The 72,089-nt window shown below is 41.2% G+C and overlaps 1 protein-coding gene across 2 annotated transcripts; it reads left to right on the top strand.

Annotated features, from left to right (window-relative positions):
* The first annotated feature begins 15,310 nt into the window (after positions 1–15,310).
* On the top strand, positions 15,311–64,790 carry TRMT2B (tRNA methyltransferase 2 homolog B). Of its 2 annotated transcripts, XM_010601391.3 has the most exons (13): positions 15,312–15,634; positions 22,886–23,137; positions 24,131–24,185; positions 37,561–37,695; positions 38,800–38,899; positions 40,249–40,319; positions 46,835–46,981; positions 48,488–48,582; positions 48,945–49,159; positions 49,330–49,431; positions 51,072–51,191; positions 51,423–51,522; positions 63,849–64,784. In XM_010601391.3, the coding sequence occupies exons 2-13, from the start codon at positions 22,914–22,916 to the stop codon at positions 63,973–63,975; spliced, it is 1,491 nt and encodes a 496-aa protein (XP_010599693.1). In that variant the 5' UTR covers positions 15,312–15,634; positions 22,886–22,913; the 3' UTR covers positions 63,976–64,784. The 2 variants fall into 2 exon arrangements, with proteins under 2 accessions (XP_023396930.1, XP_010599693.1); XM_023541162.2 differs by lacking the exon at positions 37,561–37,695 and having other exon boundaries at positions 15,311–15,634; positions 63,849–64,790.
* The last annotated feature ends 7,299 nt before the right edge of the window (positions 64,791–72,089 follow it).

The following is a 72,089-nucleotide window of genomic DNA, read 5'->3' as shown; positions in this document are numbered from 1 at the left end:
AGGATTGGGCAGTGTTTTATTGTGTTGTACATAGGGTTGCTATGAGTCAGAACCAACTCCATGGCACGTAACAACAACAACTACTTAGAGAGTGACCCCTCCCCGGAAATTTGTTTTTAAAACTTATATCTGGGGCCTACCTGCAGAGATTCTGTTTAATTGGTCTGGGGTGGGGTCTCTGGCATTGATATCTTTAAAAAGCTTCCCAAGTGATTCCAATGTGCGACCAGGGTTGTGAATCATTGCACTGTGTTTTGTTGCCCCAAAGCTCAGTGACTACAGTTGTTTCTCAGGTAAATAGAAGGCACATGGTGAAAAAAGTCAAAGGGAAAAGAAACAAGGTTATGATAGGGTGAGTGTTATATTGAACTTGTGCCTCTCTCTGTTTCCTATAGACAACATATGCTCTTTGTAAGGTAGGTGTGAACAACAAGCTCAGATGAGCGCTTGCACGGTAATGGCTCTCTCCTCAGCTTCACAAGTTAGTGCTAATCGAGAACGTTGGCAGCATTAGCTGAAGGTGTGAGTTATATCAAAATTCCAAACTGACAGGTAGGTATGCTGGGCAAATACTGCTCTTTGATTTTTAACTCTTTGAGTTACTTCCAAAAGAGAACTAAGATCACGCTCTATACTCATCAGCTTTCTATGGCTGTCAGGACCAAGTTAGAAACTGAGCCTAACCTAGGAAATACTCAGTGCTTTACAGAAATATTGTGTTCGTCTGTGGGGGCAGCCTATGCTCTGGGGTCTCCCTCAGAGCAGAGTCTCTAGTCAATCATCTGATCTTGCTAGAAAGGGGGAGTCCGTGACTAGAACCAGCAGATCAGAACATCCCCCAGGATCCCTGAGCACTCAGCCATGAGAAGGAAGGAGGGAGAGAGGGAAAAGGAGGGGGAGAAAGGCAGGGAGAGAGAGAAAGGGAGGGAAAAAGAGGGAGAAGGGGGAAGGGAGTGAGAGAGAGACCTCCATACACGTGTTTATGCTTAGCTTTATTAGAGTGGCAGGCTCTTCTTCCCTTTACAGAGAGATAGTAAGGAGGGTGGCTCTCACAGAGCTGCAGCAGCAGCACCAGCTTTACCTAGGAACTTGTTAGAAATGCAAATTCTCATGTCCTACCCCAGACCTACTGAATCAGAAACTTCGGAGGTGTGGGACCCAGCGATGTGTGTTTTAACAAGCCCTCTAGATGATTCCAGTGAAAAGTGAGGATATGGGCATCAGACAGTTGAATTCAAGCCCTGGTTCCACCACTTACTATGTGACCTTGTGTCTCAGTTTCCTTATCTATAAAACACAGCAAGCGATTTTCTCATAGGTCACTACCTACATGGAATAATGCACACAGAGCACTTAGCATAGTGTGAGGCACAACATAAGGATTCAATAAATGTTGGATACCCATTATTTTTTGGAGGATAACTCATTTATTTTAGGCATCCAGTTATTCCAATCAGTGGTTTTGAATGTCTGTAATCATCTGAGAAAATCTAAGATTATTTATTATATTACTAGTGGTACATGTAGATATCACTTACATTGTCCACCTCTGGGTTTTCTTGGGAGGCTTTTTTGGCACTTATAGTACATGCAGGTGTTGGGCTGGGACTTGGTTGACTGTGTAAAACAGAAGGAAGTTCACAGGCGCCATATTTCTGGGTTGAGAGGTTATTATATTCAGTGCTGCATCCTGGAGGCGTGCAGGTGTAAAACTTTTGTCTCTGGGCTTTTATACAGAGAGATAAGGCTTGTAAGCATATTTACTATTTCCTGTGTGTTCTCAGGAAGGTGAGGTTTTGGGGTTAAGTAATATTCAAGTGAATAAATTATTTTCAGGTGCAATACAACGTAAGCATGCGTCCTTGACATACTGTATCACCACAGGTACATATAAGTATCACTTAGATCTTTCGCCTCTCGGGCTTCTGAACAGTGAGATAAGCCTTGTAAGTATATTTACGGTTTCCTGTGTGTTACCGGGAAGGTGAAGGTGCGATTTTGCTGGATTAGGTAATATTCAAGTGGATAACACATTCTCAAGCACAATACAGTGTAAGCACGTGTTGTAGCAATCATCAAACACCGGGAAATCAAAATAAGAGGAAGACCCTCCTCTCTTGTCAGGAACAAGCCAAGAGTCAGGGGTGTGCCAAATGACCTCTGGCTGCTACAGGTTGCAAAGTATTTACCTGTCAAAGGAACCAGAAGGCAATGCAGGGAATGCAGCACTAAGAAGAAGCAGACTCAAAAAACAATTATGTGCCACCAGTGCAGGGTGCCTTTATGTGTTACCCCATGTTTTCAAAAACTTCACCCAATAAAATAAAATTGCTAAGAATCCCATTGCCATCGAGTCTATTACAACTCATACCAACCCTACAGGACAGAGTAGAACTGTCACATAGTTTTCCAATGAGTGGCTGATGGAGTCAAACTACTGGCCTTTTGGGGAGCAATTGATGTCTTAATCACAGCGCTGTTTGGTTTTTTAAAATTGCTAAGATAAAACAACTTTTCCCTGCCTCATTCTATGTATACCACATAATAATTATAAAAATCCATATTACATGACAAAAAATTAGCAACACTCAATGATTCAGGATGCATTCCGTTAGTGAAAAAACATTGCATCACCAAAAAAATTGCAAACATAAAATAATTCAGTAGTGGAAGGGTTAAAAGCTTACTTACTTGTATTTTTTAAAAAGGAAATAAGGGTTCTTCAAAACATATTTGGTGCCAATATTCATATTTGTTTAAGCACACATGGGTGTAAAAAGAGCACTCATAGGAACTGTATAAACCAAACAAAAACCAAACCCATTGATGTCCAGTAGATTCCGACGCATAGCCATCTTGTAAGACAGAGTAGAATGGCCCCATAGGGTTTCTAAGGCTGTAAATCTTTATGGAAGCAGACTGTCACATCTTTCTCCCGCAGAGTGGTTGCTGGGTTCGAACCAATGACCTTTCAATTAGCAGTTGAGTGCTTCAACCACTGCACCACCAGGGCTCTAGGAACTATGTTGTTGTTAGGCGCCGTTGAGTCAATTGTGACTCATAGTGACCCTTTGTACAACTGAAGGAAACACTGCCCAGTCCTGTGCCATCCTCAGAATTGTTGCTACCTTTGAGCCCATTGTTGCAACCACTGTGTCAATCCACTCATTGAAGGTCTTCCTCTTTTTCATTGACCCTCTACTGTATCAAGCATAATATCCCTCTGCAGGGATTGTGCCCTCCTGATAGATAACGTGTCCAAAGAACGTGTCCAAAGTACATAAGAAATCTCGCCATCCTCACTTCCAAGGAGCATTTTGACTGTACTTCCAAGACAGATTGGTTCTTTCTTCTGGCACTCCTTCGTATATTAAATATTCTTTGCCAACACCATAATTCAGAGGCATCAATTCTTCTTCGGTCTTCTTTATTCATTGTCCAGCTTTTGCATGCATATGAGGCTATTGAAAATACCATGGCTTGAGTTAGGTGCACCTTAGTCCTCAAAGTGACATCTTTGCATTTCTAACACTTTAAAGAGGTTTTTTGCAGCAGATACGCCCAATGCAATATATCGTTTGATTTCTTGACTGCTATTTCCATGGGCATTGATAGTGGATCCAAGTAAAATGAAATCTTTGATTACTTTAATAATTTCTCCATTTTCATGATGTTGCTTATTGGTCCAGTTGTGAGGATTTTTGTTTTCTTTATGTTGAGGTGTAATCCATACTGAAGGCTGTGGTCTTTGATTTTCATCAGTAAGTACTTCAAGTCCTCTTCACTTTCAGCAAGCAAGGTTGTGTCTTCTGCATATTGCAGGTTGTTAATGAGTCTTCCTCCAAACCTGATGCCCCGTTCTTCTTCATATAGTCCAGCTTCTGGAACTATTTACTCAGCATACAGATTGAATAAGTATTGTGAAAGGATACAACCCTGACACACGCCTTTCCTGACATTAAAGCACGCAGGTTCCCTTGTTCTGTTCAAATGACTCCCTCTTGGTCTATGTACAGGTTCCTCATGTTCTGGAATTCCCATTCTTCACAATAATGTCCATAATTTGTTACGATCCACACAGTTTGATGCCTTTTCATAGTGAATAAAACACAAGTAAACATCTTTCTGATGGTCTCTGTTTTCAGCTAAGATCCATCTGACATCAGCAATGATATCCCTCGTTCCACGCTCTGTTTTGAATTTGGCTTGAATTTCTGGCAGTTCCCTGTCAATGTATTGCTGCAACGTTTTTGAATTATCTTCAGCAAAATTTTACTTGAGTGTGATATTAATATTATTCGATAATTTCTGCATTCTGTTGGATCGTCTTTCTTTGGATTTGGCACAAATATGGATCTCTTTCGGTCGGTTGGCCAGGTAGCTGTCTTCCAAATTTCTTAGCATAAAAGAATGAGTACTTCCAGCATTGCTTCCATTTGTTGAAACATCTCAATTGGTGTTCTGTCCATTCCTAGAGCCTTGTTTCTTGCCGATGGGTTCAGTGCAGCTTGGACTTCTTCCTTCAGTACCAGTACCATCGGTTCTTGATCATATGCTACCTCCTAAAATGTTTCAACGTCAATCAATTCTTTTGGTATAATGTATTTCGTCCATCTAAGAATGTATAACATATAAAAAACCCAAGCCCATTGCCGTTGAGTTGATTCCGACTCACAGTGACAGAGTAGAACTGTCCATGGGGTTTTCAAGACTGTAATCTTTATGGAAGCAGATTAATACATCTTTCTTCCAGGGATCAGCTGGTGGGTTTGAACTCCCAACCTTTCTCTTAGCAGCCCAACGCTTGACCTCTGCATCACCAGAGCACCATATAATGTATAAGGGAAGTGTATTTATTGAGACCCTATTACATGTCAGGGAAACCCTGGAGGGGTAGTTTAGCAATCCTACGATGATGTACACACCTCCATAATGAGAGCTAGTATAATGTGATCACCTCTATGATGAGATCTGCTATGAGCAGCCAATCAGTTGAAAGGGGAGTTTCCTTGGGGGTGTGGTCTGCATCCGATATAGGTGTGCTGTCTGGCAAAACTCACTGACTTTTGCTGGCTCTGAATTCTGCAGCTGGCTCCTCACCTGACCCCCTCTTCTTGGGACTTGAGCTAGCAGCTTACCTGCTGATCTTTTGTTCATCACCCCTGCAGCTACCTGAGTCAGGAAAAGCCTCCAGCAGCTACCTGAGTCAGGAAAAACCTCCAGCCTGACCCACAGACGTGGGACTTTCTAGCCTTTACAACCACGTGAGCCATTTCCTTGAGAAAAATCTCCGCGTCTTTCTCTTTATATATATGTATACACATGCTTCACTGATTTTGCTTCTCTGGAGAACCCAGCCTAAGACACCATCTTATTGACATTGCCATGGAAGAAGGGCTGGAACAAAACTGATAAAAACAATTTGCAGTCAGGAAGCACTTCATACAGCACTGTCTTGAGGAACATTAATTACTGATTTATCCTAAAACATAGCTGTGGTCTGACCTTTGGAGTCTCTGTTTGTCAGAACTGACTACACATCAATAATTCTTCAAAAAATCCCAATGCCCAAGGCAAAATGGTCTTTACTAGTTTATTTAGATCATTGTTTGACTCCGTGATTTTTAGAAACCAGTTTCTTCAAGGCTCAAGCTTCGAAAGGATATCTAAGGGCAGTGGCCTGGATGGGTTACCCCAACTCCATGGACCCCAAAAATCTGGATTCCAGGAGAATCAAAACTGTTTCTCACTCTACATCTATTTCTGAGGGATGAGCTGCTAGTGTTGGAATACATTGCACTGCAAATTTCAGCACTAAAAAAAGCAAAGGGTTGGGACCTCATTGAGTGAGAAAATAAACATCAGCACCAGCCATGTGAATGTTAGGTAGTAAATATCTGTGTTACCCTAGAAACCAGAAGTACAAAGGTAGATAGGTAGTTTGGTGACAGTTTCCAGGGTAATTCTTCCCACATGCAACATAAGAGCTCTCCTCTTATGTTATCCCTTTTGCTACATGCCTACCGGACCTCCACTCCATGTTTCACTATCACCTCCATCTCCCAAGACTCCTCTCTGACTTTCCTATTTTTTGTAAGTGGCAGTGCCATTCTCCCAAGTACTGTTTTCAGAAACCCTTGATTTTTATCAGTGAACTGAAGGGCCCTCAAATTATTGTGTATCCCTAAACCTAAGGGACAAAATTTTTAAAAAGTAGACACATAAATCAAGAAATGATAGACTCTTCAATTGAAAAGAGAAATTTAAAAAGGTTCAGAGTAGCTGTAACTAGCCATCTGTGACTTTTCCCAGAAGCAACTTGTAAATATAATTTGTGGATATACTACAGATGAGATTAAGATGCTTTCCAATACATCACCTGGGAGTTACCAACCTGGAATGTAATTTATGTAAGATTAGCTGTTACCTTGGAAACTGACATGTAATGAGGACAGGAGGCAGGTAATATTGTAATGACAGAACATTCTGGTAACTAGTTAGAGATGGTGAAAAAAAGAGCATTAGAAGGTAGGTGTTTATCCAGCATGGTTCAAGTAAGAAGGACACTGGTCTGTTAGACATCTTACAAATAACCCAGTCATTTGTACTGCAATGATAGGAGCTTCCTCAAAACCATTCAACTCCATTTGTTCAAATTGTAGGCAACCTTCTGATTACTTGATTGGTTTCTCAGACACATTAGTATCTGGTTGGTACAGTCCTAGAGAGTAGATAAGAATATTTCTGTCACTAGAAACTATATACTTCATTGGCAGTTGGCTTACAAAACAGTCTCCTATAGATCTGCGTACTGTAAGTTAGTTCCTCGAGTCTAACCACTTCCAGGTAAACTGATAAAATCTGACTCTTACTTTCAGATTCTGGATGATGAGGGTTTCACCAAAATTTATCAATTCATTACTTTTTTTTTTGATTATCAGTGTAGTACATGTCCATTGTGGAAAAAGTGAAAACTATATAAATAGAAAAGAAGCTGATGAATGCCACTATCCAGAGGCAACCACGGTAAACATTCAGCCTATTTCCTTCCAGTCTTTTTTCCAATCCATTTTTTTTCTTAACACATTTAAGATGATACTGTATGTACAATTTTTTATCCTGCCTTTTTCAGTTAATGTTGCCTTATACATATATTTCCGTGTCATTATAAACTTTTTAAAGGCACAATTTTGAGTTAAATTTTTATTGAAGTATTTTTTTATAGTGTAAATACAGAAAAATGCATGTATCAAAATAGTACAGTTGATAGATTTTCACAAAGTGAACACATCCGTATAACCAGCACCCAGTTAGAGAAAGAGAATATTGCTAGCACCCAGAAGCCCCCCTTATGCCCTCTGCCAGTTACTACACCCCTCTAAAGGTAATGCTATCTTGACTTCTAACACCATAGCATGAGTGTAATTTGAATGGCTCTGTAATGTTGTTGTTGTTAGGTGTCTCCTAGTCGGTTCCGACTCATAGCGACCCTATTACGTACAACAGAATGAAACTCTGCCCGGTCCTGGTCCATCCTCACAAGTATTGCTATATTTGAGTCCATTGTTGTAGCCACTGTGTCAATCCATCTCGTTGAGGGTTTTCTTTTTCTTTGATGACCAAGTATGAAGTCCTTCTCCAGGGACTGGTCCCTCTGATAACATGTCCAAAGTACTTTGAGATGAAGTCTTACCATCTTCACTTCGAAGGAGAATTTTGACTGTACTTCTTCCAAGACAGATTTGGTTGTTCTTCTGGCAGTCCATGGTATAGTCGATATTCTTCACCAACACCGTAACTCAAAGGCATCAATTCTTCTGGCTTCCCTATTCATCGTCTAGCTTTCACATGCATATGAGGTGATTGAAAATAAATGACTTGGGTCAGGCATACCTTAGTTCTCAAAGTGACATCTTTGCTTTTTAACACTTTAAAGAGGTCTTTTGCAGCAGATTTGTCCAATGCAATGCGTCTTTTGATTTCTCATCTGCTGCTTCCATGGGTGTTGATTGTGGATCCAAGTAAAATGAAATCCTTGACAACCTCAAACTTTTCTCTGTTTATCATGATGTTGCTTATTGGTCCAGTCGTGAAGATTTTTGTTTTCTTTGCTTTGAGGTGTAACCCATACTGAAGGCTGTGGTCTTTGGTCTTCATCAGCAAGTGCTTCAAATCCTGTTTGCTTTTAGCGAGCAAGGTTGTGTTATCTGCATATCACAGGTTGTTAATGAGCCTTCCTCCAATCCTGTTGCCGTATTCTTCATAGAGCCTGGCTTCTCGAATTATTTCCTCAGCATATATATTGAATAAGTATAGTGAAAGAATATAACCCTGATGCACACCTTTCCTGATTTTAAATCACATAGTATCCCTTTGTTCTGTTCGAACACTGCCTCTTGGTCTATGTACAGGTTCAAACAATATTATTAATATCACAAGCAAGTAAAATTTTCCTGAAGTTAACTCAAAAATGGCTGCAAGCAGTACATTGACAGGGAACTGCCAGAAAGTCAAGCCAGATTCAGAAGAGGACGTAGAAGGAGGGCTATCATTACTTATGTCAGATGGATCTTGGCTGAAAGCAGAGAATACCAGAAAGATGTTTACCTGTGTTTTATCAACTGTGCAAAGGCATTCGACTAAGTGGATCATAATAAATTACGGAAAATGTTGGGAAGAATGGGAATTTCAGAACACTTAATTGTGCACCGGCGGAACCTGTGCATAGGCTCTGTAACAGCCTGTAAAAAATCAAACCAAACCAGTTGCCATGGAGTCAATTCATGTTGATCCCAGGTGTTTCAGAGTAGAACTGTGCTCCACAGGGTTTTCAGTGGATGTGATCTTTCCGACAGAGATCGACAGGGCTGTCTTCCAGGATGCCTCTGGGTAGAATTGAACAGCCCACGTTTTGGTTAATAGACGAGTGCTTAACTGTTGCTGCTAACCAGACCACCCAGTACCCAGTGCTAACCAGGAACTCCATAATAGGCCATGGACATACCATATTTTATGCAACTATTCCCCATTCCCCTAATGTTGGACCTTGAAGATGCTTTTTATTTGTTTATTTTTAACCATGAGACCCTTTGGGCATATTTTTGTCCACATCTCTATTTCCTTAGAATAGATTTCTAGAGGTGAAATTTAAGGGACAAACGGTATAAAAATTTTAAAGGCTCTTGATTCTCAGTGCCAAATTGCTTTCCAGGAAGGTTGCATCAATTTATAACCCCACTGGCAGTATATGAGATCATCTGCCTCTCTGCCCATGGTCTACTCTGAGGAATATCAGTTCTATTTTAATTTTCACCATTTTGATAGTAAAATAATATTATCTAGTTGATATACTTTGCATGATCTGTTGTTACTAGTGAAGCAAAACAAAGCACTTTATTGACCAAGTGTGTTTTTTTCTGTAAGTTATCTCTCCATGACCTTTGCCGAGGTCTCTATTGGAGTCATCATGTTTTTCTTATCTGTTTATATAACCTATGTAAACAATATAGTGACACTTTGCCACACTTTTATATATTTTTCTCTTTGTTTATTATTTAACTTCGTTAATTATATTTTTGTCATACAGGAGTTCTTAAAGCTTATGTAGTAAAATCTACCTACATTTTCCTTGGTGATTTTTTTTTTTCCTATCGCTTTTAAGTTTAAAAAGTCTTCCCTGGTCCACATTTCAGATGCATAATCATGTATATTTTATTCTAGGGATTTTATGATTTGTTTTTTGTTTTCTTTTACCTTCTACTAATTCATCTGGAATTTCAGCTGGTGCGTGGTGGTGGTTGTTAGTTGCCATCGAGTCAGCTCCAACTCGCAGCAGAACAAAATTTTGCTCAGTCCTTTGCCATCTTTATGATCATTGGTATGCTCGAGTTCACTGTTGCAGATATTGTGTAGTGCCTTCCAACCTAGTGGACTCATCTTCCAGGGCAATATCGGGCAATATTCTGTTGTGATCCATAGGGTTTTCACTGTCTAATTTTTGGAAGTAGATCACCAGGCTTTTCTTCCTAGTTCGTCTTAGTCTGAAAGCTTCACTGAAACCTGTCCACCATGGGTGACCCTGCTGGTATTTGAAATACTGGTGGCATAGCTTCCAGCATCACAAGCAAGCTATGACAAACTGACAGATGGGTGGTGGTGGTGCATGGCACTCACTGCCGTTGAGTTGATTCCGACTCATAGCGACCCTATAGGGTGGAATAGAACCGTCTCATAGGGTTTCCAAGGCTATAATCTTTACAAAAGCAGACTGCCACATCATTCTCCCTCAGAGCAACTGGTAGGTTTGAACCGCCACTCTTTCAGTTAGCAGCTAAGTGCTTACCCACTGTACCACCAGGGCTAGTGGGTCTCAAATTTTAATAGGCATCACCTGGGGTGCTTATTACAAACTCAGATATTTCTGAGTCCTACTTCCCTGAAACTTCTGTTTACTAAGTGTAGGGTAAGGAGTCCTGGTGGCTCAGTAGTTAATGTGCTGGACTGCTTATCAAAAGGCCAGCAGCTTGAGACCACCAGTGGCTCTGTGGGAGAAAGATGTGGCAGCCTTGAAAACCCTATGGTGTGGCTATGTGTCTAAATTGACTCAACAGCAATGAGTTTGGGTTTTTTTTGAGGTATAAAGTGGGGCTCAGGAATCAGCATTTTTTACAATTACCCCAGCTGATTATGTTGCAGATGGGCCCCTGTTCGTATTTTGAAAAATACTTGCAGTATGCAATATAACTTGCCTTAGTGCAGAGACTTATCACCTTCTACTTTATGACTGCAACTGTCTCCCTCAGCTTTCGGGTCACTATATTCTATAATCCATTTTTTTTCATAGCTACTAGAGTTCTTTTAAATATCTCATGGAAAAACTCTTTTTTAGTTTCCTACTGTTACAGGAAGGAGTCCTGGTGACACAGTGGTTAAGTGCTGGACTGCTAACCGAAGGGTTGGCAGTTCGAATCCACCAACTGCTTCTTGGGGGAAAGATGTGGCCCTCTGCTTTCGTAAAGATTTACAGCCTCGGAAATCCTATAGGGCAATTCTACTCTGTCCTATAGGGTTGCTATGAGTTGGAATCGACTCCATGGCAACAGGCAGAGTGGCGGTGCATTGTTACAGGGGGCCCCTGAGTTGCACAACAGTTTGTGATAGGCTACTAACCTAAAGATTGGCAGTTTGAACCCACCCAGCGGCACTGTGGAAGAAAGGCATGGAGATCTACTTCTGTGAAACTTATAGCCAAGAAAATCCTACGGAGCAGTTCTACTCTGTAACACATGGGGTCGCCATGAGTTTGTTTTGTTTTATTTTTGGTTAATTATTACAGGAGCTAGTGCAAACTCCTCATCCCACCACTCCAGACCCTTCATTATCTTTCAGACCTACCTATCTAATCAGCTGGATCTCTGTTGACTTTTCAGGACCCACCCTCTTATCTCCCCAGGCCCGCCTCCTCATGGCCCTTGTACGCATATTGCTCATTCCTGTTTTCATGCTGCAGCCCCCACCTCCACTCAGTTTATTCACATCTTACTCATTCAATTCAGTTCTCATGTTCTCTTCCTTCTCTGGCTATCAAGATGATCACTGCTTTTCTAGAATAACCAAAGCACCTATTGTGTATTCTTACATTGTGAATTTTGACTTCCCATCAGGTTACTCAATCCTCAAGGATTTCTGTCTTATAGCCTCTAACGTAGTCTAGATGTGAGGAAAGCACATCTTATGGAACGTGTTTAATGGAACCAAACCAGCCCTAACTGCCAAATGATTTTTATACATGTTATTTATTTCCGAGGGCATGGAACCCCTGGTGGTGTAGTGGTTAAGTGCTACGGCTGCTGACTAAAAGGTCAGCAGTTCAAATCCACCAGGTGCTCCTTGGAAACTCTATGGGGCAGTTGTACTCTGTCCTATATGGTTGCTATGAGTCGGAATCGACTCCATGGCAAGGGGTTTTGGTTTTCTGGTTTTAATGCTGTAGTCTCTCAGAAATCGTTCTCTTGGGCCGAAATGGGAATGTTTGACAAATTTCTAGAGATTTCACTTTCTTGTGATTTGGTTTGCTGATAACAAAACTAAAGCAAAGGTTAGCTTGGTTTCAGCTCTTATTTAATGTAACAATATTGCTTATCACCTGTGACATGTCGACTTATTGACTTTGCGGTTGAAGAGTCTAACCTTTTCTATAACGTGGGATATTTCTTTCCCTTCTTAAAAATGTAATGATTTCTCTTTTATAGAAGAACATGGTTTATCAGATTAAATAAATATAAAGGGGTTAATGGCAAAATAATTACATTATAGCTTCCTTAATCTCTTTTCTCTCTTTGTCCCTCAGGGTTCTGCCTTCTCAAATGACAGATCTGCTTTAAATGAGTTTACTTGGATGCTCAGGAACAGGGAGGGAGAAGATGCCCTTTTTCTTTCAGGAGACAAGGTGGGATTCGATTTAATTCATCAAGTATTTATCGAGCTTCTATTGGACACCTGGCTCTGTGCTAGGCACAACAGATGAGAAAAGATAAAGGAGCACAAGGTATGGGAAGGAGAAGAAAGGGGAAGAAGAGGTAAGGAAAGGAGTAGAGCTGGATACCCACATACGAGGGGACTAAAAGAGGGGAAAGGGAAGAGAGAGCCTAAGGTGCATTCTCTGGCCTGGTCTCACTTGATAGCGCAATGTGGACCTAGAAACCTGAAGCAGCGGTTTGAACTCCAATCCTACTTAAGAACCATTGCAAAATGTGGGGCAGTTAGGAAGGCCACAATTTGAGTCAAGCATTTACCTTCTCAAGCCTTTAGAATGGGAAGTAAAATATCTCTCTCTCTTTTTTTAAGGGGTGTCTATGTGTGTACAGTATATGGAGCCCTGGTGGCACAGTGGTTAAGTGCTCAGCTGCTAACCGAAAGTTCTGCTGTTTTAACCTGCTAGCTGCTCTGCGGGAAAAGATGTGGCAGTCTGCCTCCCTAAAGACTACAGCCTTGGAAACCCTGTGGGGCAGTTCTACTCTGTCCTACAGGGTCAATGTAAGTCAGAGTCAACTGGATGGCAACAGGGTTTGGTTTTGGTTTATGTGTGTATATAGGGAGCCCTGGTGGTGTAGTGATTAAGCACTGGGCTACTAACTGAAAGGTTGTTGGTTTGAACCCACCAGCTGCTCTGCAAGAGAAAGATGTGGCTGCCTCTTTCCATAAAGATTATAGCCTTGGAAACCCTATGGGGCAGTTCTACTTTGTCCTATAGGGTCGCTATGAGTTGGAATAAACTCGATGGCAATGTGTTTATATGTATACTGTATATAGGAGCCCTGGTGGCACAATGGTTAAAGCGCATGGCTGCTAACCGAGTTTTCGAACCCACCAGCGTCTCTGCAGGAGAAAAGGCCTGATGATCTACTCCCATAAAGATTTAAAAAACAAAAACGAAAAACAAACCTACTGCCATCAAGTTGATTCTGACTCATAGTGACCTATGGAACTGTCCCATAGGATTTCCAAGGTTGTAATCTTTACGGAAGCAGACCGCCGCATCCTTTTCCCACAGAGCAGCTGGTGGGTTTGAACTGCCCACCTTTGGCTAGCAGCCGAACTCTTTAACCGCTGTGCCACCAGGACTCCACAACCCTATGAGGTAAGAGTAATTATTATGACCATTTTTCAGATGAGGAAACTGAGACACTTGGGAATTAAGTAACTTATTCAAGTACACACAGCTTATAAGCGGCAGATCTGGGCTTTGGACCTTGGTTTGGCTGACTCAACATTTGCTGTTATTTGAGATATTGGGTCATGTTTAATTTACTGCTGTCCTCACTGGGGCTAATGCACTGCCTTGCACATAATAGACATGTTATGCCTTGAATAAATAAATAAATGAAGCATGGAATATAAAGTGCTTCCCATTTAAGCCCAATTACTATTCAGCATAAAAATGAAATGTAATTAATGTTAGTTCACCTTGGTGTAAAATTTATTCTATTAAGACATTTTTTATTGTACAGACATGTGAATCCTTAATGTTTTCTTACTGATTTGGCAGGGCTCATGACCCTTCTAAAAATTAAAAGAATCACTGGATGAAGTCCAGGAACAGGTGAATAAACTAGTGGTATTCTGGCCTCCTTCTGAGCCCTTTAGTTGAAGAAAAAAAAATTTTCTCTGAGAGTTTAGGGTTCAGTAGTCCTGGGTAAAAAACCAAAAACCAAACCCACTGCTGTCGAGTTGATTCCAACTCATAGCAACCCTACAGGACAGGGTAGAACTGCCCCATAGTTTCCAAAGAACGCCTGGCAGATTTGAACTGCTGACCTCTTGGTTAGCGGCCATAGGTCTTAGCCACTACACCACCAGGGTTTCCGTAGCCCTGGGTAAGAGTCACTTAAGGAGCCAGGTTTAGCTTGTCATGATAACATAATACTTTTCTGATGTAATGTAAGGTTTACCTTGTCACAATAACAACACTTTTCGAATGTAGTGTAAAATATGAGGGAGAATGAATGCCCTAACATCCCTATTGCCCAAAATAGGGCTGACTTTTACTATAGGATGCAATTTGAGAAAACCAGCCCATGCCTCATCTCCTCATCTTCTGACCCATTATGGATTTGATGCCTGTGATGCTACCATTAGAAAATCATTCCTTTGTACACCAATGTTCCTTGCAGCACTATTTACAATAGCCAAAAGGTGGAAATAACTCAAATGTCCATCAACCAAGAAAAAAAAAAAAAAAAAAAAACAAACCCAATGCTCATAACATTTGGATATACCAAATGGGGCACATACATACAATGGAATATTACTCAGCCGTAAAGAGAAACGATGTCCAGATATATGCTACAACATGGATGAACCTTGAAAACATTATGTTGAGTGAAATAAGTCAATCACAAAAGGACAAACATTGTATGATTTCACTTATATGAAATGGCAAGAATAGGCAAATGTACAGAGACCAAAGTTTATTAATGGTTACCAAGGGCAGGTGGGAGGGGGAAAGGGAGAGTCATTGTTTAGGAAGCAGTGAGATTCTGTTTATGGTGATGGGAAAATTGGCAATGATTATGGGTGACGGTTGCACAACACGATTAATGCAATTGAGATCATTAAATTGTACACCTGAAAAATGTGTTATAGATATTAAAAAAAAATCATTCCTTTAGTTTAAAGAGTTAAGCTGCAAACATCCCTGGGACAGGCAACACTGGAATGGATTTCTTTAGAGTTTCAGAAGGCCCATCCAGGTCCACCAATGGGACGGCCACAAGTGAGCAGGCGGTGGGCGGGGTCGCGGGGAGGAGGGAACTTGGAGAGAGATGGCTGCTGCCCCACATGGGGTCAAAAGTACTTTTGAGGAAGCTCTCAAGAGAAGAACCCGGGACATAGTAGAGAGGGGAGCTCCCCGACACCAACTGCCTGGGGCCGGGAAGCCGGGCTGGCACCTGGGAGGAGCCTTGCGTCCCACAGCGCCTGCCCCTGGTAGGGCTGGCGTAGACTAGAGGCGCCTGGCGCACAAGGAAGTGACTCTTGCCCCCACGTTTCTTCTCCAGAGGCAGCAAAGCCAGGCCATTTGCGGGCTTTTTCTTTTGCCGCCTCAGGTTTGTGGGAGGATTTATTGGTTACGAAGGTAAGGGGTAGAAATAGCCTGGAAAATCTGCTTTAACCCTTGCTGCACAGAAAACTGCTGGCTGTGCTCTACTGCCCGCGGGGCGGAGAATTGGGGGGGGGTGGGGAACGACCGGACCGTGGCTGCACGAGGTCACGTCTAACTGACGGTCCCTCCTTCTCTGCCTGCCTCCTCAGACCCCGCGGCCTGCCCACATTCAGTAGTAGCCTTTCCAAGCGTCTCTTCTTTGTTAACCCTTCCCACAGGCACGGTGGGCAGAACTTGCCCAAAAAAGAAGGGAGGGGCTAGTGAAGGAATCCTGTAGGGGAAGGAGGGAACTGACTACAAATGGGCTGTAGTCGGGATGCAGCAGGAAACCGATCTGGCCGTTTGGTTTAGCAAGAAACTGTGTCTGGGGCCAGGCCAAGCTGAAGGAAAGGTGAACATTTTGTTCCAAGGAGATCCTTGGTCCCGCATGGATCAGAGCTAGCACATAGTCTCTTTGGCTTATAAGTCCTGGGTGGCGCAGAGGGAGCCCTGGCGGTGCAGCGATTAAGCCCTGGGCTTCTAACGGAAAGGTGGGCTGTTGGAACCCACCAGCCAGCCGCATGGCTGGAGAAAAATTACAGCCTTGGAAACCCTATGGGGCAGCTCTACTATGCCTTATAGGGTCACTATGAGTCAGAATCGGCTGGATGGCAACGGGTTCTGGTGGCGCAAGCCGTTTGCACTTGAGTACTAACTGAAAGATTGGTGGTTCAAACCCACCCAGCAGCACAGTGGAAGAAAGGCCTGGCGATCTACTTCTGTAGAGATTACAGCAAAGAAGATCCTATGGAATGGTTCTACTCTGTAACACATGGGGTCACCACGAGTCGGAATAGTGACCTCTCAACAGTAACCGGCTCTTTGGTTTGAACCTCCTTGAGCACCTCAGGCAGGTCACCCATTCAGCTCTGGACTCTGGGTATCTTTCCAGTCAATCCCTGAGGCAGGAATAGAGCAATTGTCACATCCTTTTTTTTTTTTCTAGGAAAAAAAAAAAAAAACCCAAGCATTTATTTAAAACCCCAAAACTATAAAAAACAAATAATCTTTTCGGTGAATAAATGGCTCCTCTGACATTAAGAAATAGAAACAGAACACACCTTGACTAGTATTACTGTGCTGCCTTGAAAATTATATTTTACTACCAAAACAAACTCTTTGCCATCAAGTGGATTCCTACTCATAGCGACCCTATAGGACAGAGTAGAACTACTTCAGGTTTTCCAAGGAGCAGTTGGTGGATTCAAACTGCCTACGTTTTGGTTAGCAGCTGAGCTCTTAACCACTGAACCACCAGGGGTCTTTTTTACTACCAAAACCAAACCAAACCCAGTGCCGTCGAGTCTATTCCAACTCATAGGACAGAGTAGAACTGCCCTGTAGAGTTTCCAAGGAGCTCCTGGCAGATTTGAACTGCCAGCTCTTTGGTTAGCAGCCGTAGCACTTAACCACTACGCCCCTGGGTTTCCTTTTTTACTACAGAAATTACTAAATATGAAGAAAGGCTTTTTACTAGGAGTGATGGCTGATTGGCGCTCTGAAATAGTACATCAGGAGAAAAATGGGGCACTCTGCTTCCGTCCATGAAGATTTTAAAAAACCCAGTGCCATAAAGATTATAGCCTTGGAAACCCACGGGGGCAGTTCTACTGTATCCTATAGGGTTGACAGTGGGTTTGGTTTGGGTTTTGTTATTTTAGTCCATGGAGTCCTTGGGTGGTGCAAATGTTAAGCACTCACCTGCTAACCAAAAGGTTGGAGGATTGAGTCCACCCAGAGGGGCATTGGAAGAAAGGCGTGGCGACCTACTTCCAAAAGTTCAGCCATTGAAAAGCCTATGGGGCACAGTTCTACTCTGACACCCGTGGGGTCACCATGAGTTAGAATTGATTCAGTGGCAAGTGGTAGTCAGTATCTTAGTCTGTGTTTGATAATGCTGAGGAAGAGACCTAGATGAACAAGCTCCTTCCTGCTGGGGTATAGGGCAAATGGACCATAGTCCAGGTGGCAGTCACTAGTCAGAGGACCCACGCACTCACAAAAAGTCTAAATGTCGTGGAGGATAGGATTTGTTAGTGCTGAGGAATCGATCCCAACCCATGGCGACCTCACGTATGCAGAGCAGAAGCGTTCCATAGGGTTTTTAAGGCTGTGACTTTTCAGAAGCAGATTGCCAGGCCTGTCTTCTGATGTGCCTTTGTGTGGGTTAGAATTGCCAACCTTTCGGCTAGTAGTCTAGTACTTAATGTTTGTGCCACCCGGGGACTACTGGAGGTGGGATTGGTATTGTTGTTGGTAGATGCCGTTGAGTCAATTCTAACTCATAGCGACCCTATGCACAACAGAAGAAAACACTGCCCGGTCCTGCGCCATCCTCACGATTGCTGTTATGCTTGAGCTCATTGTTGCAGCCATTGTGTCAGTCCATCTTGTTGAAGGTCTTCCTGTTTTTCGCTGGCCCTCTACTTTACCAAGCATGACGCCCTTCTCCAGGGACTGGTCTCTCCTGATAACATATCCAAAGTACGTGAGACAAAGTCTCGCCATCCTTGCTTCTAAGGAGCATTCTGGCTCTACTTCTTCCAAGACACATTTGTTCCTTCTAATGGCAGTCTATGGTATATTCAATATTCTTTGCCAACACCGGGGGTCAATTCTCTGGTCTTCCTTATTCATTGTCCAGCTTTCACATGCATATGAGGCGATTGAAAACACCATAGGGGGATGGGATAACCCAGTGCTGTGGAGTCGATTCCGACTCATAGCGACCCTTTATAGCTGTCTTCAAATCTCTCAGCTCCCTGTCCCACCTCTCCCAACCCCTAACTGGGCCTGCAGCTTCCTTCATCCTTCCCACTAGCCTGCCGGCTGGAGGGACAGCAGCCCTCTCCTGGCTCATCACCACTGTTTCTTCTCTAGTTTGGTCTCCATCCCCACTGGCCTCTTTAGCCCCCCAACCAACCAACCGGTTGCCATTGAGTCCCAGGCCATTCTATATCCTTTGTCTTCTGCCTCTTCACTCCCATCCGCTCTCTGGCTTTGTGCTTCTCCATATCAAATACATAAATTTGTCTCACCTAGAAAATATGTTTTATCACGAGTCACACACTGTTTTTTGAACATTTTATTGTGCTTTAGGTGATAGTTTGCAGAGCATATTAGTTTCTCATTCAAAAAAATTATATGCAGATTGTTTCGTGACACTGATTGCATCACTTTTGATGGTATGAAGCAGGCCATAGCATCACCTCCCTCCAGCAGACTCTAATGCAAAAGGGTTGGGAAGTTTTTTTGTGTTCGTTTTAAAAACTTCCCACATAATTATATTTATCCTCACAGTACTTGCATGTATTTTTATATCTTGCCAGTTTTGTAGGCTGGAGACTTTGAGGCACAAAGAAGCCAAGTGACATGCTTTGAATCAGAGCCTAAGGAAGGGCAGCGACACATGTTGAACACTTTCCGTGTTAGGCGCAGTGATATGAACTCATTTAATTCTCATTGCAACCTAGAAAAGTAGGTACTACTGTCCTGTTTTTATAGATGGTGACACTGAGATTCATAGAGGTTAAGTAACTTGCCTGAGGTCGTGCAGCTAGTGAGAGGCAGAGCTAGGATTAGAACATGGCTCCAAAGCCCACGTTCTTAACTATTACAGCTTGTTGTCTTCTACTGGGGGTGGGTGAGTGGGGATGTGCAGGTACCATTAACACCTGAACTCTGGGTCAGCTAAAATATCTTCTGTTAGAAATTTGAAATCTCACAATAATGCTTACATGATGTGACAGTTACTCTTTAAAAACCAAAAAAAGAAAAAAAAACCCAAACCCATTGCCGTGGAGTCAGTTCTGAACCACTGTACCACCAGGACTCCAAACTATTGCTGTTGAGTGGATTCCAACTCATAGCCACCCTATAGTACAGAGTAGAACTGCCCCATAGGGTTTCCAAGGAGTGGCTGATAGATTCGAACCACTGGCCTTTTGGTTAGTAGCCAAGCTCTCAACCACTGTGCCAACAGGGCTCCAATACTACTTTCTTTAATACTGTATAATCGTACAAAATTGTGTATGGGCTAAATATTAGAGCACCCGTGTCAATATCCTCTAAGTTACTATTGATCATGGCATATACAGTGGCACTAGAAAGCGCCCTGGAGAAATCTTTGTTACAAATTGTTTTAATCAACTAGTGCTCCAGTAACACAAATATCACAAGTGGGTGGCATTAAAGAACAGAAATTTATTTTCTCACAGTTCTGAAGGCTAAAAGTCCAACTCAGGGTCTCGGCTGTCCCAATTCCTGCCTTGTCCCCAGGTTTTCTTTGGTTCTTGTAGATATTCACATGGAATCTGTTAGGCTGGAACGTGCTCTCATCTATGTCTAATCTGCTCTGTTCTTTTTATAAGGCAGAAGTGATTAGGTTTAAGCCACACCCTTCACTGATATGGCTCCATTAACATAACAAAGAACCCCTATTTCCAAACAGGATTAAATACACAGAAGTTAACATTCCAACACATGTTTTTGAGAGACACAACTCAATTCATACCACAAATCCACTGCATACATTGGACTTCTAAATATATATCATTCTGAATTAAAGTATAAGTTAGCACTGGGATGAAATCCAAGGCCAGGGCTAAAACCCAGTACCCATTGCTGTTGAGTGGATTCGGATTCCTATTTCACAGCTAATTAGTGCGGTATTGGGCAAGTCCATTGAAACTTCCCGGGTTATTTAAAAAAGGTGTTTACACAGCAATGGACAGACACCATAAGGTAAATAAGTAGAAGACAGTCTTGTTTTGGAGGAAGAGGAATCCCTCCTCTTCCTAAAGTGAGGCTGTTCAGTTGTGTTCTCAGATTCATTCGTTCTAACTCTTCCAGTTTTTGCGTCATAGTTACTCCCACTACTGTCTCTCCCTGCCCCCTGCTTCTTCAGTATTGCCATCCCCACTTAGTTCTGTACTGTCTTTAAACACATCAAGGCAGTTATTATTAACACTTACTGAGTTTTTGCCAGGTACCGGATGCTGTGCTAAGAGCTTTACAAACATTTACTCTCTTTAATCCTCTGTAAGTACTTTAGTCTTTGTTGAGGAATAAGACAAATAAAATATTATTAATCAATTTTAAGTGGACACTATGATGATTTTTCCCCCATCCCCCCCTCACGCCACCCCCTGGTAACCACCAATCTTTTCTCTTTTGTCTCAGTGGATTTACCAATAAACCAAAAAAACCAAACCTGTTGTCAAGTTGATTCCTACTCATAGCAACCCTATAGGACAGGGTAGAACTGCCCCATAGGGCTTCCAAGGAGCAGCTGGTAGGTTCGAACTGCCGACCTTTTGGTTAATAACCGAATTCTTAACCACTGCACCAGCAGGGCTCTGGATTTACCTATACCTGGTATTATATTCATATGATATTTGTCCTTCTGTGTCTGGCTTATTTCACTTAGCATCTGCTAAGTACTTTTTAAGGTCCCTGGGTGGCACAAACAGCTTGCTCTTGGCTACTAACCTAAAGCTTGGTGGTTTGAACCCACCCAAAGTACTTTTTATTAATTTGTCTTTGTTTAACTCTTAGCTGTTTCTATCTAGTAGATTCCAACTCATAGTGACCCTGTAGGACAGAGTAGAACCACTGCAAAGGATTTCCAAGGCTTTAATCTTTACAGATGCTACATCTTTCTCCTGCAGAGCTGTTGGTGGGTTCGAAACGCTGACCTTTAGGTTAGCAGCCAAGCTCTTAACCACTGTGCCACCTGGGCTCCTATTTAACTCTTACAACCACTAACCCTATAGAACCGTCCCAAAGGGTTTCCAAGGCGCGGCTGGTGGATTTGAACTGCCGACCTTTTGGTTAGCAGACATAACTCTTAACCATTGCACCACCAGGGCTCCCACCATATGAGGTAGTACTATTATTATCTCCATTTTACAGCTGAAATAAAGGAAGGTCAGAGGGAATGATTAAGGTGCCAAAGACCACTCCAGGTCTGTCTGACTCCAGGGTCTGCCCTCTTAAAATCTCAAAACCTTCATTTGTCCGCACTGCCTGCCACTTCCCATTGCCTTATTTCCCTTCTTCCTTTTACCTCAGACTTACTGGATGTGCCAATTCCTTCTTGAAAGGCATCTCCCTTGGCCTCCATGGCTCTGCACTGTCCTGGTTCTGCTTCTGGGTCACTAGCGACTCTTCTTGCACTTCAAATATTGCCCCCCCCACAAGGTTTAGTCATTGGTCTTTTGGTCTTTTCTTTATTCAAAGCTCTATTTTTATCCCACAGCTTGTACCTCATATAAACATTGAACCAAATCTCTAGGCCTGACTTCTCTCCTGACATCTAGTACTACTCCACTTCCTTGTTAGACATTTCTTTTGGGACATTTCTCTATTATTTCAAACACAACATGTCTCAAACATTAACTTGCTTTTTATCACTTCCCTGTTTCATCCTTATTCCTCCATAGAAAGCCTCCATCAGTTCACTGTTGCCTTCGTAATAAAGTCCATATTCTATTCAGGCATTAAAGTTCCTCCACAGACTTACTTTCACTTAAATTTTTAGCCTTCTTTTCTATATTCCCTAAAATGAACCTGCCATTTTAGCCAGACTGGTCCACCCACTGTCTTCTAAACATCTCATTCCCATCCCTGCCATCCCTTAAGCGCCAGGTGCAAGGCCTCCTTGCTCTGGGAAGCCTTCCCTGAATGCTCTTCAGGAATTAAATATATTGTGTTATGTATTATTTACTATTGTCTTTTCCTGTGTCTGCATTTGATCTTGATTATGTAGATTGTGACCTTTGTATCTCCACCAGTATCTAGTGTAGCACAGTACCTTGCATATAGTAAGCACTTACTGAATACTAGTTGATTGGCTGACTCTTGGGTAGGAAGGTGGAATAGGAAGAGACTGGCCATAGAAGTGCATCCAGAGAGATGAGCTCTTTCCTGGAGGACAAAGACTGTGTTTTCCTCATGTTTTTACTTTGGGAGCCTAAGGCAGTGCCTGGCACATAGTAATTCACTTCTGGGCAACATGTTGCTTTTACTGAGTATCTGCTCTGTGCCAGACACTGTTCTAAGTGCTAGGGTTCCATTAAGGTTTTTAAATGAGTGAAGGGGTTAGGAGTTGTGCATTCATCTCCCAACTTGTACATGTCCATTATTTTCATACAGGTAATTTCAGTGTGTTTCTTTGGTTGGCAGGTATTAAGAGAAGAGTCATTTTGTCCCAATGCACAGCCTGAGACACTTCCTCTCCAGGGTGGGTCTCTTCTCCAAACTAGGATTACTTCCCTGGTGTGGCAGAAAACCACCAGGTTTGTCACAGCCCTTTTTGGGCATAGCATGTGGGGGAAATTTCACCCACTTGGTAGCCAACAAGTATCAGAGAGGACAAGGAAATCAGAAGAGACCAAGCCAAGACCTTGGACCACTAGATGCTTCCTGGCAAGAAAGGTAAGGCCCAGGCTGACATCCTGTCCTATTAGCAAGGCTGAATCTGTGGACCTAATGAAATTCTGTATTCCTGATGTAGCCAAGGAAACCCTGGTGGCGTAGTGGTTAAGTACTACAGCTGCTAACCAAAAGGTCGGCAGTTCAAATCCACCGCTCCTTGAAAACTCTATGGGGCAGTTCTACCCTGTCCTGTAGGGTCGCTATGAGTTGGAATTGACTCGACGGCAACAGGTTTGGCTTTTTCTTTTTTTTTTTTTTTGGTTTAATGTAGCCAATGTGACATAATAAGGATTCATGACAGCACCTAAGGTAATATATATTAAAAAAAAAAAGCCAAACCTGTTGCCGTCGGGTTGATTCCGACTCATAGCCACCCTATGTATATCCAGGGCAAACTTGAGAACATCTAAAGAATGTTGATGAAAAATGCTTTAGGATTGCAGAAAATGTTCTCCTTGCCTTTAAGTGTATTTTTGGCAGAAAGGAGATATTAAACTGGGACATTGTCCCTAAAATGATCCCCGGCAGGTATGCTGACCACGAGGGACCCAGAGAGATACTAGTTGTATTAGAAATGAATAATCCCATAATAGCCATGCAAACACAAATATACCTCATTTTATGCAACAAATGTATTTTCTAAATCAAATTATATTTTAAAAGTATTAGGGAGGTGAGCTATTTAAAGGAACCCAACAGTGGAGCCTTTTGAAATATAACTAATTAAAAAATAACTAAATTTTTTTTTAATTACCTCCTGATAAATCTGGATTTTTCTTATATTAAGTTTACCCATCTGTTCTGCTTTGTTAAGTAGACAGCACCAAAATGGGCTCTTCTCCCAGATACTTATCTCCCTAGGGGCATGCGAATTAGGTCTTCTGAATGATAAATAAAATGCCAGAGAAAATGGTGACAGGAAGTACTTGCATATAGCAGGTGCATAGTACGTATGCATATAATGAATGAAATGCATGAATTATTTTATTCCAGGCTGGCTGATGCCGTGACGCCACTCTGGAGGCTGAGCTATGAAGAACAGCTCAAGGTAGGTGCTCAGCTTAAGTCTTCACCACCCCACTCTAGAGGGGGGATGGTGCTGGACTAATAAGAAGCCCTACCCAGATGCCTCAGCAGGTCCTAAAACTCAACATGCTAATGACTCCCAAATTTTAAGTTTAGACTGATTGTGTCTTCCATACTGTAGACCCATATACCCAAATGCCTGTTTCCTTTCTTCCTTGCTTTTTTGTAATTCTCACTCAATGTGTGTGAGTAGCAGTGCCCTTGCTGTTTCATTATAGCTGTACTTTCCAACACGGCAGCCACTAGCCACATGTGGCTATTTAACTTTAAATACAGTCAGTTATGCTATAATGCTTGTGTTGAAAATGGAAATTTGTTCCAACAGAGTGATATATTAGGGAACAATTTGAGCATCATGCGAATTTTGCGTTTGCTTAGTGATTTCATTTGTGAGAACACCAGCTCCCTCAGTTCACCAAGGGTGTTATGAGTCACACCCATCCGCATCTGGTGTTAGAACTTTCTCTGATTCAGATAACCCTTCTTTTACCACTACAAGATAACTCACAAACTGCCACCCTTCTGATGCCCACTTCCACATGCCAACTTCATGTCTTTGTCAGGGTGAAGTGCCATGTTTATTGTAGTATTTATATATTTCTTATCCATTTAACATGTGCCAAACTGCACCACAGTTTTTATTAGGTTCCTCTCTTTTTTGTGTGTGTTACAGATTTTTTCATGTATATAGTTTTATTCATTTTGTTGTTGAGACTATACACAGCAAAACATACCAATTCAACAGTTTCTGCATGTACCGCTTAGTGACATTGATTACATTCTTCAAGTTGTGTAACCATACTTATCCTCTTTTTGTGAATTATTCCTCCACCATTAACATAAGCTCACTGTCCCCTAAGGTTCCTATCTAATCTTTCAAGGTGCTGTTGTCAATTAGATCCCATGTAGATAGTACTTAAAAGAACATAATGCTCAAGGCAGACATTTTTTACTAGTTAAGCTAAATTATTGTTTGGTTTTGAGAAGACTTCAGGGGTATTTTTGGTTTAAGGTTTAAAGATTATCTCAGAGCAGCAGTTTCAGGAGTTCATACAACCTTCATGGCTCTAGGAAGTCTGGAGTCCATGAGAATATGAAATTCTGTTCTACATTACCCCCCTTTTGATCAGGATTCTTTTATAGAATCTTTGATCAAAATGTTCAGTAATGGTAACTGGGCACCATCCAGTTTTTCTAGTCTCATGGCAGAGAGGAAAGTTGTCCAAGGAGGCAGTTAGCCACATATTCCATGTCTTTCTCCTATTTCTGACTCTCCTTTTTCCTCTGTTCCAAGGAAATAGAGTCCAATTGTTGCCCTTTGGATGGCTGTTTGCAAGCTTTTAAGACCCCAGGCACTACGCATTGAACTAAGAGAACAGAAGCACTAAACACATTATTAGGCCAGTTAACTGGCATGTCCCATGAAATCGTACCCTAAACCTCCAAACCAAGAAACCAAATCCCAGTAGGTTTTTGGTTGTACATAAGCAGCCTCAGCAGCTACTCTATTTTTTTGGTCATTGTTGTAAACATATCTATCACATAACTTTTGCCAGTACAACTTTTTACAGGTGTACAGCTTACTGACTGCAATTACAATAATCAGCTGTATAACCTTAATCAATGAGATATTTCCATCACCGTTAGCCCCCCACCCCATTCCGCCTTCCTTCCGCCCCGGTAACCACTAATAAACTTTGTTGTCTGTGCATTTGCCTTTTCTTGTCTTTTTATGTAAGTGAGGTCATACAATATTTGTCCTTTTGTGATTGACTTATTTCATTCTGTATGATGTCTTTAAGCTCCATCCATACTATAAGTGAATCAAGACTTCGTTTCTCCTTCTGGCCGAGTAGTAGTCCATTGTATGTATGTGCCACGTTTTGTTTATCCATTTATCTGTTGACGGGCTTTTTAGGTTTTTTCCACCTTTTGACTGTTGTGAACAGCGCTGCAATGAACATTGGTGTACAAGTCTCTGTTTGTGTCTCTGCTTTCAAGTCTTTTGGGTATATACCCAGGAGTGGAATTGCTGGGTCATATGGTAGTTCAGCAGTTTGAATCCACCGGAAGCTCCTTGGAAACCCTGTGGGAAGCTCTACTCTGTCCTGTAGGGTCACTATGAATCAGATTTGACTTGACGACAATGAGTTTGGTTTTTTTGGTTTGGATGGTAGTTCTATTTTTAGTTTTTTTGAGGAACTGATGTACTGTTTTTCATAAAGGCTGTACCATTTTGCATTCCCATCACCAATGGATAAGGGTTCCAATTTCCTCACATCCTCACCAGCATTGGTATTTTCTGCCTTTTTTTTTTTTTTAATCTTAGCTAGTCTACTGGGAGTGAAGTGTTATCTCATTGTGGTTTTGATTTAGAACTCTCTGATGGCTAATGATGCTGAGCATCTTTTCACGTGTTTAGTGGCCATTTGAATGTCCTCTTTGGTGAAATGTCTATTCAGGTCCTTTGCCCATTTTATAATTGCGTTATTTGTCTTTTTGTTGTTAAGTTGTCAAAGTTTTATATATATTTTGGTTATTAATTCTTATTGGGTATATGTTGCCCAAGATATTTTCCCAGTTGGTAGCTTGTCTTTTCACTTTTTTGGTGAAGTCTTTTGATGAACAAAAGTTTTTAATTTTTATGAGGTCTCATTTATTTATTTATTTTTCTTTTGCTATTTGTGCTTTTATTATATTTGATAATCTGTTGTTAAAAGTTAGGCCTAACAATGTTGCCCCTGCTTTTTCTTCTAAGAATTTTATGGTTTTAGTTTTCACATTTAGGTCCTTAATCCATTCTGAATTTGTTTTTGTGTATGGTATGAGGCATAGATCCTGTTTCATTTTTCTGCATGTGGAAATCCAACTTTTCAAGCACTATTTACTTAAGAGACTCTTCTTTCCCCATCGAATGGACTTAGCACTCTTGTCAAAAATCAGTTGACCATAGACATGTGGGTTTATTTCTGGACTCTTAATTCTATTCCATTGGTCTATGTGTCTGTTGTTATACCAGTACCAGGCTGTTTTGATTACGTAGCTGTATACTATGTTTTAAAATCAGGAAGTCTGAGTCCTCCTACTTTGTTTTTCTCTTTCCACATTGCTTTAGCTCTTTGGGGCCTCTTGCCATTCCATATAAAGTTGAGAATTGGTTTTCTATTTCTGTTAAGAAGGCTGTTGGAATTTTTATTGGGATTGTGTTGAATCTATAGATTGCTTTGGGTAGTATTGACATCTTAACAATATTAAGTCTTCCAGTCCATGAATATGGAACATCTTTCCAATTAAGGCTTCTTTAATCTCTTTCAGCAGTTTTTTTTGTAGTCTTCATTGTATAAGTCCTTCACATCCCTTGTTAGATTTATTCCTAGACGTTTTATTCTCTTAGATGCTATTGTAAATGGCTTGTTTCCCTAATTTCCTTTTCAGATTTCTCACTGCTGTGTATAGAAACCCAACCTATTTTTGTTTGTTGACCTTGTGCCCTGCAACTTTGCTAAATTCCTCTGTTAGCTCTAGAAGTTCTCTTGTGGACTCATTGGAATTTTCTATATATGGGATCATATCATCTGTGAATAGAAATAATTTTACTTCTTCTTTTCCAGTCTGGATACCTTTTATTTCCTTTTCTTGTCATATTCCTCTGGCTAGGATTTCTAATACAATATTGATTAGAAGTGGTGAGCGTGGGAACCCTTGTCTTGTTCCTGATTTCATAGGGAAAGTAATTGATGTTTTTGAATGTTGTATGTCTGTCTTAGTTATCTAGTGCTGCTATAACAGAAATACCACAAATGGGTGAGTTTAAGCAACAGAAATTTATTTTCTCATGGTTAGGAGCCTAAAAGTCCAAATTTAAGGCACTGGCCCTAGGGAAAGACTTTCTCTCTCTATCTGCTTTGGGGGAAAGGTCCGTGTCTCTTTTCAGTTTCTTTCCTCAGTTCCTTGGTGATCTTCGTCTGGCATCAATCTCCGCCACTTTGTCCTTGCTTGCTTCTGTACCTAAGCTGCTCCTTTTATATCTCAAAAGCGATTGGTTTAAGACACACCCTACACTGATGTACCCTTGTTAACATAACAAAGAAAACCTTAATCGTGGTTGGGATTATATCCACATGTATCGTTGTTGTTATGTTATGTACCTTCTAGTCAATTTTCAACTGATAGTGACCCAGTGTGACAGAGTAGGACTGCCCCATAGGGTTTCCTAGGTTGTAATCCTTATGGAAATATTGAACTTGTCAAGGGTTTCATTTTACTTGGATCCACAGTCAATACCCATGGAAGTAACAGTCGAGAAATCAAATGGTGGAGGCAGGGCCAAGATGGCGGAGTAGTCAGACACTTCCGATGAATGCTTTTACAACAAAGACCTGAAAAAACAAGTGAAACAATTACATTTATGACAAGTTAGAAGCCCTGAATGTCAAAGGCAAAGTGAGAAAATGGACTGAGTGGCAGGGAGAGGGAGAGACGGTTTAGATGTGGAGAGGAGTTGCAGGACCTGAATTGCCGGGAACCCTCAGGCGCCATCCCTGGGAACAACTGCAGCGGGCTGGTGGTAGTGTTCAGCCGAAGTTTCCTCAGGGAGAATAATCCAGCCACACAGCCTACTCACACCTCCAGAACCGAAGAAGAAAGGCGCTTTCGGCAAAAACTAAGTACTTGCATATATTTTACCACGCCCGCAGCCCCCAGCCGGCAAGCTGCCTTCAGTGGCTGTCGATTTCCATGGGCCTGAGATAGGTCCTGTTGGGTGCTCTGAGCCATTCTCCCGGCCTTGGAGAAGGAATAAATTCACATTGGGGAAAAGGTAATCTGCCAGCTATACTAACCTGGGGAGCTCAGGTCAGAAGCGACTCTTCTCCAGGCATAAATGGTCCGTGAACTTTGTGCATGGACCTGTGTGGGCCTATTTCAGGAGAATAGGCCCTTGTTGGCAGAATGTGAGTGTTTCAGCGGTGTGGTGGAAGGGTGGATGTTTGATGTTTGACAGGGTCCTCACCTACCCTCACCTGGGGCCTAAGGACTGGTGGCTCCACTCAGGTCACGCAGCCACCCACGACACTGGTCCAGGGATAACTGGTACCTCCCAGTCCTTACAGCAAAAACCACTGGGTGCCCGAGGTCCGTCTGCGGAACGCACCCACCTGTGTGCTCTAGAGAACAGGGATGCACTTTCCTCATGACACTCTAGGGACAGTTATCAGTCCCCTGCCTTGATCAGAACATGACCCCCTACTGCAACCAGATACTGGTACCTACACCAGTCACCCCTGCCCCTCTAAGACTGTAGGACAGAACCTATACCACACACTTGATGACCAGCTACGTGGCCACCTGAGCTGAACCCATACAAGAAAAGTGAATGGGCTCCTAGACTAATATACCCGATAACAAATCTAGCCATCTGGTGACAGGATATCAGAGCTTCAAAGGTGAAAATAATCAAGCTAGCTCACTCAAGCAAACCATTTGGGCATATCAAAACAAAACAAAGCAAGAAGCTAGGATACAGTAAGCAAACAAAAAATTAATACAATAACTTATAGATGGCTTGGAGACAACAGTAAATATCAAATCACATAAAGAAGCAGACCGTGATTGCTTCAACAAGCTCTCAAAACAAGAACCAAGGGATCCTCCAGATGAAAGTGCATTCCTGGAATTACCAGATGCAGAATCTAAAAGATTAATATATGGAACCCTTCAAGACATCAGGAAGGAAATCAGGCAATATGTAGAACAAGCCAAGGAATACACAGATAAAGCAGTTGAAGAAATTAAAAAGGTTATTCAGGAACATATTGAAAAATTTAATAAGCTGAAAAAATCCATAGACAGATAGCAGTAAGAAATTCAGAAGATTAACAATAAAATTACAGAATTAGACAACTCAATAGAAAGTCAGAGGAGCAGAATTGAGCAAGTGGAAGGCAGAATTGGGGAACTTAAAGATAAAGCACTTGACACCAATATATTTGAAGAAAACTCAGGTAAAAATAATTTAAAAAAATGAGGAAACCTTAAGAATTATGTGGGACTCTATCAAGGGAAATAACCTACGAGTGATTGGAGTACCAGAACAGGGAGGGATAACAGAAAATACAGAGAGAATTGTTGAAGATTTGTTGGCAGAAAACTTCACTGATATTATGAAAGCTGAGAAGATACCTATCCGAGATGCTCATCAAACTCTACATAACGTAGATGTTAAATGAAAGTCACCAAGACATATTATAATCAAACTTGCCAAAACCAAAGATGAAGAGAGACTTTTAAGAGTAGCCGGGGATAAACGAAAAGTCACCTACAAAGGAGAGTCAATAAGAATAAGCTCGGACTACTCGGCAGAAACCATGCAAGCAAGAAGGCATTGAAGGAAAAAAATTGACAGCCAAAAATCATATACCCAGCAAAAAAAAAAAAAAAAAAATTTTTTTTTTTTTAACAAAACTGTCTCTCAAATATGAAGGTGAAATTAGGACATTTCCAGATAAGCAAAAGTTTGGGAATTCGTAAAAACCAAACCAAAACTACAAGAAATACTAAAGGGAGTTCTCTGGTTAGAAAATCAGTAATATCAGATATCAACCCAAGACTAGGACCCTGAACAGAGCAATCAGATGTCAACCCAGATAGGGAAATCACAAAAATATATAAAGATTAAAAAACGATAAAAATAGGGAAACAGGGATGTCATTAAGTAAAAGAAGACAACATTAAAACAATAAAGAGGGACTAAGAAATGTAGTCATAGATCTTTCATATGGAGAGGAAGATAAGGCGATATAAAGAAATAAAAGTTAAGTTTAAAACTTAGAAAAATAGGGGTAAATGTTAAGGTAACCGCAAAGGGGACTAAGAGTCTTACTCATCAAAATAAAATACAAGAAAAAAATAGAGACTAAGCAGAAACAAAATAAACTACAATGAATAAAAGGAAAAGACAATATATAAAGATAAATTACGCAACACAAAAAATTAAGTGTGAAAAAGAAACTGCCAACAACACACAAAAAAGACATCAAAATGACAGCACTAAACTCATACCTATCCATAATTACGCTGAATGTAAATGGACTAAATACACCAATAAAGAGAGAGAGTGACAGAATGGATAAAAAAACACGATCCATCCATATGCTGCCTACAAGAGACACACATTAGACTTAGAGACACAAACAAACTAAAACTCAAAGGATGGAAAAAAATATGTCAAGCAAACAACAATTAGAAAAGAGCAGGAGTGACAATATGAATTTCTGACAAAATAGACTTTAAAGTTAAATCCACCACAGAGGATAAGAAAGGACACTATATAATGATTTAAAGGGACGATATACCAGGAGGATATAACCATATTAAGTATTTATGCACCCAATGACAGGGCTGCAAGATACATAAACTCTAACAGCATTGAAAAGTGAGATAGACAGCTCCACAATTATAGTAGGCTTCAACACACCACTTTTGGTGAAGGATAGAACATCCAGAAAGAAGCTGAATGAAGACACAGAAGATCTAAATGCCACAATCAACCAACTTGACCTCATAGACATATACAGAACACTTCACCCAACAGCAGCCAAGTATACTTTCTTTTCCAATGCACATGGAACATTCTCTAGAATAGACCATATATTAGGTCATAAAGCAAGCCTTAGCAGAATCCAAAACATCGAAATACTACAAAGCATCTTCTCTGACCATAAGGCCATAAACGTAGAAAAATCAATAACAAAAAAAGGAGGGAAGAGAAATCAAACACTTGGAAACTGAACAATACCCTGCTCAAAAATGACTGGGTTATAGAAGACATCATGGATGGAATAAAGAAATTCATAGAATCCAGTGAGAATGAAAACACTTTGTATCAGAAAATTTAGGACACAGCAAAGCAGCACTCAGAGGTTAATTTATATCAATAAATGCACATATCCAAAAAGAAGAAAGGGCCAAAATCAAAGAATTATCCCTACAACTTGAACAAATAGAAAGAGAGCAACAAAAGAAACCCTCAGGCATCAGAAGAAAGCAGATGATAAAAATTAAAGCAGAATTAAATGAAATAGAGAACAGAAAAATAATTGAAAGAGTTAACAAGACCAAAAGCTAATTCTTTGAAAAAATTGACAAAATCGATAAACCATTGGCCAAACTAACAAAAGAAAGACAGGAGAGGAAGCAAATAACCCAAATGAGAAATGAGATGGGTGATATCAGAACAGACCCAACTGAAATTGAAAGAATCATCAGATTACTATGAAAAATTTTACTCTAACAAATTTGTAAACCTAGATGAAATGGATGAATTTATAGAAACAGACTACGTACCTAAACTGATAAAAACAGAGGTAGAACAACTCAATAAACCGATAACAAAAGAAGAGATTGAAAGGGTAATTTAAAAACTCCCAACAAAAGAAAGCCCTGGCCCAGACGGCTTCACTGCAGAGTTCTACCAAACTTTCAGAGAAGAGTTGACATCACCACTACTAAAGATATTTCAGAGCATAGAAAAGGACGGAATACTCCCAAACTCATTCTATGAAGCCACCATATCCCTGATACCAAAACCAGGTAAAGACAGCATAAAAAGAGAAAATTCTAGACCTGTATCCTTCATGAACTTAGACACAAAAATCCTTAACAAAATTCTAGCCAATAGAATTCAACAACATATCAAAAAAATAATTCACCATGACCAAGTGGGATTCATACCAGGTATGCAGGGATGGTTCAACGTTAGAAAAACCATTAATGTAATCCACCCCATAAATAAAACAGAAGCCAAGAATCACATGATTTTATCAATTGATGCAGAAAAGGCATTTGACAAAGTTCAACACCCATTCATGGTAAAAACTCTCAGCAAAATAAGAATAGAAGGAAAATTCCTCAACATAATAAAGGGCATTTATACAAAGCCAACAGCCAACATCATCCTAAATGAAGAGAGTCTGAAAGCATTCCCCCTGAGATTGGGAACCAGACAAGGATGCCCTTTATCACCACTCTTATTCAACATTGTGCTGGAGGTCTTAGCCAGAGCAATTAGGCTAGATAAAGAAATAAAGGGCATCCAGAATCATAAGGAAGAAATAAAAGTATCTCTATTTGCAGATGACATGATCTTATACACAGAAAACCCTAAGGAATCCTCCAGAAAACTACTGAAACTAAGAGTTCAGCAGAATATCAGGATACAAGATAAACATACAAAAAATCAGTTGATTCCTCTATACCAACAAAAAGAACATCGAAGAGGAAATTACCAAATCAATACCATTTACAGTAGCCTCCAAGAACATAAAATACTTAGGAATAAATCTTACCCAAGACGTAAAAGACCTGTACAAAGAAAACTAGAAGACACTACTGCAAGAAAACAAAAGAGACCTACAAAAGTGGAAAAACATACCTTGCCCATGGATAGGAAGACTTAACACTGTAAAAATGTCTGTCCTACCAGAAGCCATCTGTAGATACAGTGCATTCTGATCCAGATTCCAATGACATTTTTTAATGAGATGGAGAAACAAATCACCAACTTCATATGGAGGGGAAAGAGGCCCCAGGTAAGTGAAATATTACTGGAAAAGAGCAAAGTAGAGGACTCACTTTACCTGATTTTAGGATTTATTATACCGCCACAGTAGTCAAAACAGCCTGGTACTGGTACAACAACAGATACATAGATCAGTGGAACAGAATTGAGAATCCAGACATAAATCCATCCACATATGAGCTGTTGATATTTGATAAAGTCCTAAGTCAATTAAATGGGGAAAAGACAGTCTCTTTAACAAATGGTGCTGGCATAACTGGATATCCATCTGTAAAAAAATGAAACACTCATACTTCACATCGTGCACAAAACCAGCTCAAAACAGATCAAAGACCTATATATAAAATCTAAAATGATAAAGATCATGGAAGAGAAAATAGGGACAACGTTAGGAGCCCTAATAAATGGCATAAACAGTATACAAAAAACATTACTAACAATGCAGAAGAGAAACTAGATATCTGGGAGCTCCTAAAAATCAAACACCTATGCTCATCCAAAGACTTCACCAAAAGAGTAAAAAGACTACCTACAGACTGGGAAAAAGTTTTTAGCTATGACATTTCTCATCAGCGCCTGATCTCTAAAATCTACATAATACTGCAAAAACTCAACTGCAAAAAGACAAATAACCCTATTAAAAAATGGGCAAAAGACATGAATAGACACATCACTAAAGAAGACATTCAAGTAGCTAACAGATATATGAGGAAGTGTTTACCATCATTAGCCATTAGAGAAATAACAGATCAAAACTACAATGAGATTTCATCTCACTCCAACAAGGCTGGCATTAATCCAAAAAACACAAAATAATAAATGTTGGAGAGGCTGTGGAGAGATTGGAACACTTCTGCACTGCTGGTGGGGATGTCAAATGGTACAACCACTTTGGAGATCATTATGACGCTTCCATAAAAAGCTAGAAATAGAACTACCATATGATCCAGCAGTCCCACTCCTTGGAATATATCCTAGAGAAAAAGAGCCTTTACACAAACATATACATACACACCCATGTTCATTGCAGCATTGTTTACAATAGCAAAAAGATGGAAGCAACCAAGGTGCCCATCAACAGATGAATGGATGAATAAATTATGGTATATTCACACAATGGAATACTATGCATCGATAAAGAACAATGATGAATCCGTGAAACGTTTCATAACGTGGAGGAATCTGGAAGGCATTATGCTGAGTGAAATTAGTAGTAAAAAGACAAATACTGTATGAGACTATTATAAGAACTCAAAAAATAGCTTTAACACAGAAGAAAATATTCTTTGATGGCTATGAGAGGAGGATGGGAGGGAGGGAGAGGAGTTTTCAGTAATTAGGTAGTAGATAAAAACTATTTTAGGTGAAGAGAAAGACAACACCCAATATAGGAGAGGTCAGTACAACTGGAGTAAACCAAAAGCAGTTTCCTGAATAAACTGAATGCTTCAAAGGTCATCGTAGCGGGGGCGGGGGTTTGGGGACCATGGTTTCAAGTGACATCTAAGTTAGTTGGCATAATAAAATATGTTAAGAAAATATTCTCATCTCACTTGGAGAGTGGCGTCTGGGGTCTTAAACGCTAGCAAGCGGACATCTAAGATGCATCAACTGGTCTGTACGCACCCGGAACAGGAGAATGAAGAACACCAAAGACACAAGGTAATTATGAGCCCAAGGGACAGAAAGGGCCACATAAACCAGAGACTACATCAGCCTGAGACCAGAAGAACTAGATGGTGCTCAGCTACAACGGATGCCTGCCCTGACAGGAAACACAACAGAGAACCCCTTAGGGAGCAGGAGAGCTGTGGGATGCAGACCCCAAATTCTTGTAAAAAGACTAGACTTAATGGTCTGACTGAGACTGGAAGGACTCTGGAGGTCCTGGTCCCCAGATCTTCTGTTAGCCCAAGATTGGAACCATTCCCAAAGCGAACTCTTCAGACAGGGATTGGACTGGACTATGGAATAGAAAATGATACTGGTGAAGAGTGAGCTTCTTGAATTAAGTAAACACATGAGATTACATGGGCAGGTCCTATCTGGAGAAGAGATGAGAGGGCAGAGGGGTCAGAAGCTGGTTGAATGGACACGAAAATAGAGAGTGGAGGGAAGCAGTGTTCTGTCTCATTAGGGGGAGAGCAACTAGGAGTATGTAGCAAGGTGTATATAAATTTTTGAATGAGAGACTGACTTGGTTTGTAAACTTTCACTTAAAGCACAATTGAAATTAAAAAAAAAATTGAAATGGCATATTGCATTGGGCAAATCTGTTGCAAAAGACCCCTCTAAAGTGTTAAAAAGCAAAGATGCTGCTTTAAGGACTAAGGTGCACCTGATCCCATTCATGTTATTTTCAATCACCTCGTATGCATGTGAAAGCTGAACAGTGAACAAGGAAGACGGAAGAATTTATGCATTTCAGTTATGGTGTTGGGAGAGAATATTGAATATACCACGGACTGCCAGAAGATCCAACAAACCTATCTGTTTTGGAAGAAGTACAGCCAGAATGTTCCTTAGAAGCAAGGATGGCGAGACTTTGTTTTGCTTACTTCAAACATGTTATCAGGAGGGACCAGTCTTTGGAGAAGGACATTATGCTTGGTAAAGTAGAGGGTCAGTGAAAAGGAGGAAGACCCTGCACAAGATGGATTGACACAGTGGTATAACAATGGGCTCAGGCACAGCAACGAATACGAGGATGGCGCAGGACTGGGCAACATTTCATTTTGTTATATATGGGGTCTTCATCAGTCAGAAACTGACTTCATAGCACGTAACAACAATAATATTTATGGGAGCAGAATGTCAGGGCTTTTCTTTCGTGAAGCTGCTGGGTGGGTTTGAACTGCCACCCTTTTGGTTAACTGTCCAGTGCTTAACTGTTGTACCACTAGGGCTCCTTACTCACATGTGTAGGGCTTAGGATTTACAGTACATATTTTTGGAGGATGCAATTCAAGCCATAACAATGTGCAATCCTATTCTTCCCATAATTCCTGTGATTTTTTTTTTGTGTGTGTGATTTTGCACAGTATGGTGATTTTTTGTAACACTCAAGTCACGTTAGAGCAGACTGTATAAATGAATTAAAATTAAATAAAATTAAGAATTCAGCTCCTTAGTCACAGTAGCCAAATTTCAAGTCCTTAGTAGCCACATGCAGCTAAATAAAAAAATGTGGCTAGTGGTCCCCATATTAGATAGCACAGACATAGAACATTTCCTTTATCACAGAAGGTTCTACTGGGCAGCACTGATACATAGCTTAACTGTTCAATCTGAAAGGTCAGATTAAATGATGAGCTTGCACCAAAGCTCACTCTAAACTTTTTCCTGATACCTTTCTAGGTATGTTCCTGCTCCGTCATTCTGGGTTCCTTATCTGCTGAGACCACGACCCAAGAATCTGTGGGACATCTTACTCTTTTCCTATTTGTTTTCCGTTCTTTGAAGTACAGCTGCAAAAGTCTTTTGTTTCGTTACTTACACACACACACACACACACACACACACACACACACAGACACAGACACATTTAATTTTGGTGTATGTTTATTTGGTCTACTTTAGGGCACTTCAAGTTTTTTTTTTGGCTGTCTGATTTTTTTATTGTGGTAAATATATATGTAACAAATTGTTTGCCTTTTCAACATTCTTCACTTGTACAATTCAGAGACATTAGTTAAGTTTATCTTGTTGAACCATTGCCATTATCTGTTTCCAGATTTTCTCCTCTTATATTTTTTTGCAGGTGAAATTTGAAGCTCAGAAGAAAATTTTACAAAGACTAGAGTCTTACCTCCAAATGCTCAATGGAGCCAGTGTGACAATAGCCATACCCAAATCTGAGGGACTCTCTTGTCTGCTCCATCCTATTATACCTTCTGTAAGCCCCCACCTCCCTATTCTTTACCTACTAAGTCTCCTTAATGGCTAATGATACCAGCAGTGTTTATTTATGAGGCATTTGCTGAGGACCAGCCCTATGTTAAGTGATTAGCATGCATCATTGTGTCATTTACTGTTAATAATAACTGGGAGGAGTAGGTGCTGTCATTTTACAGTTGAGGACTTTCTAGTTTAAAGAGATTAAGTACCTTGCCCAAGGCCATACATCTAGAAAGTTCTAGAGCTGAGATTCACACTCAGGTCTATCTGATGCAAAGACTACTTTCTCAGCCACTATATTACTGCCTCCTTAGAAAGATTCCAGACTTTGAAAACCTTTGTAATGAAGCCCCAGAGAATCAGAGTTTCATTTATGGCAGGGGTTGGCAAGCTATGGCCCTTAGGCCAAATATGTCCCACTGCCGTATTTGGTAAATGAAGTTTTATTGGAATACTGCCAAGCTGACTTGTTTATATATTGTCTGTGGCTGCTTTCAGGAGTCCCTGGGTAGTGCAGAGGGTTAAGTGCTTGAGTAGTAACTGAAAGGTTGGCAGTTCCAACCCACCCAGAGGTTCCTGAGAAGAAAGTCCTGGTGATCTGCTTCTGAAAGGTCACCGCCGTTGAAAACCTTATGGAGGGCAGTTCTACTGTGCGACACTTGGGTTCACCATGAGTTGGAACCAACTTAACGGCAACTGGTTATGGCTGCTTTCATACTACAAGGACAGAATTAAGTGGTTGCAATAGGGACCATATGGCCTGCAAAGCCTAAAATATTTACTATCTGGCCTTTTACAGAAAAAGCATCATCTCTGTAGGGCCTTGATCTTTTCAGCCATGGACTTTCACATATGCCATACCTTCCAAGCAAGCATCATTTGTCCCTATGTAGAGACTCATTGCTGAGTTGATTCGGACTTATAGTGACCCTGTAGGAGTGGCTGGTGGATTGGAACTGCTGACCTTTTTGGTTACCAGCCTGAGCTCTTAACCACTGCGCCACCAGGGCTCCTATGCAGGTAAGTCTTACTTTTCTTTATTGTTGTCCATTTTGGCTTCATTTGACCTGTTCTCCCTCTCCTTTCCTTCTGTCTTCTCCAGCCTGTCATCAATGGTTACCGAAATAAGTCCACCTTCTCTGTGAACCGAGGCCCAGATGGCAATCCAAAGACCGTGGGATACTACGTGGGAACTTGGAGAGGTCAATTGAAGGCTGTGACTAGTAGAAATAACAAACCAAGGACTGAGGAAAGGGAAGGGCTCAGAGGACAGTGTCAGCAGGAATGGTAACCCGTAACCCACTGCCGTCAAGTCGATTCCAGCTCATAGCAACCCTGTAGGACAGAGTAAAACTGCCCCATAGGGTTTCCACAGGGTTTATGGGATGGTTCTACTCTGTCCTATAGGGTTGCTATGGGTTGGAATCAACTCGATGGAAGTGGACATAGAGTTTCCAAGGCTGTAAATCTTCACGGAAGCAGACCGCCACATCTTTCTCCTGCAGAGGCGCTAGTGGGTTCGAACCACCGACCTTTCAGTTAGCAGCTGAGCACGTTAACCACGGTGCCACCAGGGCTCCTGAGCAGGAGTGGAGAGGAGTAGCAAAAATGGTGTTCCTAAAGGAGAAGGTTGAATTGGATGTCTCATGCAAAACATGATCACAATTGTAGATCTTTTTTGGTGGGTTAACTGTGGATCCTTTTTGGTGGCTAGTGATTGTAATGGTGACAGCAATGAAAGCCCCCTACCCTTTCTTCCTCTAAAGTCCATATGCGTGATCTCTAGTGAGCAGATAGTAAATGTTAGCATTGCTGCTGATGCTGTCCTGTCATCATCATTGTCGTCATCATTTTATGCTACTTTCCATATTTGGAGCAGCCTCCTCCTTATTCCAGCGTGACCTTTTCATTTCACATCCCCTATCCCTGAACGCTAGAGCTTCCTGTGATAAATCTGCCTTAAAAGAATTAGTGGGGGAGGTGAGTGCTGATGAGGGAAATCACTATGCATATTTCTAAGACTTCATTCCAGTATCCATTCCCAGATTCCATTCCTGAGCTTTCTATTTGCCCATTTTCAATAAACTCACTTGAAACACCATCATTTTATAATTAGTCACGCTGCTTAATATCCATATGCCTTAGACTACAGTTCATTAGGGCAGGTGCTTGGGTTTTTTTTTTTCCCCTGTGCGCTGAATTAAATGAGTATATGACGTCAGTGTTGTATTAGTCAGTAATAGAAAAACAAAGCCCATTACATTTTATTTTCCTCTTAAAATCAGAACAGAAAGCAGACGTTGTTATATTACGCATTCATGGCATAAAAGAAAACATTGAGAACTAGCCCCATTGAGAAGTCTATTCTTGATGACTAGACCAGGAAACAGGTTTTCTCTGAAAAATGGCTGTGAGCTTGAATCAGGTACTTTGTTTCTTGATGTCTGCATATGCCTCATTGAAGGAGGGAGTTTGAGTTGCCAGACATTTTCTCTGAGGTAATCTTTTAAGAAGAAAACCATATAAATCGAATTTCTTTCTCTTTCTATAGACAGGAACATCGTGTGTGTACGGTCTCACCATCTGAAAAATATCCCTGAGAAACACAATCAAGTGGCACAGGTGAAAAGGAACAAGGGCTGGTTGATGATGACCCAGGGCATTGTAGCCTGCAACAGCAGCATCCCTGACATTTTAATAATAGAGCCGCTTCTAGTGCTAGGAGGGAGGAGGGCTCTGTACTGAAAGCATACCTCTTAACTTGGAGAGAACATTGCCAGTGTTTCATTTCAGGGAGGGTGGAGGAGAGGAGTGAGAACTGTACCTTTTATTGTAAATGTCAGGCATCCAAGGCATTTAATAAAACCAAAAAACCAAACCCACTGCTGTCAAGTTGATTCCGACTCATAGTGACCCTATAGGACAGAGTAGAACTGCTCCATAGGGTTTCCAAGGAGTGCCTGGTAGATTCAAACTGCTAACATTTTGTTTAGCAGCTGAACTCGTAACCACTACGCCACCAGGGTTTCCACTAGGCATTTAATAGTGTGAAAGTATTAGGAAAGACAGGTACTGATGAGGACAATATAGCAGTGTCAGATGTCTGAAATATTTGGAAACCTAATGTTTTCACCAAGGAGTCCCGGTTGGCACAGTCGGTTAAGCTCTCAACTACTAACCGAAAGGTTGGCAGTTTGAACCCACACAGAGGTGCTTCAGAAGACAGACCTGGTGACCTGCTTCTAAAAGGTCACACAACCTTGAAAACTCTGTGGAGCACAGTTCTACTTTGGAACACATGGGGTCGCCTGAATGGGAATCAACTCCACGGCGACTAGTTTGGTTTTTTGGTTGGAGTGTTTTAGACAGAACAGAATTGAGAAACATCATGAGAGGTGTAGGAGTGGTAGTAAGGCATCTACACAATGGGGTTGGCCTTTGAGACGTTTTTATATCCTGTTTCATGCAGCTGCTATTTATTGAGTGCTTATTATGTGTCAAGCACTGTGCTAAGTGTTGGGAATGCAATGGTGACTAAAACAGACATGGTCCCTGCCCTCAAAATAAAAACAAAGCGGAAGCTTTACTACCTTATTAGACTGAGGATTGAGCAGGACTCCAACTGAACAGCCTTGTTCCCTGTTAATTCTCACCAGCATCCACCCTCCTACTATTGCAGGTTTCTGACATTTGGAAGGTGTCTTCTGATAGGACACATCCTGATCTCCAGTTTCCTTGTTAGGACATAGCTCCCTTTCTAGGACCTTTCTCCAGGAACCTTCCTACATGGTCCATCAGCTTCTTCTCTCATTCTCTTTAGTGACTACTGTAATCTCTTACCTCGCTCCTCAAGTTTCCTACCCCTTCATATCTGCCTTTGCTCTTGGCAGATGACCATGCCTTGTTTTCTCTTTATTTATGTTATTTGATTGATGTTGTCGTTGTTGAAATATACACAGCAGAACATACAGCAATTCAACAATTTCTACAATTCTGTGCGATTGATTACATTCTTGAAGTGATGCAACCATTCTCACCCTCGTGTTAGTCATCTAGTGCTGCCATAACAGAATTACCACAAGTGGATGGTATTAAGAAAGAGAAATTTGTTTTCTCACAGTCTAGTAGGTTACAAGTCCAAATTCAGGGCCTCGGCTCCAGGGGATGCCATTCCCTCTCTGTCGGCTCTGGAGGAAGGTCCTTGCCTTCAATCTTCCCCTGGTTAAGGAGCTTCTCAGGTGCAGGAACCCCGTGTCCGGTGCTGCTTTCTTGGTGGTATGAGGTCCTCAACTCTCTGCTTGCTTCCCTTTCCTTTTATCTCTGGTGGTGCAGGCCACACCCCAGGGAAACGCCCTTTACCTTGGATCAGGGAGGTGACCTGAGTAAGGGTGGTGTTACAATCCCACCCTAATCCTCTCAACATGAAATTACAATCGCAAAATGGAGGATAACCACACAATGCTGGGTTCATGGCCTAACCAAGTTGATGCAGACATTTCTGGGGAGACATAATTCAATCCATGACACCCTCCTTTTCCAAAATGTTCCTCACCCATTAACATAAACTCACTGTCCCCTAAGATTCCTATCTAATCTCTCCAGTTGCTATTGTCAGTTTGATCCCATATAGATAGTTCTTAAAAGAGCACAATGCTCAAGGACCATGCCTCGTTTTTCACTGAAAAACTAAGACCATCAGATGAAAGCTCCCTTAGCTGCTTCTCCTACCATCTATGAGTTTAGCTGAAATCTTACCTCTTCTTTCCTGCTGTCTTAGTGGGGAAAGAGGTGGTTGGTTTTTCCCTGTACAAGGCTTTTTTTGCCCCCTTTTTGGACTCATTCCTTTCCACCTCCCCAGGATCCTTGTTCCTTCATTACATACCCTCTTTCTCCTGTTTCCTTACCCCCTTCTCTCCTACCTCTATTGCTTCTTTTCTTTCAGTTCATAAACATATTATCTCCCATCTTTAAAAAAATTTGATTATTCTTCTACCACCAACACTCCATAGAAATTGATCTTGCCAAAGTCATCAGTGACCTTTGTTTTGTCAAATCCATTGGAAACTTTCTGTCCCTAACTCACTCAACCTATGTCTGCTGTTGGCAGCATTTATTATTCTTATTCCCTCCTTGAAACACCATCTCCGTTTGGTTTCTGTGATACCGTTCATTCATGGTTGTCCTCCTATTTCTCTGGCCACTTCTTAGTTTTTCTCGTTGGATCTTTTTCTCTTCTGTTTTCCCACTATAAATGTTGGTGTCCCCTAGGACTCTGTCCTTGGCCGTTTTCTTTCAGAATGTGTTCATGTGAGAGCACACCCAATCATAGCTAATGATTTGAATGACAACCTAGAAATTGTTGATGTTGTTAGGTGCTGTCAAGTCAATTCTGACTCATAGGTAGTCAAGATAGGCCATATCAAGAAGAAGCTGTTTGAATAGAGTAGTGGTTCTCAGTGGGAGACAGTTTTGCCCCACAGGGTACACTTGGCAATATCTGGAGACATTTTGGGTTGTCACCACTAGTGGTGGGTGCTACTGGCATCTAGTGGATAGAAGCCAGGAATGCTGTTAAACATCCCATAGTGCACAGGACAGTCCCCCACAACAAAGAATTATTTGGCCCAAGATGTCAATATTACCAAGGTTGAGAAACCCTGGAATAAAGACTTAATGGAGGTGAGGGTGTTATACTCCAGGCAAAGAGAATAGTCTTTGCAGAGGCCCTAAGATGAGAGTATGGCAGATTTTTGGAGGAACTGCAAGTAGGCCCAAATGAACGAGAGGAAAAGTAGTAGGAGATGAGGTAAGATAGCGGGGGCCAGATCATGTATTGTCTTGGGGGTCATTGTGGGGACTTCAACTTTTATTTTGAGTGAAATGGGGAGCCACTAGTGGTTTTGATCCGGGAATGTCATGATAAGATTCAGGTTTTAACAGGATCACTCTGGCTGTTGTGTCAAGGATAGATTATTGGGGGGCAAGGTAGAAGCAGGGAGAATAGTTAGAAAGCTATTGCGATTATCCAGGTGAGAGATGATACAGACTGAGACGGGCTGTGGAGGTGGATACAACTTGAAGACTGAACAACAGACATTCTTGATGGAGTAAAAAATGGATTCAAGTGCTTGAGTGGAGCAAGTGGAAGAATTACTGTCAACTGAGATGGGAAGACTGAAGTACTGCAGACTTTAGGGGGATGATTTCTAGCTCAGTTCTAGCCATGTTGCATTTGAGATGCCTATTAGGCATCCAAGTAGATGTGTCAAGTAGACAATTGGATATGTTAGCCTGGGGTTCAAGAGATAGAAATTTGAGAGTTGTCAAGATAGAAATGGCTTCTACAGCCATTGGACTGGAAGAGATTGATCACGAAGGGAGTGAGAGCAGATAGAAAAGAGAAGAGGAACATGGACTGAGCCCTGTGGCTCTCCCATTTTAAGGGGCCTGAGAGAAGAAGAGGAGCCAGCAAAGGAGACTGAGAAGGAGCAGGCAGTGAGGCTGAGTGAAGACAGTGAAGTGGGGAGGAAGGATTCATCAGCTGTGCCAGAAGCTGCTGATAGGTCAAGTAAGGTGAGGACTGAGAATTGACCATTGCATTGAATGATGTGGAAGTCATTCATGACCTTGACAAGAGCAATTTTAGTGGAGTAGTAGAGATGAAACCCTGAATGGAATGGATTTAAGAGAGAATAGGAGGAGAAAATTTAGAAACAGTGAATAAAGACAACTATTACAAGGGACAATAAAGTAGTCTGGATATTTGGAAACTCTGTTGGTGTAATGGTTAAGAGCTGCGGCTGCTAACCAAAGGGTCGGCAGTTTGAATCCGCCAGGCACTCCTTGGAAACTCTACAGGGCAGTTCTACTCTGTCTTATAGAGTCACTATGAGTCGGATATCTGGGGGAAGAACTTTCCTGACTGATGGAACAGACACTGCAAAAGCCCTAAGACAATAGTAAGCATGGCTTGTTTGAGGAACAGCAGGGAGGACACAACTGGGGCAGAGTAAGGCAAGGACTGGAATTGACCATTGGCCTTTGGAACAAGGAGGCCGTTGGTGATCCTAATGTGAACAGTTTCAGTGGACCTGATTAGAGTGGGTGAATGGGACTAGAGGAATGGGAGGCACTGAGTATATACAATTCTTTTGAAGAGTTTTGCTACAAAGGGGAGCAGAGAAATGGGGCAGTAGTTGGTGAAGAGAGTGAGGTCAAGAGATGGTTCTTATCTTTTTTTAAAGATGGGAGAATAAGAGCATTCTTGTATGTTGATGGGAATCATCTAGTAGTGAGGGAAGAAAATGATGGTGTGTGAGAGAGAAAAGGAAGAATTGCTGGAGCAATGATCATAAGTAAGCATAAACCATTGGCTGTCCTGAATTGTACATATAGAAATGGTTGAATTGGTGTGTTTTGCTGTGTATATATTCTCAACAACAAAACAAACAAAAAACCATTTGCCATCGAGTTGACTCTGACTAATGGTGACCCCATGTGTCGTCAGAGTAATACTGTACTTCATAGGCTTTTCAATGGCAGATTTTTTGGAAGTAGGTTGCCAGACCTTTCTTCTGGGTGAACTTGAACTGGCAACCTTTGATTAGCTGCTGAGTGTGTTAACCGTTTATACCACCCAGGGACTCCTAAGTAAGCTTATACCTTTTATGTTTCTTTATTTCATTTCAGTAGGAGTTTTAGGAGGAATATTCTGCCCTTACCACAAGGCCCCTTCGGTCTTAATACTTAGGCATTCCCATATAAGAATAGGCATTTTAGTCTCCACTTTATAAATGAAGAAACCAAGGCCCGAGATCATATAGTAGAGAACCTGTATTTTGCATGTACCGATTCATTATTTTCCAGGTCAGACTCAATTTTTCAATTCACATTCTTTCCGTACGTCTATGATATTTGAATCTTGCTTTCCAAAAGCATTCCTTTCCAACCAGCTAAAAAACAAAAGTTTCTGCAGTCTTTCTTTGAATCGCCAACTTCAAGATTTGAAAATTATGAAATTATAGCAAAAGTGATCAAATGTAGCCTAAATTGGTTTTATGTCCTCAGGCAGCACTGGTTTTTGGTATAACCCCCCCTTCCCTGCATAATTTTGGGCTTGTTTGAAAATACAGTGAACCCAGAACACATGCATTATGAAAACAAAACCCTAATAAATCAGACAGGATGTCTTTGTTGTGATAGCAGTTGGCTTTTGTTTGAGAAGTTTGCTTTTGAGGATTTTTAACATGCCATCGACTAAATCAGGATTGCATTTGACTTGTATTCCCAGGTGAATCTGATTACATGATAATGGAGTTGATTATATGAATATGGAAATAATAGGCTTATATTTGGAAGTTACAAGTAAGAATAGAATCATAGCAGCCTAGTAGTATATTAGGAATTGCTGCCAGAAGAAATTAATGGAAATGGAAGATTACTGCATTCTGTAATGGGTTTATGGGCTGAGATACTGTATATAAGGAGCCCTGGTGGCACAGTGGTTAAGTGCTCGGCTGATAACCACAAGATTGGTACTTTGAACTCACCAGCTGCTCCGCAGTAGAAAGATGTGACAGTCTGCTTCTGTAAAGATGACAGCCTTGGAAACCCTATGGGGCAGTTCTACTCTGTACTATAGAGTTGCTATGAGTCAGAATCAACTTGACAGGAATAGTTTTCTTTTTGGTTTGTACTATATGTTGAATAAACTGAGATTCTATATACAAATATATTTTTTGTTCATTCATTTATACCTTCTTTTAACAGTGTTTATTGAGTACCTATTATGTGTTAGGAAACCCTGGTAGCATAGTGGTTAAGAGCTATGGCTGCTAACCAAAAGATTTGCAGTTCGGATCCACCAGGCGCTCCTTGGAAACTCTATGGGGCAGTTCTACTCTGTCATACAGGGTCTCTGTGAGTCGGAATCGACTGGATGGCAACAGGTTTGGTTTTGGTTTATTACGTGTCAGACTAAGGATACAACTGTAAGCCTTCATGGAGTTTCCAGTTTGGAAAACAATGGATAGTATCCCTCTAGAAGGTTGTAGGCAGGGATTATACATTTCCAGCATGAATAAACAGCTATGGGACTTATTAATTTTGCATTTGTAATAATACTGTTTTCTTCCTAGTACTATGAAGTATTCCTTCGACAGTCCCCAGTAGAGCCCTGCCTACTGTTTCACGAAGGTGGGTACTGGCGTGAGCTCACAGTCCGCACCAATAGCCAAGGGCACACGATGGCCATCATCACTTTCCATCCCCAGAAATTAAGTCAGGTGAGACTCACAGGGTCATAAGAGTCAGTTTCTGAAGCAACCCTTACTATTACTATGCTGCAGCTGGTTTTTGGAAGTTTCAGGGCAGATAACAGAACCTATACCTCTATAGAGTATTAATGGAGGCCAGGGAGAGGGGTTGGGGATGAGGAAAAGGAGGTGGCTATTTAAGCATGTCGCTGGCGTAATCAAAGCCTAGAGATTGTGGCTTGCTTATCAAATTAATTATCACATGGTGATGTCTAAGTATTTTCATAAGAACTTTGCCATGAAAATTAGCAGGTGCTTTCCTGGATCCAAAAACCAATTCAATAGAGATTAGAATATAGTCAGAATTTCATGACCCAAATAATGTCTTACATTTGTAATGCACTTAGAGCTTTCAAACATTAACACAATAAAACATTCCTATACTTATTTGATCATCTCAACCAATTTGGGAGAGAAGGAGAGGTATTGTCAACCCTCATTTTACAGATGGGGAAATGGAGGCACAAAAGTACCCAAGGTTAAAGACCAGCAAATAGCAAAGCTAGCACTAGAACCAGGTCCTTTGGTATTTTTAACTCTATAGCCCCAGCAGGGTTCATTGTGATATATCCTTGTGTCAAACTAATGGTTAGGCTGTCTGCAGTGATGCAGGAATTTTAAAATGTTCTGAACTCAAAGACGGGGTTTAGTTACTGTACCCATTCTCTTCTGTGCCTCCCTATTTCCTTTCTCCCAGGACTTGCACTTTATGAAGTGGTGTTTTTTTTGGTGGATGGTTGGGATGTTTGAAGTGGAGAGGTATGAAGGGAACCAAAAGGTTATTGCTTCTTCGTGATGGCACAAAAGCTTAGTTTAGCTCCTTGCTTAGAACAGGAATAGCTCTACACTTTCTTTTTTGTTGTTGTTGTTTTTTGCATTGTAATCATCTCTCTTCTTTTTTTTTTAAATTGTGCTTCAGGCGAAAGTTTACAGCTCAAGTTAATTTTTCATACAAAAATTTATGCACATATTGTTTTGTGACATTAGTTCCAATCCCCAGAATGTGACAGCACACTCCCCCTTTTTACCCTGGGTTCCCTGTGTCCGTTCAACTAGTTCCTGTCTCTTCCTGCCTTCTCATGTTGCCTCCGGACAGGAGCAGCCCATTTGGTCTCATGTATCTGATTGAACTAAGAAGCACAATCCTCACATCACACTTTCTTTAGAGAATTATTAAATAGGCTCCAGCCAGAGAAAGTACCACAGATATTGTAAAAAAAAAAAAAAAAAAATTTTTTTTTTTTTTTTTTAGGATTTGTCAAAAGCAGAGAAGCAAAGCAGTTCTTCCACTGAGATGTGGCAATAGCTTGTTTTTGGTCCTATAAAACATTGCTTTGTGTTAAGTGTTATTTATAATAAGAGTTGAGAAATGTGCCCTCTTGTCTGACTACTGCAGGGCTGACTACTGTAGGGTTTGGAGAGACAATTTGTCAGAGATGAGTCTTTGCTTGACTTCTGATTTCATGGTCTGGACAGGAGGAGCTCTGTGTCCAGAAGGAAAGTGTAAAGGAGTTTTTCACCAAAGGGCCAGGAGCAGACTGTGACTTGACATCACTTTACTTCCAGGAAAGGTAAACCTGGGACAGCCAAATGGCAAGTAGGAGGCCAAGGGCTGTCATATTCTGGGTTTGTAGATTACTAATGTACGGCTGCTGATAGTTGAGGATCTGGGCTGAGTGCTCCTGGCCCTCATACCCCAGCCAGGTCTGGGAAGCCAGACCAGAATATAGACTGGAGAGTGTCTGCATTACCTCCATCCCTAAGAGGGGAGCTCCTGCAGAGCTTTCCGGGGTGGGGGCGTGGGGGGTGGGGCGCAGGATGGGGGTCATAGCAAGGAGGCTTTGTCTCCTGAGATGCTGGAACCCTCCCCTCCAACCAACCACTAGAGGCACCAGTGAGCTGCTCTGCCCCCAAGATACTTTTTTTTTTTCAGCACCATGACCCGTTGTAGCCATCAGCAGTCCCCCTACCAGCTCCTGTTTGGGGAACCCCACATCTTTGAAGATCTCCTGGACTTGAAAATCCGCATCTCTCCAGATGCCTTTTTCCAGGTTAACACTGCTGGTGCAGAGATGCTGTATCGGATTGTGGGAAAGCTGAGTGGAGTGAACTCTAACACCATCCTCCTTGACATCTGCTGTGGCACTGGCAAGTGGCAGCCCACAGCTGAATCTGTGTGCTGCTTAGCTCCCAAACACTGCCCACCTAGTACATGGGGCCATTGCAGCTTAGTGGGGGAGGTGGCGATGGTAGTGCAGGCATAACCCTGTTGGATTATGCCTAAAATACCCTTCCCTTATCCTGTCTTGCTTCTCCAGGTGTGATCGGCCTCTCTCTGGCTCGACATACCTCCCAGGTTCTCGGGATTGAGTTGATGGAGCAGGCGGTAGAGGATGCCAGGTGGACTGCAGCCTTCAATGGTACACTGCTCACAGTCTGGGGAGAAATTGAGATGCACTTGTTCCTTGCTATGGAAAGAGTTGTGTGGGAAAGGGTATCTATCCCCTATCTGTAGTGAAGAACGGAGGGGATTCTGAAGTGGTCAGAATTGGGTCCTGATTGTTTTCTGTAAAAGGTCCTGTCTTAGTCATCTACTGCTGCTACAACAGAAATACCACAAGCGAATGGCTTTAACAGAGAGATTTATTCTCTCACAGTCTAGTAGGTTACAAGTCCAAATTCAGGGTGTCAGCTCCAGGGGAAGGCTTTCTCTCTCTGTCGGCCCTGGAGAAAGGTCCTTGTCCTCAATCTTTCCCCGGTCGAGGAGATTCTCAGGCGCAAGGACTCCCGGTCCAAAGGACGTGCCCTGCTTCTGGTGCTGCTTTCTTGGTGGTATGAGATCCTCATCTCTCTGCTTCCCTTTCCTCTTATCTTTTGAGAGATAGAAGGTGGTGCAGGCCACACCCCAGGGAAACTCCCTTTACCTTGGATCAGGAAGGTGACCTGAGTAAGGGTGGTGTTACAATCCCACCCTAATCCTCTTTAACATAAAATTACAATCACAAAATGCAGGACAACCGTACAATACTGGATATCATGGCCTAACCAAGTTGATACACACATTTTTTGGGGAACATAATTCAATCCATGACAGGTCCTAATGACTTTTTTTTCTGTTCTTTTTTTTAATTAATTTATTGTGTTTGAAGTGAAACTTTACACAGCAAATTAAGTTCCCACTTAATAATTGCTACACATATTATTCAGTGATATTGGTTACATTTTTCACAATGTGTCACTGTTTTCATTCCGTTCTGGTTGTACCATTTCCAGTACTCTTGTTTCCCTGCCCACTTACCTTCTCATCTTTGCTTTGGAGTAATTTTTGACCATATGGTCTCCTGTTGATGATTTTTTTAAAGTGCTCATCACTCACGGATGATATTCCTTATTTTATGAGCCAATCTGTTTTTTAGCCAAAAGGTGACCTTAAAGGATAATTTTTGCCTAATGATGTTCTCTAATCTTTTTTTTTTTAATCAAGAAAAAGAGACAGAGGGAAGGAACAAACCTAGCTGGTAGGAACAGAAGTAGATAAAACTTTGAACGATATAGAAGAACCTTCTTGACATTAGACTCATGAAGCATCATAGCATGCTACAATAGGTTTCAAGCTACTTTTAGCAACAGAATCTTCCTTCAAGCAAAATCTCATGCCAGATTACAATGTAGAAAACAGATCCTCTTGTCCCCCCTACTCCACCTCCAGACATCTCTTGAGGCACTGTGTGAAAACCTCTGATAGAACAGAAAGAACAGTTGAGTAAAAGTCAAGGTTCTGTTCTCAACATAGGTACTTAAGTGCCGTGTGAGTCTCTAAGTTGTAAAATAATACTGTCTAGTTTCTCAAGCACAAAGGCTTACTGAGACATTCCAAGGAAAAGTGCTTTGGAAAAAATGAAGCAGGTCCTAAAGCATTTCATTTATTGTTGTTGTTCAGATTTATGCTCTATCCGAAGGGAAAATGGCAGAGCCCTAGTTCGTGTATGTTTCTATAAAGCTGAAGATTTTCCCCCTACTGCTGAGCCTGAGTTATGTCATGTGGCCTTCTCTCCTGCAGGCATCACCAACTGTGAATTCTATGCTGGTCAAGCAGAGAAGATTTTACCCCAGTTACTTAAGTCAAAGGAAGATGGGCAGTTAATTGTTGCTGTGGTGAACCCAGCCCGGGCTGGATTGCGTAAGAATAAATAGCTTCTCTACTGCAGAGCTAGTTGGGTGTTCCCCATGATGTCTGCCAGCTTTTGGTCCCTCATTCCCACACCATGCTAAGGGTGTTCTCAGTGGGCTGGCCCTGCATCATCTTCTCCTCTACTCATAACAAACCCTAAGTGGTGGTCATTTGGGAGTTCATCATGACCAGGACCATGATAGTTTTATTATATTAATATCAAGGTATTTCTTCCTTCAGATTATCAGGTGGTTAGAGCCATTCGTAACTGCAGGGCCATCAGCACACTAGTATTTGTTTCCTGCAAGCCTCATGGTGAAGCCACAAGGAACTTCATTGAGTGAGTCTTGATTTCTTTTTTAATTTACTTATTTTTTTGTGGTTACCAAAGTAATCCACGCCCACTGTACAATATTTGGAAAATGCAGAAAATTGTAAACAAACAGATAAAAATAATGTATTATGCCACCACCAGTAAGAGTTAGTTATAGGGCCAGGATTAGGTTGAGACAAGTAAGGCACCCACTTTGGGTGCAACATTTAAGAGACTGCCAAAAAATCTCAGTAATCAAAATAAAATTTTAATGCAGTATTTCCAAAAAATAAAGATTGATCCCCCCAAAATCCATGATAAACAAAATATTAAAGTTTTAAATAAAGACAGGCTCTACTCCTATACTTGCTAAACCTTGTCTCACTTGTCTCACCCTAATCCCTGACCTGGTTCCAATAAAACTTTATTTACAAAAACAAGTAGCTGGCCCATGGGCTATGGTTTGCCAGTTTGATTTTCTAAAATACTGGATCAAGGTATTATTTATCTTGATTACTGAGCTTTTTGACACCCCCTTAAATTTTGTATCCAAGGTGAGTGCGTCTTGCTTCACTCTAGTCCAGGCCATGGTCAATGATTTTGATTTTTGAAATGTTTTCTTTTTATAATTTCTCCCTCTTTTTAACATAAATAATACAATTTTTAAAAATAACATTCAAATAACAGGCAAGTATAAAGTGCAGATGACATATTTGGATAAAACAAGTGAGAATTTAAAATAAATAAATTGAGCTTTCAAGTCAAGGAGCTAAAAAAGAACAATAACCTAAGGGAAACTGAAGGAAGAAATCCATAGTGATAAAAAATAATCCAGAAATTAATGGATTACTAAACAAAAAAACTTGTAGACTTGACAAATAAACAAGTACATGTTTTTGGAAAAAGAAAATTAAATAGAAAAATAAACCTAATTGAGAATAAAAAGGGGCAACCTCCCCCCCAAAAATCACACATAGTCTTAAATGAGCAAAAGAGCATAACTACAGATATAAAGGAATTTTAAAATATTATAGTGAAACCTGTGAGAGCCAGAACTTGACAGGACTGCCTTGTTTTTCTGGGTCTCTCAAGTTTTCCGCTTTTGACAGGGAGCAGTCTTACCACTTTTCTGTCACTTGTTTTAGTGGAAAATATTTGAGTTTTCCTTCTCTGACAGGTTTCCACCTTACACAGGTTCTGACTTTTGCGGGTTTTACTGTATAAGAAAGTAATTTTTATAACTCCAAATAATATTTAAAAACCAAGTGAAATGTGATTTTCTAAGAAAATACAAATGGCTAATATTAACTGCACGGAAAACCTAAACAGACCAGTAACCATGGAATAAATTGAGAAAGTTGTTAAAGAGCTTCCCCTTCTCCCTCAAAAAAGCATCAGATCCCCATGTTTTTACAGCCTCATTTCTTTGGCTATTCTTGCACCTTGACCCTTCCAGCTGTAAATTTCACTAATTTTCCCTGCTAATGGAAATTTAGGATATTTCGTCTTTTGTTGTTCCAAAGTAGCAATAAATATCTTTATATATATGTCATTTCACACGTGTGTGAGTATATTTGTAGGATAAAGTCGCGGAAATGGAATTATTGGATCACTGGGTATATACGCAGTTGTGATTTTACTCTATATGGCCAAATTTCCTTCCATAAGGATGGTACCAATTTACACTCTTACCAGTAATTTTTCAGAATTTATAATTCCCCATAGTATTGCCAATAGAGTGTTGTATCAAGCTTGAATTTTTGTCAACCTGAGATGTAAAAAAATAGTATCTCAGGATAGTTTTAATTTGCATATCCATTATTATGAGAGAGATTGAGCATCTATTCATGGCTTATTTATAATATTCATTTTCATATCCTTTGCTCATTTTCCTATTGAGCTGTTGGCTTTTTTCTTCTCAATTTCCAGGAGCTTGTCATATAACGTATTATGGAGAAAAGTCTTTGTGACATGAACTGTAAATTTTTTCTAGTTTGTGTTTTGTCTCCTGTCTTTTCTTACGGTGCTTTTTATCATGCAAAAGTTAGAGATATTTTTTAAACATTTCTATTGAGATATCGTTCACCTGTTTAAAGTATACAGTTCAGTGGTTTTTAGTATATTCAGAGGGCTACGTATTTATCATTACGATTAATTTTAGAACATTTTCATTAGCCCAGGAATATACCCAGCACTCCTGAGTCATCTCCCTCCAAGCCCAACCCTAGCCCTAGGCAACCACTAATCTACTTTCTGTCTCTATGGATTATTTATTCTGGACATTTCATATAAAAGGACTCATACAATATGTGGTCCTTTGTGACAGGCTTCCTTCACTTGGAAACCCTGGTGGCATAGTGGTTAAGAGCTACAACTGCTGTCCAAAAGGCTGGCAGTTCGAATCCCCCAAGTGCTTCTTAGAAACCCTATGGGACAGTTCTACTCTCTCCTGCAGGGTTGCTATGAGTCGGAATTGACTGGATGGCAACAGGCTTGGTTTGGCTTTTCTTTCACTTAGAATAATGTTTTCAGGGCTCATCTGTGTTGTAGCATGTATCAGTAGTACTTCATTCCTTCTTATGGGCAAATGATATTTATTGTATGGATATGCCAGATTTTGTTCATCTCTTCATCAATTTATGGACATTTGGACTATATGTTTAACACTTGAGGAACTGCTGAACTGTTTTCCAAAGTGGCTACACCATTTTATAATCCAAACAGCAATGTATGAGGATTCCAGTTTTTCCACATCCTCACCAAAACTTGTATTGTCTACCTTTTTGATTATGGCCATCCTAGTGCATATGATGTGGTATTTTATTGTGGTTTTGTTTTTTAATGTTTAATGGTGTTGAGTTTTTTTTAATTTTTATTGTGCTTTAATTGAAAGTTTACAAATCAAGTCAGTCTCTCGTACAAAAATTTATGTACACCTTGCTATATACTCCTAACTGCTTTCCCCCTAATGAGACAGCCCACTCCTTCCCTCCACTCTCTCTTTTTGTGTCCATTCCGCCAGCTTCTAACCCCCTCTGCCCTCTCTCATCTCCCTTCCAGATAGGAAATGTCTGGTGTTGAGTTTTATATGTGCTTATTGTTCATTTGTATATCTGTCTTGGAGAGGTGTCTATTCAAGTCCTTTTCCCATTTTTAATCAGGTTATTTGTCTTTTTATTATACAGTTATAATAGCTCATTTTTTCCAGTTAAAATATCATTACCTTTACTTTTTATGATTTTTTAAAATAATTTTTATTGTGCTTTAAGTGAAAGTTTACAAATCAAGTCAGTCTGTCACATATAAGCTTATATACACCTTACTCCATACTCCCACTTACTCTCCCCCTAATGAGTCAGCCCGCTCCCTTCTTCCAGTCTCTCCTTTCATGACAATTTTGCCAGTTTCTAACCCTCTCTACCCTCCCATCTCTCCTCCAGACAGGAGATGCCAACAGTCTCAAGTGTCCACCTGATACAAGTAGCTCACTCTTCATCAGCATCTCTCTCCAACCCATTGTCCAGTCCCTTCCATGTCTGATGAGTTGTCTTCGGGAATGGTTCTTGTCCTGGGCCAACAGGAGGTTTGGGGACCATGACTGCCGGGATTCCTTTAGTCTCAGTCAGACCATTAAGTCTGGTCTTTTTATGAGAATTTGAGGTCTGCATCCCACTGATCTCTTGCTCCCTCAGGGGATCTCTGTTGTGCTCCCTGTCAGGGCAGTCATCGGTTGTGGCCAGGCACCATCTAGTTCTTCTGTCTCAGGATGATGTGAGTCTCTGGTTCATGTGGCCCATTCTGTCTCTTGGGCTCATAGTTATCGTGTGACCTTGGTGTTCTTCATTTATAATAAAAAGAAAAATCAGTCCCTTACCAGAATCATGATTGGCCAGTATTTTTTCCATTCTGCGGGTTGTCTTCACTTTCTTGATAATGTCCTTCATTGCACAAAGTTTTTCATTTTGATGATGTCTACTACACCTAATTTTTTCTTTTGTTGCTTGTGGCTTTGGTTCTGAGGTATGTTATTAAGTAGAAATAGCAAGATTCAGAACTGTGTATATAATAGGAAGATATCTTTGTAAAAAAAAAAGGACAAGAAGAGGAATATATATTTGTATTTGCTTGTAGATGCAAAAAGAGGCTAGTAAGTTACTGTTTTAGTTATCCAGTGCTGCTATTACAGAAATACTACAAGTGGATGGCTTTAACAAACAGAAATTTATTCAGGCTAGAAGTCTGAATTTAGGGCTCCATTTCTAGGGGAAGACTTTCTCTCTCTGTTGGCTCTAGGGGGAGGTCCTTGTCTCCTTTCAACATCTGTGGGCTTGGTGTTCCTTGGAAATCTACATGTGTCTTGTCATCAATCTTCCCCTGGGTCTAGGAGGTTCTCGGCACAGGGATCCTGGGTCCAAAGGACACGATGCACTCTGGGCTCTTTTTTCTTGGTGGCAGTCAGGTCTCTCTGTCTGTTTGCTTCCCTCTCTTTTTATCTCTTGAAAGATAAAAGGTATTACAGGCCACACCCCAGGGAAACTCCCCTTAGATCAGATCAGGACTCTGACCTGAGTAAGGGTGTTGCATTCTACCCTAATCCTGTCTCATTAGCATAAGAAACGTAACCTAATTCTTTTTAATCCTGCTTCATTAATATAATGGACAGCTCACTCCCAAATGGGACCATAACCGTAGGCATAGAGGTTAGACCTAGGACAATTATATCAGATCACAAAATGAAGGACAACCATACAATACCAGGAATCATGGCCTAGCCAAGCTGACACATATTTTTGGGAGATACAGTTCAAGCCATGACATTCTACCCTTTGGACCCCCAAAATTTATGTCTTTGCCACATGTAAAACACTTTAACTCCATCATATTATCCTAAGGGTCTTAAATTAACTCCAAGTCCAAATTCATCCTGGGGCAAAATTCCTCTTCATCTGTGAACCTGTGAAATCTAGACAAGTTATCTGTCTCCAAAGTACAGTGGTAGAACAGGCACAAGGTAGACATTACCACTACAAAAGGGAGAAATTGAAGAGAAAGAAAGGATAATGGGCATCAAACAAGTCCAAAACTTGCAGAGCAATTTGTGTTAGCTCTCAAAGCTTGAAAATAATCTTTTGTTCTCTGAGACCACCTAGGCAGTGGCCCTGGTCTCCAGATTTTAGGTGTTGGCCATGTTCTCTGAATTCTTGGTGGAGGCCCCTCAGCCTTGGGCTTCAGCTCCGCCTTCCAGACCCAGCACTCTCTAGTCTCTGCCCCCTCGGCTTTGGGCAGCCCCATTTTCCCAGTCCATCTGAGTGGCCACCCCACTCTTTCAGCCCGGCAGGCCCCTTTCTTCTGCCTCTTGGGCAAGGCAGCTCTACCCCTCAGCTTTGGGCAGTGGATCCAGCCCCATTCCCCTGGCACTTGTGTACGGCAGCCCCACACTCAGGAACCGGTTTGGTGAAAATTTGACTCTTTGAAACCTGGGAGGCAGGCTGTGGCCCCAACCCTTTGAAACCCAGAGGCCATGGTTCCACCCTTTGAGATCCCAGAGGTCATGGTCCTACCCTTCCAGACTGAGGCAGCTCTGCTTCCTGTGCTCCTGGTCTCTTCAGCTTCTGTTTCCTTGGCCTCTTGGCCCTTTGGCCCCTTGGGCCTCTTGGGCCAGCCTGGCCTCTGCCCTGCTTGGACAAGTGTTACAAAGGTGTTTAGCTATACCAGTAAATTCTCAGAGGTGCCCCATTCCACCAGTAAGCCTCAGCCTAAAGGTACTCAGCTCCTCTTGCTCTGTGGGTTGGCAAGCCTAGCTCCTTTGACAAGTGCCTGAGGGCACCCTACTCTGCCAGGAAGCCTCCTGCTCAAAGCCACTCAACTATCTTGCTCTATAGGTCAGTTCCTGTACCATTTTGCACCAGCCTCCTGGTTCTGCTGCCGCCTCTTCTCTGCCCCTGCTTCTCGCCATCTGCGCTGTCTCTCTTGTTACAGCTCTCCTTACTTCCTTCTGAGCCCTCACCAGAATTGCCTTTGACATCTGTAATTCCACCAATGGTCTCTTCAAGGCAATCTAGACTTTACTGTCTGGATAGACTTTACTGTCAGGTACCTTAAAACTATTCCAGCCTCTATCCATTACCCAGTTCCAAAGCAACTTCCACGTTTTAGGTATCTGTAAGAGCAGCACCCCACGCCCGGTACCAAATTTTTGTCTTAGTTATCTAGTACTGCTATAACAAATGGATGGCTTTAACAGAGAAAAATTTATTCTCTCACAGTCTAGAAGGCTAAAAGCCCAATTTCAGTGTGCCGGCTCCAGGGGAAGGCTTTCTCTCTCTGTTGGCTCTGAGGGAAGGTCCTTGTCATCAGTCTTCCCCTGGTCTAGGAGCTTCTCAGTGCAGGGACCCCAGGTCCAAAGGACACGCTCCATTCTTGGTTCTTCATTCTTGGTGGTAGGAAGTCCCCCTGTCTCTCTGCTTACTTCTCTTTTTTATCTCAAGAGATTGGCTCAAGATACAACCTAATCTTGTAGATTGTGTCCTGCCTCATTAACTTAACTGCCTCTAATCCTGCCTCATTAACGTCATATAGATAGGATTTACAACACATAGGAAAGTCACATCAGATGACAAAATGGTAGACAATTACACAGTACTGGGAATCATGGCCTAGCCAAGTTGACACACATTTTTGGGCAACAGAATTCAATCCATAGCAGTTATCTAGTGCTGCTGTAACAGAAATACCACAAGTGGATGGCTTTGACAAACAGAAATTTATTCTCTTACAGTTTAGGTGGCTAGAAGTCTGAATTCAGGGCACCAGCTCTAGGGGAAGGCTTTTTCTCTGTGCCGGCTCTGGGGGAAGGTTCTTGTCTCCTTTTAACATCTGTGGGCCTGGTGTTCCTTGGAGATCTACATGTGTCTTGGCATCAATCTTCCCCTGGGTCTAGGAGGCTCTCAGTTTAGGGACCCTGGGTCCAAAGGAGTTACACAAGAAACTATAGCAATTACCTATAAAAAACCCAAAATCCAACCCACTGCCATTGAGTTGATTCCGACTCGTAGCAACCCTATAGGACAGAGTAGAACTGCCCCACAGGGTTTCCAAGGCTGTAATCTTTATAGAAACAGACCGCAACATCTTTCTCCCCCAGAGCTGCTGGTGAGTTTGAACCACTGACCTTTCGATTAGCAGCCGAGTACTTAACCCCACTCCACTATCGAGGCTCCTTGCAGTTACCTATAGTAGGGGAGAACTGGACAGAGGTGAGTCAGGGATGGGAAGGAGACTTTGCTGCATACAATAAAAAAAAAAATAATAAACCTAGGATTCCGTTAGCACTCACACTGAGTAGAACAATAAATATGGCCTCACAAAGGTAAGACAAATTTTAAATCGATAGCATGTGCATATGGTGAAAAAATATTCAAATAATGTAAAGGGTATACCGTGAAAAATGGGTCTCTTTCCTACTCTTGACCTCTAGTCCTTCAGATGTCACCAGTTTCACCATTTTCTTGTTTAGCCTACTAAGAGATATTTTGTGACTACAGTTGTGCGTGTGTGCGCACGTGCGCGTGTGTATACATTACCATCTCTCCCTCCTTTCTTTTTAAACAAATAGTTGCATACTATGAACTCTGTACTATACCATGCTTTTTCTTGCACCGATAGATTTTAGAGATTGTTCTACAATGATGTAGCATCTACATCAATACATGTAAGTCTACTTAATTTTTTAAATAGACTGTATATTTTTAGCTTATATAAATATACCGTACTTTATTTTAACTAGTCTCCTGCTAATGGACATTAAGGTTGTTTCTCCTCTGTTGCTACAGACAATGTTACAGTGAATATCCTTGTGCATACATTGATGCACGTGTGTGCCAAGTATGTCTATATGTAATAGATAAATGTATGTGACAGCATATAGTATATTAGATGAATTCCTGATGTGGAATTGCTCGGCCAAAGGATATATGCTCTTAAAATTTTCATGTATTTTATAGAAGAACTCTAGAATCAACCTACCAGAAATATCTTTTTGGGATTGTGACTGGAAGTGCACTGAATTTATTAATTCATTTAGGGAGAATTGAGATCTTTACAGTATTTTTTTCCATCCAGGTATGTGGTCTGTTTCTTCAATTACCGTATTTTTTTTTCTCAAATAACATGTGCATTACCTGTTTTTTTGCCAGCCATGCAACTGTCCTGCACATTGTTTTCATATGCCGTTTTTTTTTAATTATTGTACTTTAGATGAAGGTTTATAGAACAAACTAGCTTCTCATTAAACAGTACACATATTGTTTTGTGATATTGGCTACTAACCCCACGACACATCAACACCCTCCCTTCTCCACCTTGGGTTCCCCATTACCAGCTTTCCTGTCCCCTCCTGCCATCTAGTCCTTGCTCCTGGGCTGTTGTGCCCCTTTAGTCTCGTTTTGTTTTATGGGCCTGTCTAATCTTTGGCTGAAGGGTAAACCTCAGGAGTGACTTCGTTGCTGAGCTGAAAGGGTATCCGGGGGCCATACTCTTGGGGTTTCTCCAGTCTTTGTCAGGCCAGCAAGCCTGGTCTTTTTTTGTGAGTTAGAATTTTGTTCTACATTTTTCTTCAGCTCTGTCCGGAACCCTCTATTGTGATCCCTGTCAGAGCAGTCAGCAGTGGGAGCTGGGCACTGTCTGATTATACTGGACTCAGTCTGGTGGAGGCTGTGGTAGTTGAGGTCCCTTAGTCCTTTGAACTAATCTTTCCCTTGTATCTTTAGTTTCCTTCATTCTCCCTTGCTCCTGACAGGGTGAGACTAGTGGAGTATCTAAGATGACTGCTCACAAGCCTTTAAGAGCCTAGACATTACTCACTAAAGTGGAACGTAGAACATTTTCTTTAGAAACTATGTTATACCAATTGAGCTAGATATTCCTTGAGACGATGGTCCCTGCAATTTTTTTTTACATGTTGCTGACTTTAATTTCTATTTCTGATCACATAGAAACTTCACTTAAGGTAAGTGTTGATTTTATATTACTTGAAATTTAACTCAGATGTATTTACCTATATATCAAAAGTGTTATACAAAATTTAACTTTTGTAATTTCCTGATAAAATATCATTATAATTCTTGTGAATGGAACAGTAAGATGCCATGTTGAAAACAAAGAGTATGAATGTATGAAGAACTACAGAAGTAACTTTTCAGACTATTTTTATACACATGTGAAAATGAGGTGGTGTCTGACCTCCTGTAACTTCACAAAGGGAAAGGAGAATGAAGACCAATAGCCCCAGGCTGATTCCCATGAGGCGGAGGTTAGATGTGCCTTCTCTCTCCACCATCTTTACCAACTCTGACACCAACTGCCCCTCCTGTCTTTATTTCTCTGATGAGTTCGACAATTCATTACAATGGCCACATAGAACTCAAAGACCATTTTCACAGTTATGGGGTTTATTATAAGGGAATTAACAATTACAATTCAGGATCAGGGACACTCGGTACAGTTCTTTCATCAGGACAGCCTTTCCCCAGCTGTGCTCGCAGGCACACCTCTCCCTGGCCTTCGGCCTCTGCCCAAAGGCACTCAGCTTTCTCTCTCCATGGGCTGGGAAGCCCATTGCACCGTCTCCTGCTGCTGGGTGTCTCCTGCCACTGCTTCTCACTGTCTTCAGCTCTCTATCTCCTGGGTCCAGGAGCTTCTCAGCGCAGGGATCCCAGGTCCAAAGGACATGCTGGTTCCTGGCTCTTCTTCCTTGGTGGCGGTGGGATTCTCTCTTTCCTGCCTCTGGGATGGTTTATTTCAAGCCGAATGGCAAAACCGACCCAATCCCCTTGGTAAGCTACAATTACCCTATCTGCACAGTCCCGCCCAATCACCTGGGTGGCAGTTACAAGACCATGGCAAGAAAGGCCACACAAAAGCAATCCATTACACTGCAACACCTAAGCAGGAGATTAAAGAAAATGAACAGAACGATAATCATTTACATGTAATATGGGAGGACGGGTGAATGGGGCCAAAATTCACTTCTGGAAATGTCACGAGACATGCACAATATAGGCATGGGCGAGCTATGCCAGAACCGTTTTACTTAATTTCATCATATGCGTGGGTGTGTCATTTAAGTGGGTACATTATTTGCGGAAGAACGTACTCTAGTCTTTTCTTAGGTAATTCTCCAAAGCTATATAGTTTTGTTTTCACTATAGATGTTTATGTTTGTACAAAATATTTTAAAGTGTTCGTTGTTATGAATAGGATCTTTTTCATGACACTTTATTGCTGACCTTTTGTCCAGCTACCTTATACTCTTTTATAGGTTTTATTCATTTGTAGTTGATTCTCTTGCATTTCTTGATAGGTGATCATATGCTCTCCATATAAAAATTTTGTCCCTCTTCTTCAAAACTTATTCCTTTCTTTTTGCATTGGATAGGAAAATGGTCCATCGTAGCAGTGATAGTGGATATCTTTGTCTTATTTCTGGTTTTAATGGGGTAGTGCTATTTATACTATTCAGTTTTACCCAGGGAATAATAAGTACTCTTTTACTTCACTGGTTTGAGTGTAAATTGGTATAACCTTTTTAGCTTACTGGTACATATCTTAGGGTCTTAAAAAAATATAAGGCCTTTAATTCAGTACTTCCTCTAAATAACTAAGAAAGTGTGCAAAGATATAACTATGACAATATTCATGGAGGGGCTGTGTGAAATAGCAAAAATTTCAAAACAACTTAAATTTCTAATTGTAAGGAATTGGATAAATAATGCTACATTCATTTAATGAAATACCATATAACCCAAACCAAACCCATTGTCCTTGAATCGATTCTGACTCATAACGACCCTATAGAACAGAGTAGAACTGCCCCATAGGGTTTTAAAGGCTGAAATCTTTATGGAAGTAGGTTGCCACATCTTTCTCTTGTGGAGTGACTGATGGATTTGAATCACTGACCTCTCAGTTAGCAGCTGAGCACTGTAACTACTACACCACCAGGGCTCCTTGAATACCATATAAAAAAACCAAACCAAACCCATTGCTGTTGAGTCAATTCCCACTCATAGCCAATAAAAATGAGGCAGCTTTACAGACATATCTTTATGGAGAGATGTTCATGATGTTTTATTAATTGAAGAAACTGGTTGTAAAGCAGTATGTACGATATGTACAGTGTGATTCCACTTTTTAAACAGTGTAAATATATGCACTTGGAAATATATATCCTGAAAAGTTAGCAGCAGTGAGCCTTCTCTGAATGGTGAGATTTTTTTGTTGTTGTTCTCATTTTTGCTTGACTGTATTTTCTGGTTTTTCTGTAATGAGCCTTTGAAATAAGGGGAAAAATGTAATTTACTTTGAAAAAATCCAATAGAATAAGTTTAATTCAGTAAATATTTATTAATTACCTATGGCACTGGGTTATTGTGTGCAAAGGGGCCCTGGTGGGGCAGTGGTTAAGAACTTGGCTGCTAACCAAAAGGTCGGCACTTGGAATCCCCCAGCAGCTCATTGGAAACCCTGTGGGGCAGTTGTGTTCTGTCCTTTTGGGTCACTATGAGTCAGAATTGACTAGACAGCAAGGGGCTAGGTTTAGGGTTATTATGTGCAAATCATTGTGAGGTATACAGAAAAGTCTATGACCTGAGTCCCTCACTCCACTCACCAAATATATATTGATCCTCTACTCTATATCACACATTAGGAACACAAAGATAAAATAATATGCAGTTTTGCCTCGTTTTTACCCTCGTAAAGATTATACTACAGTGAGGAAGATGGTTAAAAAAACAGGCTGCTGTTGTTGTTAGTTGCCATGGAGTCAATCCCAACTCATGGCAACCCCCATGTATACAGAGTAGAGCTACTCCATAGGGGTTTCAAAGCTGTGACCTTTCGGAAGCACATTGTCAGGCCTGCCTTCCCAGGTGCCTCTGGGTGGGTTCGAACGGCTAGTAGTCGAGCACTTAACTGTTTGTGCCACTAGGGACTAAAAAAAAATGTAGTTACGTTAGATATAATAAATGCTACTATAAAGAGGGAGCCCTGGTGGTGCAATGGTTAAACATCTCAGCTGCTAACCAAAAGGCTGGTAGTTCAAACCCACCAGCTGCTCCCTGGTAGAAGATGTGGCAGTCTGCTTCCATAAAGATTACAGCCTTGGAAACCTTATGGGGCAGTTCTTCTCTGTCCTGTAGCGTCACTGTTGAGTTGGAATCAACTTGACAGCACATAAGAAGAGAAACACAGGGCTGTGGGAGCCCAGAGGAAGGGCTTAAAGTTTAAGAAATTTGTGTTCTGTATGTTCTCCTTTTGTTTCTAGGAACTGATATTATGATCTTTGTCCACAGGCTATGCTGTCCTCCCAACTCTGAGAAGAAGCTCCTAGGAGAGCCTTTTGTCCTGAGAGAAGCTATACCTGTGGATTTGTTTCCTCACACTGCACACTGTGAGCTGGTGCTCCTCTTCACTCGATAAGCAGCCTCCTAGAAGAGTGCAGGCTATTTGTTAAAGCTGAAGTTTCAGAAACTTCCAGGTTTGGCATATTGCTACAGTGCAGACCCTGGGACCATTACTGGAGAGCACAATCTTTGGATTGTGGGCAGGAAGAATATAGGAGCCTCCAGTCTGAGGCAGATTTGCCCTTAGCTTTAAGTTTCTTTGCTGTCATGCATGTTTGCCTGGTTTTCATCACACCTCACTCCTTGGCCTTGGATCTGGACTGTTCCTTCCTTTTGCTGTCAGCCTATCATGGCTCCCTTGGTCCTAGCTTATAGTCTCTGTCTATGATATGGTGACAACTGAGCTTTTCTCAGCAGTTGGTAATAATTTCATATTAACTCAGGTCTCTGCACTTGCTATGAGATTTTGCTTGCTACGTTTTTAAGACTTCTGAGTTCATGAAGTAGTCAAGGATTAGAACTAGAAAGAAGTCTAGCTTAAAAAAATAACAAGCAGGGTTTATTTTCTTCTATTGATTCTTTCAATAAATATATATATACTTAAATTTCTTTATTTTGTTGTTGTCGAATGAATATACATAGCAAAACATGTATCAATTCAACAGTTTCTTCATGTACCATTTAGTGACATTGATTATATTCTTCGAGTTCTGTGACCATTCTCACCCTCCTTTTCTGAGTTGTTTCTCCCCCATTAATATAAACTCACTGCCCCCTAAGGTTCCTATCTAATCCTTCCGGTTGCTGTTGTCACTTTGGTCCCATATGGATGGTTCTTGAAAGAGCACAGTGCTCAAGGCAGACATTCTTTACTAGATCAGCTAAATTCTTATTTGGTTTTAAGAAAACTTCAGAGGATATTTTTGGTTTAAGGTTTAAAGATTTTCAACAAATATATTTTTTAAATTAAGTCTAGTTTTTTAAAATAGAGTAAGCTATGAAGTGATTGCAGGGCGACTGAGCGATCATTAGTAGAGATTCACGCCTTTGAGTTTCCTAGGCTTTGGGCCTTCTAGAATGCTTTTTAAAATGTGGTTACCTCCTGGAGCAATAGCACCAATCGCGTCTCCATGGAGGGAGAATCGGTCTTAGGAGAGACCCTATGGGAAAGATCTTCATAGAAGAGACTAAATAACCTACAATTGTGCTGTGTAGTATGGAGGCAAAAGCTCTAGAATCCCATAAGGACCCAGTATATATTATGATAACCTGGATATTGAAACTGACTGCATATCAACATTCTCTAGTCTATGATCTGTTCAATTCTAGAGTTGTTCTTGGATACTTGCCTGACAATTTAGATTATGCTTTCAACCTCTTAATAGCCTAAGGTCATGTAACTCAGGAAGCATTGTCTGATTTATAAAATATCAGTTTAACTAGTATTTTTAATTTTTCTCAATCCTAAATACTTTTAGAGAAGCCTCCTTCTTAGAAAAATATGTCTGTTAAAGCTACTAGATGAATATCCATTTTAAAAAGACTAGAAGGAAATTGTTTAATATAATAAGTGTTGGTTTATAATGGTCAAATAATTTTTTTTTCATTCTCTATTTTTTATTTTATGGTGCATTGCTTGTTCATCAGTGTAAGTCTCACCTTCCATGTGTGAGAGACCCAGGTTCCATTCCTGGCCAGTGCACCTCAAGTACAGCCAGCACCCATCTGTCAGTGGAGGCTTGTGTATTGCTATGATGCCAAACAGGTTTCAGTGGAGCTTGTACACTAAGACTAACAAGGAAGAAAGGCCTGGTGATCTACTTCTGAAAATCAGCCAGTGGAAACCCTGTGGATCACAATGGTTCGATCCTCAACTCATCATGGGAATAACACAGAACTGGGCAGCATTTTGTTTCATTGTGAACGGGTAGCCATGAGTTGACAGCAGCTGACAACAGTAACAATTTTTTTGTTTCATGTAATGGGGTTATACTGTTTTTATAATTTAATATTTTTAAAAAGTCACTATATTTTTTCTCTTCCTTTGTTCCCCATATCAGTAAATGGCAGTATCATCTACCAGTTGCCTGAGTTGGAAATCAGGGAGTTTTCTTTCTTATTCCCATAGCCAGATGCCTATAAAATAGATTCTACCTGGATATCCAAACTCAACCTAACATTAAATGTTTCACATCTTACCCCTAAACTGTTTTTCCTATATTCCCAATATGATGGCAAATACTAATCTATTTAGTTACCCTAGCCAGAAGCCTGGAAATTATTTTTGAGTCCTTCTTTTCCTATACCCTCCCACCCCCATCCAATTAGTCACCAAGCCTCCATCTCTACAGGCTACTGTCATCTTGCACCAGATTATTATTGCAAGAGCCATCTTCCTACCTGTTGCTGCTTGTACCACTCTTGCCCCCTTCCATTCCATTCGCTGCAGCCAGAGTGATTTTTCTGAATGTAAATCTGATCATGTCTCTCTATGGCTTAAAATCTGTTACACAAATTAAAAAAAAAATATTATTGTGCTTTAGCTGAAAGTTCACAGCGCAATTAGTTTCTCATTCAAAAATTTATACACAAATTGTTTTGTGACATTGGCTGTAACCCCCGCAATGTGTCAGCACTCCCCCCTTTCCCTTTACACCTTAGTTTCCCCATGCCCATTCATCCAGTTTTCTTGTTCTTGCCTTGTCTTTGCTTTTGAGCAGGTATTGCCCATTTGGTCTCATATACTTGATTGAACTAAGAAGAAGAAGCACGTTCCTAATGTGTGTTATTGTTTGTTTTATAGGCCTGTCTAATCTTTGGAAACCCTGGTGGCATAGTGGTTAAGAGCTACAGCTGCTAACCAAAAGGTCGGCAGTTTGAATCCACCAGGTGCTCCTTGGAAACCCTGTGGGGCAGTTCTACTCTGTCCTTTAGGGTCGCTATGAGTCGGAATTGACTCGACGGCAGTGGGTTTGGTTTTTGGTTTAATCCTTGGCTGAAAGGTAGACTTCGGGAGTGGCTTCAGTTCTGAGTTAGCAGGCTGTCCGGGTGCCACAGTCTTAGGGGTTCCTCCAGTTTCCGTGAGACCAGTAAGTCTGGTCTTTTTTTTTTTTTTTTTGGTGAATTTGAATTTTGTGCTACATTTTTCTCCCTCTCTGTCTGAGACTCTCTATTGTAATCCCTGCCAGAAACACCAGTGTAATCCCTGCCCAGCACCATCTAGTTCCTCTGGGCTTAGGCTGGTGGAGGCTGTGGTTCATGTGGCTCATTAGTCCTTCGGACTAATATTTTCTTTGTGTCTTTGGTCTTCTTCATTCTCCTCTGCTCCGGACAGGATGGGGCCGATAGATGCATCTTAGATGGTTGCTTGCGGGCTTTTAAGACCCCAGATGCCACTCACCAAAGTAGGATGTAGAACATTTTCTTTATAAACTATGTTATGGCAATTGACCTAGATGTTCCCCAAGACCATGGTACCCAGTCTTCAGCCCCAGTAACTTTGTCCCTTAAGGTGTTTGAATGTGTCTAGGAAGCTTCTATGACTTTGCCTTGGCCCAGTTGTGCTGTCTTCTATATTGTGTGTTGTCTTTCTCTTCGCCAAAGTTTACACTTGTCTACTTCTAGTTAGTGATTTCCCCTCTCAACCCTCCCCTCCTTCGTAACCATCCAAGATTGTTTTTTTTTCTGTGTGTAAACCTTTTCTTAGTTTTTTATAATAGTGGTCTCATACAGTATTTCTCCTTTAGTGATTGACTGTTTTCACTCAGCATAATGCCCTCCAGATTCATCCATGTTGCGAGACGTTTTGTGGATTCATCATTGTTCTTATTGTTGTATAGTATTCCATTGTGTGTATGTATCATATTTGTTTATTCATTCCTCTGTTGATGGGCACCTAAGTTGTTTCCATCTTTTTGCTATTGTGAATAATGCTGCAGTGAACATGGATGTGCATATGTCTATTTGTGTGATGGCTCTTATTTCTCTAGGATGTATTTCTAGGAATGGGACTGCTGGATTGTATAGTAGTTCTATTTCTAGCTTTTTGAGGAAGTGTCAAATCGATTTCTGTAGTGCCTGTACCATTTTACATTCCCACCAGCTGTGCATAAGAGTTCCCGTCTCCCCGCAACCTCTCCAACATTTGTTATTTTCTTTTTGATTCATGCCAGTAACGTCAGGGTGAGATGGGTATTTCATTGTAGCTATTTGAGTTGCATTTCTCTAATGGCTAATGATTGCGAGCATTTCCTCATGTATCTGTTAACCACCTGAATGTCTTCTTTGGTGAAATGTAAAGTCTCAAATTCTTGATGTAGCCTAAAAGCCCCTTAATAATCTGGGCAACCTCATTTCTCTATACACTTAACCAGTTGCTGTCAAATTGATTCTGACTCACGGTGACCCCATGTGTATCAGAGTAGAACTGTGCTCTACAGGGCTTTCAGTGGCTGATTTTTCAGAATGAGATTGCCAGGCCTACTTCTTGTGGGTGGGCTTGAACATCCAACCTTTTGGTTAGCAGCCAAGCATGTTAACCATTTGCACCACCCATGGATTCCTTTCCTGCAAAAAGACACATTTCTTCCTTTGTGGTCCTTTTCACATTATGTTCCTCAGCTTGGACTGTTCTTACCTCTTCTGGCTAACTTTACTCATCTTTTCATTTTAGCTTAGCTATTTCAAGGATTTTTCTGCATTTCAAGGAATATCTGATGAATGAATATAGCATTGGCTGTAGATAATCAGATTCCTGATAATTCCTTGTTAGTCTTATGCCCCGTAAGATGATTTTAGAAGCAAGCTTCTGTCATTTTTGTTTTGAAAAATTTTAAACTTATGGGAAAGTTGAAAGAATAATTGTACAGTGAACACCAGTAAATCCACCACCAAGCTTCAACATGTATTAAAATTTTACCATATTTCCTTTATCTGTGTGTGTGGATATGTTTTTTGATAAACCATTTAAAAGTAAGTTATAGACATCTTGACACTTAACCTCTGAATAACTTGGCATGCATCCTCTAAGAATAAGAACGTTTTTCTACATAACCATAAAAAGCCCAGCTAAGAAAATTAACAGTGCCTCACCAATCTTCACTAATATCATCTAACACCTAGCCCAGTGCTACATGAAGTGTGGTCTGCTGACTACCTCATGGTTCGCAGTGAGGTAAGGAGTATCTTAGGCAGGACTCTCTAGAGGAGCAAAACCAGAGAAGTATATATGTATAAATGTATATATAACCCATGGCCATTGAGTCGATTCTGACTCGTAGTGACCCTATAGGACAGAGTAGAACTGCCCCATAGGGTTTCCAAGGAGCGCCTGGTGGATTCAAACTGCCAACCTTTGGTTAGCAGCCAAGCTCTTAACCACTGTGCCACCAGGGCTCCATATATATAGAGAGAGAGATTTATTTCAAGGAAATGGCTCATGCACTTGTGGAGGCTAGCAAGGCCCAAATCATGGGTCAGGCATCAGACTGGAGGCTTCTCCTGACTCACATTGTTGCAAGTGCTGACAAACACAAATTTGGCAGGTCAGATGGCAGGCTGCTGGCTCATGGGGCTGCGGGAGCTGGGGAATCCCAAAATCTGCAGAACTGGAAGTCAGAGGATGAGGAACTGGTTACAGGATTGAGAGAGGTGAGCTTTGCCAGAATACCCATATATATCGGATGCAGGCCGTACCCCCAGGGAAACTCCCCTTTCAACTGATTGGCTGTTCACATCAGATCACAGAATGGAGCATGATTACATAATATCTGCCAAACCACTGAGAATCGTGGCCTAGCTGCGATGGTTAAGGTCGTGTGTCAACTTGGCTGGGCAATGATTCTCGGTGGTTTGGCAGTCGTATGATGTTGTGTTCACTTCCATGATGAGATTTGATGTAACGTGATCACCTCCATGTGGGGTCTGCTGTAAGTAGCCAGTCAGTTGAAAGGGAGTTACCTTGGGCCTGTGGCTTGCATCGAATATAAGTGGACATTCTGGTAAGGCTTGAGGGCTTTTGCTTGCTCTGGATCCTACAGCTGGCTCCTGTTTGTCTGACTTCTAATTCTTGGGACTTGAGTTAGCAGCTTACCTGCGGTCTTGCCTGCCGATCTTGGGATTTGTCCATCTTCACAGCCTATGAGCAAGATCACTGCTCTCTGACCTATGGATTTTGGGTTCATCAGCCCGTGTGGCTATGTGAATCAGGAGAAGCCTCTATTCTGATCCACAGACTTGGGACATTCCAGCCTCTACAACCATGTGAGCCATTTCCGTGATATAGCTCTCTCTGTATATATTTATATGCTTTACTGGTTTTGCTTCTCTAGAGAACCCAGCCTGAGATACTAGCCAAGTTGACACATAATGTCACAAGGAGCTTGTACCAGAATGTATATCAGTGCACCCCATCATTCACCTGAAAGTTACTACAAAAAAAAAAATGTCAGCTGAACTAAACGGTGTGCTGACATAGTTGATTAACATTTGTGGAAAAGCAATTTGAGCAGCACAGCTCCATATTATTCAGACTTCCCCAGCTGTCCCCAAAATGTCTTTCCTGGCTAGTTCACATGTTGCATTTGGTTGTTGTAACTCTTTTTGTTGTTGTGTGCCATCAAATCAATTTGGACCCATGGTGAGCCCATGTGACAGAGTAGAACTGCCCCATAGGGTTTCCTAGGCCGTAGTCTTTACAGGAGCAGATCGCCAACCCTGCAGTGGTGCTGGGTGGGTTCAAACCACCAACTTTTTGGTTACCAGCTGAGTGCCACCATTGTGCCACCAAGGCTCCTTTGTGTCTCTTTAATAGTCTCTTTTAATCTAGAACAGTCTCACCACTGTTTTTTTTTTTTCCTTCATGGCACTGATGTTTTGGAGACCAGGTCTGCCCCCACATTATGGATTTGTCTGATTATAGAGTGACCAACCTTACCACTTTGCCCAGGGCCCCCCTGTGCTACCACTGAAAGCCCTGCATCCTGGGAAAGCTCTTATTCCTGGGCAAACCTGGAAGGTTTGTTTCTCTATGGTGGTGGTTCACTCCTTCTTCCAATCCCTGTATTTCCTTTAAACAGGAAGTTAGGTCTAGAGGCTTGACTAGATTTAGGTTAAAACATTTTTGACAAGAATACTTCATAAGTGATGTTGTGTACTTCGTGGCACATCTCATCAGGAGGCATGAAGTGTCAAATGTGCACTGTTAGAGAAGTTAAGGGTCAGTGAAAAAGAAGACCCTCGACAAGATGGATTGACGCAGGCTGCACGAGGGGGCTGAAACATAACAGCAATCATGAGGATGGTGCAGGACTGGGCAGTATTTTGTCCTATTGTACATAGGGTCATTATGAGTCGGAACTGACTCAACGGCACCTAACAACAACAGTGAAGTTAAATGTGATCAGATGGTTAATGCGATGGCTGCCAGAATTTTCCCTTTGTAATTTTTTTTAATTTTCCCTCTGTAACTAGCAAGAAATCTGTGGGGATGATACTTTGGCACCATGTGACTATCCTGTTCCCTAATAACCTCTCACCTAAAGATTTTAGTATCACATTGATTACTGTTTCCTGACTCAGTAATTTATTTTTATTAATTTTTAAAATTTATTTTCTGACTTAGTAATTTAATTAAAAAAAACAAAAATTAGGGGTTGCAAAATGGTGATTTCCTAATTCTGCCATTCAGTCTATGTATATTAGCTGGCATTCTTCTATAAAGATGAGCTTTTTTTCATTTATAGGGGCTGAACTAGAGTTCCTCCAAGAAGGCAAGGTAAATGCCTAATTCTTTCTGCTTAAATAGGAATTTTCAGAGCAAGTGGATGTAATAGTTACTTCCAATGGTGGCAGATTCTTTTTTTTGAATATTGTGTTTTAGGTAAAAGTTGACACAGCAAATTGAATTCTCATTCAACAGTTCATATACAGGTTGTTCCATGACATTGGTTGCAGTCCCTACAATGTGTCAGCACTCTCACCATTTCTGCCCCACCTGCCCCGTTTCCATCCATCCAGTTTCCCTTCCTTGCCCTCTCATCTTTGCTTTTGTGTAAATGTTGACCGTTTGGTCTCGTACTGTTGATTGTTTAAAGGAGCACATTCCTCTCTGGTATAATTGTTTGTTTTATAGGCCAATCTCCAGGAGCGGGTTCAGTTCCAGGTTAAAGGGTATCTTAAAGTGATAATCTT

Source organism: Loxodonta africana, chromosome X (genome assembly GCF_030014295.1).
Source record: "Loxodonta africana isolate mLoxAfr1 chromosome X, mLoxAfr1.hap2, whole genome shotgun sequence".
Lineage (NCBI taxonomy): Eukaryota > Metazoa > Chordata > Mammalia > Proboscidea > Elephantidae > Loxodonta > Loxodonta africana.
The sequence above is the reverse complement of the archived record's forward strand: the minus strand, read 5'-3'. Positions and strand labels throughout refer to the sequence as shown.

What these genes read in the sequence shown, in the direction of transcription:
- TRMT2B (XM_010601391.3), top strand. Translation starts at nt 22,914, where the DNA reads ATGCACAGCCTGAGACACTTCCTCTCCAGGGTGGGTCTCTTCTCCAAA. An exon ending in GATGCTTCCTGGCAAGAAAG is followed by an intron (nt 23,138 to 24,130) that starts GTAAGGCCCAGG and finishes ATTTTATTCCAG; the next exon opens with GCTGGCTGATGCCGTGACGC. An exon ending in GTGGACTGCAGCCTTCAATG is followed by an intron (nt 49,432 to 51,071) that starts GTACACTGCTCA and finishes TCTCTCCTGCAG; the next exon opens with GCATCACCAACTGTGAATTC.